Here is a 72,089-nt window from a genome sequence, read left to right on the forward strand (position 1 = left end):
ACGTGATCGCTAGCGATACAGCCATGTTAGCATAGCATAAACACAGCGAAGCTGGAGGATGAACGCTAACTGTTTTCCACTCAATAAAAGTTAACGTGAGGGTTCCTGATGGTTAGGGACAACGGACGGACCAAACTTGAGTCAGGAGAACAACTGAGATAATCCATCCACAATAAAGAGGTTAGTCATTAATATACTGCTGCATGGGGTGGGCTGTAGTTACACTGTACGGGTTTGAAAACAAAGTTTTAAAATGAACAGTGGTAATAAAAACTGAGAGAGGCAGACAGTGATCACTGTTTTTAGGGTCGTGTTGAGATTAAATAGAAGAAGATACAAAACAAAATATTTTAAATATTTTAAAAAGACAACAGATTATTAAACTCGGAAGCAGGATTGATCACGTCATCACTTAAAGACCATAGGTGTAGGTTGCTGGGGGAATCCCATGATGCACTGTTTCTCTTTTCCAGTACTATGTGTTTATACACCACTCTGCACTTAATCCTTAGTTTTTAGTAATCTCTGTGTGTCTTTTTTTTTTTGTCTTCATCTCCTTGTGACAAAGTGGGTGAGAACACCATTTGTCCATATTCTTAGTTAACATTCTTGTTTTGATTTAACCACATTTCATATGTAGTCTGCAATAGGCAAACATCTACTATCGCGGGTTTGTTTATGTTTTGCACTTTTACAGATTATGTAACATAACATCTTGGTTTAAATCAATTCCGAAAAGTTTGTTAAGTTAACATGTTCTTTATTTCAACTGTTAATTGGTTTAGTTAGGGCTCACCTTACCTACCTGTGTACCAGGAACAACAGAGGAAATATAGTTTTACTTTCTATATGTATAGCTTCTTGGTTATTCTGAGGTCACAGGAAGAGACCAGGTGAAGAAGGGGGAGGATCTTTGTAATTTAATAAAGCTGATTTTAGACTGTGTTTATACAGATAAGGGTTATTGGTGCAATATGTATTGAGTACACCGTAGAGTTTTATTGCTAGGAAGGAGTAGCAGTATAGGTTTGAGTATTGAAATGCTTGTCTCACCTACCTAATGGACAGTGTTGGGGATTAACGGAATACATGTACCGCCGTTAGTATTTAGTATTTAGTATTTATTTATTTATTGTCATTGTCAAGAACAATGAAATTGCGTTTGGGGCTTCCATACAACCCAAAAAAAAGAAGAAAATAATAAATACCCCTTAAAACCCAAGTGTACATATTTAACCCAGTGTGACTCCAATGCAATAAGACAATCCTTAGCAATAATGTTCGTAGAAATTCAGACAAAGACCTGAGAAACATGACAAAATACAACAATGCAACCCGTTCAATATTATTGTACTGTGAGATATGATATCAGATATGATAGTTATCTATTTAAGAAAGAGGGGGGGGGGGGGGGCAGGAGGGGGAAGAGAATAAAGATATGATGCACCAATGCAGACCAGTTCATTGCTATTAAGAAGTTGGATATGGTTATTGTCCGTGAGAGGGGGGCAGAGAGTTCAGGAGCCTCACAGCCTGTGGATACAGGCTGTTGGCCAGTCTGGATGTTCTGGCCTGTATAGACCTGTACCTTCTCCCTGAGGGCAGCAGATGGAAAAGGTGGCGCGCAGGGTGATGTTGGTCCCGCAGGATACTGTGCACCCTCCTCAGACAGCGAGTGGGGAAGATATTACTGATCTCTGGCAGACTTGTTCCAATAATTCTGCCAGCTTCTTTCACCACCCGCTGGAGTGCTTGCTGATCGGCCTTGGTGTGGCTGGGGAACCACACTAGAAATCCATACGTCAGAACGCTGCTGATGGCACAGTTGTAGAAGTTCAACATCAGAGATCTGGGAATGTGTGCGCTCCGCAGTCTCCTCAGGTAGTAGAGGCGCTGTTGGGCCTTCCGTACAACTGAGGTGATATGGTTGCCCCAGGACAGGTCCTCGGTCACAGTTACCCCCAAGAATTTAAAACTGCTCACCCTCTCCACCGCCTCACTGCCAATGAAGAGAGGCAGATGGTTGTTATGACCCCTCTTCCGGAAATCTACAATGATCTCCTTGGTCTTTTTGGTGTTTAAGACCAAGTTATTGTCGTGGCACCATGACTCTAGTTGTTGCACCTCTGTCCTATAGTTTGTCTCATCATTGTTGGATATAAGTCCGAGCACTGTAGTGTCATCTGCAAACTTAACAATGAGATTGGACGCGCGGGAGGAAATACAGTCATGGGTGAAGAGAGTGTATAGCAGAGGGCTCAGAACACACCCCTGAGGGGCACCGGTGTTGACCACAAGGGTGGAAGAGGTGTTCTTACCCACTCTGACACTCTGTCTACGGTTAGTGAGGAAGTCCACAATCCAGTTGCAAAGAGAGGAGTTAAGTCCCAGTTGGTGGAGTTTGGGACGGAGTTTGTATGGCCGGATGGTATTAAAAGCCGAGCTGTAGTCTACAAAGAGGAGCCGTGCATAGGTGTTCCTGTGTTCCAAGTGCTTCAGTAATGTGTGCAGCACTGTGGCGATCGCATCCTCGGTTGACCGGTTCTCCCTGTATGCAAACTGGTGCGAGTCCAGGGATGGTGGAAAAGCAGCTCTGATGTGTTTAATGACCAGTCTCTCCAGGCATTTAGCGGGAATGGGGGTGAGTGCCACAGGTCTGAAATCGTTCAGACATGTGACATTTGACTGTTTTGGGATGGGAACGATGGTTGCTGCTTTGAAACAGGATGGTACCAGTGAACAGGACAACGAGGTGTTATATATAGAGGTGAAGACGTCCGCCAGGTCCGCAGCACAGTCTTTTAGCACCCGGCCCAGCACTCCATCCGGCCCGGCCGCCTTCCTGGTGTTAATGCTCCGGAACACACGCCTCAGCTCATGAGTGCTCAGGACCGGAGCAGGGTCGGTTGAGGGGAGAGGGGACAGGACAGGGTCGGTGTTCTCCCTGTCAAAACGGGCATAAAAGAGATTTAGATCCTCAGCCAGAGTAGAACTGTCGGCTGAGGGTGATGGTGTTCTTCTTTTGTAGTCCGTGATAGCCCTGATGCCCTCCCAGACCTGCCTTGGGTTTGTGTTGTTCTCAAACCTGGCCTCGATACGCCTCCTGTGCTGCTGCTTGGCAGTCTTGATGCCTCTTCTCAGGTTGGCCCTGGCAGCACTGTATGCCTCCTGGTCCCCGGATTTGAAAGCGTTGTTCCTTGTTCGAATAAGTTGTTGAACTCCGTGTGTCATCCAGGGTGGATTATTAGGGAACACACGGAATCGTTTCCAAGTTGTTACATTGTCCACACAGAAACAGATGTAGTCCAAGACAGTGGAGGTGTAACTGTCCAATGCGACACGATTGTCAGTGTCCTGCACCTTGAATACATCCCAGTCTGTGCAGTGGAAACAGTCCTGAAGCATCGGAATAGCATCCTGCGGCCATGTTCTCACGGTTTTGGTTGTAATCCCAGTGCTCTTGATCTTTTGTGTGTATATTGGGTGTAGCAGAAGGGAGAGATGGTCTGACAGACCCAGGTGGGGATAAGCCTGGGCTCTGTACGCATTCGCCATGTTGGTGTACACCTGGTCCAACGTTCTATCTCCTCTGGTAGCACACTTCACATTACGGTGGAAATTGTGAAGTACAGATTTCAGGTCCGCGTGGTTAAAATCCCCAGCCGCAATAAAGACACTGTCCGGGTGTGCTACCAGGCTGTTATTGATGCTGCTGCTCAATTGTGCTAACGCTAGCTTAGCATTAGCATCTGGTGGAATGTAAACAGCGCAGATGTAAACGGCAGAAAATTCCCGAGGGAGATAGAATGGACGGCACTTTAACACCAACAGTTCTACCTCTGTACTGCACAGTTTTTCCGTTACCGTGACGTTCGTGCACCAAAGGTTGTTAATATAGATGCACAGCCCCCCGCCAGTCTTCTTACCCGAGTCCGCAGACCTGTCGGCTCGATAGGCGGTGCGGCCTGCTAGATCGATAGCCGCATCGGGAATGGCGCTGTCCAGCCAGGTTTCAGTGAAAATCATGCACGAACAGTTATTAAAAGTCCGTCGAGTGGCGATCTGCAGTCGTATTTCATCCAGTTTGTAACGGATTGAACGGGCGTTGGAGAGGAATATGATCGGGAGTGGTGGTTTAAACGGACTTGTCTTTAGCCGTGCCCACAGGCCTCCCCGCTTGCCTCTCTTCTGCCTCCGCTCGCAACGTCTCCTCCTGCGGCTTGCTGTTGCGGGTAGCCCCGGGGGTTGCTTAACGATCTCCGGGGGGATGAGATACTCGGATGTTAGTTGAAGATCTCCACGGCTTAGTTGTAGTAGATCATCTCTGTTGTATTGAAGTAACCCCAGACTGTGTGAAATAATACACAGTACCACCAAAAGTGCAAAAGTGTAGGAGCTCCGGGCCGCTGCGTCTGTGCGCGCCGCCATCTTGGTTTGACTGACTGTTTACTCTGCGATTGGAGACCTTCCAAATTTTGTATTTAAAATACAAAATATGAGTAACTGTATTCCGTTACAGTTACCGTTTAAAAAGGTGGTATTCAGAATACAGTTACTTTGTTGAAATAAATGGATTACACTGCGGTACTTTCCTGTTTCATATTGTCGGGGGGCAGGACTGTTTGGGTTTTGTTTGACAGCTACGGTCTGTTGTTCCAGGCGGCAGCGTTACGGTTGCCATGGTTACAGGGCGACGCTCTCTCTCTCTCTGCGACTGTGTGTTTCCTGGGTGAGAGAGCGCCTTTTCGTTGTTGTTGTTGTTGTGCTAAGCTAACAGGCAGAATGCTACAAGCATAGCTGTAAAGAATGTAGCATCATGTTCAGTGTAGTCCGTGCTGCAGGGAGAATGGACTGCCATACACGTTATGGGTCTGTGAGCGCGAGGAGGGAGAAAAAGGGGAGTGGAAAGGTAGGAGTTGTCATCGAGGAAAAACGGGAGCTGGAAGCATGTAAATATAATAATAACCACTGCAGCCAAGAAGAGTGCCTGACGAGCCCAGCTGTAAGTAAGCTATTAAGACTCGACTGTACACCGTGTTCCTGTTTTCCTCCAAAAACAATAAGTTCCGTTGGAGCAGCCTTTCAACGCCTCTCTCTGTCTCTCGCAAGAAAAGTTGACCCACACAACAAAGTAAAGCTATTTTTCGGCTACGAGCTGACCGTGTCACGGCCAGGCGGATCAGCTGCACGCTGATCATCCCTCTCTGTTTCTCTCTCTCTTGCTCTTCTCTCTCGCCGGGGCGGAACTCACTGTGGGTTCACGCCCTCGACCCACGCCCTCGGGAAATGAGACACCTGGGTCTCATTAAGGGGAGCAGCATTTAAGCCAAGAGGTGACTGCTGTTCGTCGCTGGATCGTTGTCTACTACGCGTTAGTGAAGTCAAGCTACAGCAAGTTTAGTTAAGAGTGTTTTCCTCTGTGCGTCGTCCTTAACCCTGTCTCCCTGTCTACAGAGCTTCCTGGATTTTTCCCCGTGTGATTCCCGTGTGGCAGTGTCGGAGTGTGAGCCTGTGATCGTGTGAGTGGATATACTGAAGAACGCGTGCTTTCCCCTGGACTTCCCTGGAGACCCCTTCTCCCCCCACTCAGCTGTATATAACACCCCCCCGCACATTCTTGTATATACACCTGGTGACTTGTAAATAAACCCTTCTTGTGAGCATCAGAACCGGAGTCCTGCGCTTGAGTCCTCCTCCAAACCGTAACAATAATGATCCAGCCATCATGGACTCAGCGGACTCAAATCCCACCCAGCAACCCGTCCTCACCCCGGAGGCAATCCTGGAACGCCACGAACACATGCTTCGGCAATCAACAACTGGCCGCACTCACTCAAGCCCTCGCTCAACGTCTACCGTCGGTAAGCCCACCCTCACCCCCTCCGTTTATTTCTCCTCAGCTATCGGCTCCAAATCCATCTGCAGTCGCTCCGCCTGTTTCCCCCACGCCAGCTTCCACAGAACCTCCAGAGCGATCGTTACCAGCGCCGGAGCCTTTCTCAGGTGAGTTTGATAAATGTGGTGGATTTTTGACTCAGATCACCCTACAATTCCGTCAGTTACGAAGAACATATGAGACAGATGGGGCCAAAATCGCCTTTATGGTTCAACTGTTACGTGGGCCGGCATTAAACTGGGCGCAAGCTGTTTTAAGAACAGCCCCAGACATTTCTTACGAGGATTTCCTCACCAAATTTAAAAGTGTTTTTGAAAGAGGCACCGGAGCGGAGGCGGCTGCCCACAGACTGTTAAATTTGAAGCAGGGAAGGCGGAGTATGGCGGATTTTTCGGTCGAATTCTGGACCTTGGCCGAAGAAACTGGCTGGGGGCAGTCGGCATTGATAAGTACTCTCTTGAATAATATTTGTGATGAGTTAAAGAGAGAACTGATGATGAGAGATGTTCCTAAGACCCTGTCTGATGTGATTACACTATGTGTGAAGATGGATGAGCACCTACGGGCGTGTCGGGGAACCAGAAACTACATTTCCCAGGGCGCATGGAGACGTCAGGTGGGGGCGCGCCTAGCGGCAGTCACTCATCGGACAGCATGGAAGAAAGTGAACAGCCCATGCAACTGGGCCGCTCCAGACTGTCGCCCGAGGAGCGGTATTGTCGCTGGAGAGCCGGTGAGTGCTTTTATTGTGGCCGCAAGGGCCATATTGCCATGGATTGCCAGGCGCTGTCCCCTGGACTTCCCTGGAGACCCCTTCTCCCCCCACTCAGCTGTATATAACACCCCCCCGCACATTCTTGTATATACACCTGGTGACTTGTAAATAAACCCTTCTTGTGAGCATCAGAACCGGAGTCCTGCGCTTGAGTCCTCCTCCAAACCGTAACAGACAGGGACCCCGCCGTATTAGTCAGAGGTCCCTTTACTACAGTTCGGAGTCGCGGACCTTCAGTAATAGTAATAAATCACACAGCAATAGTACATTCACGTTGTTGTAAAAAGCATGATAATATATTAAGTAATCCAAAGTATTCAGAATACGTTACTGTCATTGAGTAACGTAACGGAATACGTTACAGAATACATTTTGGGGCATGTAATCTGTAATGGAATACATTTTAAAAGTAACCTTCCCAACACTGCTAATTGAATAGTCCAGGGGTGAGTGGACCTTTTACGCAGAGGAATGCAGGTGTTCAGAGGAAGGACCAGGTCAGTGTAGCTATGTGCAGTTTGACCTTAATTTCTGTTGATTCAAGTTCAGTTATGTTTATTTGACCTGAGTTAATCATGGAGTTTTTTATTTATTTTTGTAAATACTGGTTGGTTACAAAATGGTGAATAAATCACTTGCTACACTAGACAGCATCTGTCTCCTGCACTTCTTTAGCCGCGAAGGTCAAGTCTTATCACACTCCTCAACCCAACCGGTCGCAGCAGATGGCCCCCCCCTCCTGAGCCTGGTCCTGCCGGAAGTTTGTTCCTGTTAAAAGAAGGTTTTCTCTTCTGATTGTCACCAAAGTGCTTGCTCAAAGGCAGTCATTTGATTGTTGGAGTTTTCTCTGTTTCTCTTTGTATTATTCTTGTCATGGGCCGCGGCTCGGTGTCTGAGGAGCGGTGGGGATGCCCACGCCTACGGGTGTGGCTGTCGTCTTCACACCTGCATCCCATTCCAGGCGATCATCAGGAGGACTATTTAACCCCACACGGCCGGCTGGTCCACATCAGTCCGTCAGTCACCATTCAGTGGTTATTGTCTGGCGTATTCGAGCCTTCACCTGCCTGTCCTCCTGGAGTTCAGATAAACAACCTGTCATCATCCTCTCCGTCGCCTTGGAATCCTCTCCCGCAGACACTTACTCCTCCCTCCGGTCTCCACCATCTGGCCCCGATCGCAAGATAAATAGGTCTACCCTGTTGTATGCTGTCTTTTCCCTGCTCCCCAGTAACGCTCTCCCTTTTCTGTTGCAGCCTCCCACGGTCCCGAATCGTTTATCTCCCGGTCTCTTCTGTTCTAACATTTCCCTTTGGTTATTCCGGGTCACCTTTAGTTAAGAAATAAAGTTTATTCTGCGTGCATTTCCTGCGTACTGTGTTTGCTTCTGGGTCCAGCTTGCGTGTTAGAACTATGGTTCTTGACAATTCTAGGGTCTTTACCTTACAATATAAAGCACTTTGAAGCAAATGTTGTTGTGATTTGATGCTATATAATTAAAATCAAATGGAATTAAATAGAACCAAAGTGAAAGCCTTTCGGTTACATACCTCCTGTATTGTACAGTCTAGCTGCACCTCGTCACACATACATGTTATGTATGGAAACTGGAACCAGATGAAATAAATATAAGTAAGTTACCAACAACATCTTTTATTAGCAAATGAATAATAAATTCTTGCCTTTAAGTTTTAGACCAAACAAAGTCCTTCTAGCCTCTACTTTATATAAAGTTTTAAACATACAGACAAAGGTAAACAAGCAAGTCAGAGAGAGAAAGGCCAAAACATCATCTGGTCAGGGTCACTTAATCATAGTTTGTTTGAACAATGCTTATTTGCATTTAATCTGGGAAAAGCCCCTTTTCCCTTAAAAGGTGCCACATTTGTAAGGAAAACGCATTTATGGTTTGAGCAGCAGCAGAGTTAAGTATGTGGGTCACACTCATGCAAAACTTACAAATCTTCCCTGTCAATCCCAAACAACCTATTCTGCTAATGAGCCTTGTTTTGAGCTGCTGGTATCACAGGTGCTGACAGTCAGGTGCCTGATTGATGCCTGCAGCATTCAAACATGAACCCTGCTAAAGTGGTCAGCTGGTGTTTGTCCGTCTGTCCCATCTTTGACTGGATAGGGCCCTGTCATTGGACAAGTTCAAGCTGGTGTTCCACAAAACCAAATTGCAGCATTATTTGGAATGATCCCTAGAACCATCTCCAAAATGAAGTTCAACTTCCATATAATGGGGGATGTCAGAGACAGACTGTGAAGCAGGGCCCTATTTCAGGAAGCCAGTTTAGTGCAAACTCTGAGTAAGTAAACCCTGAGTTAACGAAAACTCTGGGTTTTCGTTTTCACAAAGCGAGTTTAGATTAATTCTGAGTGAGTCACTATGACGACACACTCCGTGAAGCTAACCTGCCCCCTAGCAGGTTTACTTCAACTAACCCTGACCTTCTCCGCCTCTTTGTCGGAAACCTGACTGTAGGAAGTGTCAGACATGGCGTGCTCCTTCCTTGAAGAGCCAGTAGATGTTGAAGCCCAAATTCTCCGCAGAGCTCTCCGCCGGGAGAGAGTGATTAGAGCGCGTTCGGACATTTTATCATTTCCTGATGATTTCCTGTGTGAACGTTACCGTTTTTCAGCACAATCTATAATTTTTTTGAATAACATCCTCAGGCCTAATATTGCTCATGTGACACATCGCGGACATTCTCTCAGTTCTGTGCAGATTATTTGTATTGCACTTCGGTTTTTTGCAAACGGGAGCTTTCTGTATAATATTGGTGATGCTGAGCACGTTTCCAAGGCTACCGTCTGTCGGGCAGTCAGGAATGTTACAGTTGCACTGAAACGTCTCCTGTACTCGTTTGTGGTGTTCCCCGGTCATAGACCCACAAGATTTATCAAAGAGGGATGCCACAAAATTGCAGGTAGCAGGATGAACGAAACTTAATTCATGATGTGGTGATACTTGGACTACTACTTAAATTTTACATTTATTCTCACGGTTCCCAGGCGTGATTGGCTGTATAGATGGCACTCACATTCCAATCATTGCTCCTTCAGTAAATGAAGGAGACTATGTGAACAGGAAGTCTTTCCACAGCATTAATGTGCAGGTACATAGTTCCCTGTAGCATTTCACACTAACAAATTATTTCATTATCGTAATGGATGCTAATTTGTGTTCTCTGCACTGTGAAGATCATATATGATGCTGCCAACATTATCACAAATGTGGAAGCCAAGTGGCCAGGCTCTGTGAGTGGTGGTGGTGGAGGACCCCCACCTGTTTTTCGGGCCTCCGCTTTTTTTCTGTTGGCTATAACGGGTCACATTTGAGCATACAGAGTAAGCAAATATGTACTTGTAATGTGCTCAGATAATTTCAATAAGTGCTTACAGAGGGGAAATTAATGTAGCCTCTAACTGCAATTGATTTACATCGGACAAACAGACCAAGCACTATGGCTCATAATACAATTACACCTTACCTGTTTGGACTATATTTTTATATTTCATTTTTACTTGCTGCCAGGAACGTTTGGGGCCTGTTGGGTTGCACCTGCGCTCACATCACGTCACAAAATCAAATGTATAAAATACAAAATAAAATATAATAAAATAACGTGTTAAATGGGTGGAAATCCCTCGATCAACGTTTAAATTAACACTCACGCATTGACTCTGTCGGCTATGTTTTGCCATGCATGCTCCCTTTCTTTTGCAGCTGAGCCTGTGTTACTTTTTTTCCGCAAAATTTGCATGTTATCGGCATATGCTGCCATCGGAATTTCAGCCTCAAGCGCTGTGAAATACATTGACCGCGCCTTCTTTCCCTCCGTCTCCATGGTGACTCGCTTAATCTGTGCTCCACTAATCAGGGCTTTATGTATCCTCGTGCGCGCGCTTAACTTGGGGTTAAAGCAACTCCGCGTTGACTGAACTAATTGTTATCAGCCTTTCTGAAACCGAATATTCCGAGTTGGACAGTTCGGGGTTACTCAACCCTGAGTATCGTTTTTCACTCTGAGTTTTCTAAACCGGCTTCCTGAAATAGGGCCCTGGTGTCCAAAGAAGACAACAACATAAGAATCCCATTTCCACACCTATCAGCTTTTAGGAACCATAGCCAATCTTCAAATTGGTAATCAGGGCTTCCAGGATGATGTGGCCGATGGCTCTCTATCCAGACAATCCTGAACAGACTGCACAGAGCCATTCTCCAGTGTCAGAGGGCTGCTGGAGGCCTGCCGTGACTGCCCTTCACTGTCAGGGGCATTTGCACTGGAACGTTTTGAACGCCATCTTCCTCATTCCCCAGTATAAACAAAACATACGGAGGGAAGAAGTAACCACGAGGGAGGTGAAACGTTGGTCTGCCCAATCAGAAGCTACGCTGCAGGACGCACTCAACAATGTCGACTGGGACATGTTCAGAGCATGCCCCAGTCGACATCAACGAGTTTACGGAAGTAGCAGTATGCTTCGTCAATATGCTAGCGGAGGAGATTATCCCCACTGCGAGACTCACCACATTCCCGAACCAGAAACCGTGGGTGGACAGATCGATCCGCACTGCAATGAACGCCAGGACCGCCTCCTACAACGTGGGTCTCACCACTGGCGATTTGAGCGGCTCATATGGCATGCAGCGTGCGATGAGAGATACCAAACGCAGGTACTGGGAGCACGTGGAGTCTCTTTTTTTCTTTTCAGACTTCAACCATCCAGACCAATGAAAAGAGACCAAATAGGAGACAATAGCTGAATAAGCTGTTTGGTGCTTTTAAGTTTTTGCTATCATCAATATTCATTTTGCAAAAAGGGCCATAAGGATAATCCATAATACTGGTTATAGAATTCACTGATCCGGTTCATTTTCTCACTGTACAAATTATATATAAAGCAATAAACAGCCCACTTCCTGACAATATTCTCAAAATGTTTTCTAAAAGAGTAGAGGGATACAGTTAGGGGGGGGGGAAATAAATGTAAAACATCCCTGTGTTCAAACAACACTTAAAGGCTTTTGCATCTCTGTGTGTGGAATAAAGCTGTGGAACAGACTGAGTGAAGAACTGAAGCATGACTCAGTTTAAACAGAGGTTCAAAACTATGGTTTTTGCAAAGTGCAGGGAGGAGGAAAGGCTCTGATCTGGTGTTCTCCCCCATTAGTTTCACAACAGGGATGTGTATGTGTGGGTGCACAAGTATGTTTACATAAGTATATATATCTGTAAATGTAAAAGTAGCCTTTTGACGTGTTACTACAGTTATAAAAGCAAATACATGTAACAAATTGTACGGAAGAATTTACAATGGACAGGGAGAAAAGGTGTAGCCTATTAGTTACTAAAGGAGGGAGAAGGGGTGGGATTAAATAAGCTTACACTTCTTCCAGCTGCTTTTTAAACATATTATTTATAATTTCTAATTATTATTGTTTTGTTTTGCTTTTGTTTTTCTTTGTTTGTTTGTCTCCTTTTTCTCTGTTGTTGATGTTGTTATACTATTTTAACATGTTCAAAATAAAGAGACAACACAAATACAAATGCTGTTTCCTTAAAAATGTGGCATCATACACACAGCCTTTTAGAGTTATTAGATTTATTGCCAAGAAGCATTGTTACATCAAAGAACTAACTTAACGAACACAATTTTCCTTATTTGATTCCCAAGAGAAACAGGACTTAGTACTTGCTGATGGTTTTATAGGCCATTCAAGCCTTGTGCAGGTCTACAATTGTGTCCCTGACTTCCTTTATCAGCTATTTGGTCTTACCCTTTGTGGTCGATAGGTCGGAATGAAGGAACTGGTTCTGCAGACAGAAGTGCTTTATACAAATAATGAGTTGAGGTTAGCAGTCTCTGATTGATTAATTCATTGACTGATTAGGATCTGTGTGGTACATGGGCACACAACCAATCTGTGGGAAGCAGTATTCTGGCTGCATTGGACAGGTTCACCACGAATTTCACTTAATGAAATCCAAATCAATTTATAGCGTTTGTTATGTGGTTTCCTGGGTTTTATTAGAGACTGTTCATTTCTTTGGAACTGAGAAACATTACAAATTTATCAGGGGATGGATTAGTTATGTTCCCCCACAGTATGTCAGCATGGAGAGTGAAAAGTGAATTTTTCAAAGGGACAAACAGCTGTTGTCACCAGGTGGGCCACTCCACTGCTGTTTCTTCAGTATATGACCTCAGCATACTTTGTGGACATGTGGTATATTTTCACAGCATGACTAAACAGTTACTTCAAAGACAGAGTGAAAATAGCATGTATATGACTAAACACTGATCACATACTTTCATACTAAATTGCAGATATAAATTCTATCCTGCTTTATCTTCTCATAGTAACATAAACAACACCACCTGTGTGATTACATTTAAAACACATTTAATCGACTCCATCAGATCTGTCCATGCCAGAGTCTCACACATCGTCACACACCACTCAGCCTTCATGATTCATGTCCATGCCATATCTCTGTGTACCAATCGTGACCTGTTGGACAGTCCTGCTGCTTTACACACCTGCTGTAGTAACCACCGCGGTCCCCATCGGTGTGCCACTGGCATGTGTGTGTGGAGTGACTTTTCCCGGTCGGTGCTCCTTATTGCGGATACAGCTGTGAGTGCACAACTGGCATGAGGCACAGGCTGAGTTGCAGCAGGGTAAGAAGCGACAGGCGCTAACTCGCCACATGAAGCAGCCAGGTGACCAGAAGCACCAGCAGAGCACTATGCCACCTGTCACCATGCCCATGATGATGTAGAGAACCAACAGGGACAAAGAGGCAGGGGAGTCTAGAGTTAAAACAAAGTATAGTTATTTGTATCGGAAATGACAGTCATAATTAAATAAACAGCAGCAGTGAAAAAGTACATTCATTTATGTGTGTGGTGGGGAAGCTCCACCTCACAAAAAAACAATAGTCAACAATTCAGTGATACCCAACAGGGTCCATGGACTTGGAAATGTCCTGCCCATTGATCATCCATTCATAAAAAAAGTGTCACGAATCTCAGGATCCGGTGTGGTGTGTTTTTTTTTGCCTTCGCCTCTCCCACCAGGGCAGAGCTGGACCTTGCTCCCCCACCTCTGCACCCACCTTCAACGCACACCTGTTGCTCATTCATGCTAATCCTACTCTGGCTTCTCATTGTGAGTGATTACCTGGCAGACTACTTAAGATGGCAGGCGACTGCTTCCTCGCTGGATCGTTGTACTGAATAGTGTCAGTGTAGCCCAGCCACTTGAGCATCTTTTCCTTGAGATTTCTCAGAGTTTCTCCCTGACGTATTTTCCCCTGTGTACAGGCTTCCCAGATCCCCTGCCTGTGTCCCCTGTCGCTTTGAACTCTGTGGATGTGTGTGAGTGACGGTGAGCGTTTTAGATCAGACTGCTTGAGTGAGTCACGGACGGAGTAAAGAAGAACTAATGTTGGTGCCTGCCTCAGACCTTTCCCTCAGCCTTGGACTCCCTCGAGCCCTGTGTTTTCTTATCCCATTGTATATATTTATATATCTTCACCTGGTGCAATATCACAAATAAACCCTTCATCTTCTCCCTAAGCTTCTGAGTCCTGCGATTGAGTTCTCTACCAAACAAACGGTGACAAAAAGTCATAAACCACAGATTGCCTGACCATCCATCAGCACTTCAGAGCCTCTCTTTATGTTCCTGCTGCAGAGAGTTCCTTAAAAGTATATCTGAATATGAACAAAGGGCCAAAATATATTTTAAAAAAACCCTCCACTATTTCAACTGAATGGTCACTTTGACTATGATTATGTTGTTCTGTAGATATTTGCTATAACTTACTTCTCCACAATAAATTAAGCACATGAATGAAATTCTGACCACTGAAAGCAAGCAGTCTGCTCCTCTAGATAGAGCTCTGTAGCGCTGGGCAAAGCGAGGCTTTGTAAAAGCTGCAGCATTTAAAGCAATTGTGCCAGAATTGTAACGAGGCTTTCAAACAGTCTGACACCTCCACAGTCACCCCTACTGGCCACATCACATCTGATAATGATCTTCTGGGAAACAATGACTGAAGAAATTTTATTGGACTACTCTTGAGTGCAACTGAATTTTGTTATTTAGCAGCCAACTGACTGCAGGGTGTAAGCACTGTCTTTGCAAGTTTACGTACCTGCTACCGACTCAGGATTGGGAGGACCAATCGGCGCACCACAGTTCATACGTGTCAGGAAGGGCACAGTGGGTGGACTCAGAAAGGGATGAGGAGGGGTTGCTATTGCTGGTGAAGGTTCAGGAGGTAAAATTTGACCTTCTGAAGAAGGACAGATTTGGGTCAGCTATTAAATATTACAAATGGTGTTTCACTGGTAAGCTTTACAATACATTTCTTAAACTGTTTACAGTATTCCAAAATCCTCAAATTTCCTAATTAAGTAAGTATCAGCCTAACTGACCTTTGCAGCCTGTGGTGAGGTTTTCCTCCAGGTCACTTCCATCCCCACAGTTATCAATGCCTTTTTCATCACACACCAAACTCAGAGGGATGCACTTTCCATTCCTGCAAGTGAAGTAAGGCTCATTGCTGCAATCTGATTGATTAAAACCTGAAGGAAGAAGAAGACAACAAAGAAAGTGAAAAAGAGGGATTACTTTGGTAGTGGGTAGACTACTGCCACTGAATACTGACACACACATTCAGTGCATGCAATGGATTTCTACCTTGTACAGAAAATAGGTATGGTAGGTACGGTCAGAGGTGGGAAGTACGAAGTACAAATACTTCCTTACTCTACCTAAGAACATGTATCTGTACTTTACTTGAGAAGTTTATTTCCTGACTGCTTTTTACTTTTACTCCCTGACAGGCTTGTTACTTTTGGTTTGATGGATTTGAGTTGAATGCGTCAAACATCAAACCGATTAGAATTTTGCCAAATTTGTTTGGTTTATGCCACAGCACTAGAACGACTGCAACTGTCTGTAAGCTGTGGTACTTCAGCATCTAGCTAGCCCTACAGAAGAGGAGCCAACATAAAGAGAGTAATACTTTTTAAGTGTGAGGTAATTTCTAACACAGCGTTTCTATCAACTCAACAAACACAAACTGTGTGTGTGCAGTTTGTCTCTCAGGCTACGTTCACACTAGCCTAGATAGATTTGAAAACGGCGTTTTCGTCTGAAAACGCTCCGCGTCCACACTAGCGTTTTCAGTCATTTTCACAGAGTTGTGCGTCCACAGGTGCAAAAGCGAGTAGGAATGAAAGAATTTGAAGTAAAGCTATCTGGAGCATGTACAAACTGATAATAATCTTTTTTAGGGCTGTCAAAATTGAGAGCAATCAAAACAACTGCTGTAATGCACTCCACTATCTTTTTTTAAGTGGTCACATGACTGCATCACATGACTAAAATGTGTCATCGTTTTAGAAAGTCTGCGCTTTCTAGTGTCCACACTGCGCCGGGGCAGCGTTTTCGAGAGCGTTTTCAAAACGCTGCGTTTTTCCCTTGAGGAAAACGCTGTCTCAGTGTGGGAGGCCAAAATGGAGAGAAAATGATGTGTGGACATAGCCTCAGTGTGTTGCAGCTAAAGGTCCAGCTGCCATATTTGACAGGGAGAGAAATGAAAGAGAGCTAACTTCACTCAAAGATCAGAATCAGAATGTCTTTATTGTCATTGTCACAGGTACAACCACATTATAAGTGGTCCCCGATCAGTGCATAAAAAATAAAAATGTGAAAGTATAAATAAAACAATAAAATTCAATAAAATCAATAAATAAAACACTTAAAGTGCTAATAAAAGTAGTATGAGCACACATTCACATACATTCCCACATACATGCTTCAGTCAGCGCATAGATCAATTCAAGAGTGGCGTGATGGACATTTTTTAGTAGCAGCAGCTTTTTTAAGACGGTGGGTATTGTGTAGATCTTCCAGTGTGGGGAGAGGGCAGCTAGTGATCCTTTGGGTGGTGTTAATGATCCTTTGGAGTGCTTTTCTCTGAGCCACGGTGCAGCTAGTGTACCAGATGCATATGCAATAGGTCTGTGTCTGTTGGTGGCTCTGTAGAAGGACACCAGCAGTCTCTGTGAGCCAGTGCTGAGGCTCAGGGCTGAGGATGTGTGATGGCCAACTCTCACTCTCTGTCTACAGCCTGAGAGGAAGCTGTTGAGCCACATGCAGGTGCTGTATGGAAGCCCCAGGTCCTGTAGCTTAACCACCAGTTTGTGTGGAAGAATGGTGTTAAAAGCTTAGCAGTAATCCATGAAAAGCATCCACACATAGCTCCAGGTGTGTTACGGCAGCATGGAGTAAACCTTTACTCAAAAAGCATCTCTAGACCCAGCAGTCTTAGCTAATTATAGGCCAATCTCCAACCTTCCTTTCATATCAAACATCCTTGAAAGAGTAGTTGTCAAACAGCTAACAGATCATCTGCAGAGGTTTATTTGAAGAGTTTCAGTCAGGTTTCAGAGCTCAGCACAGCACAGAAACAGCTTTAGTGAAGGTTACAAATGATCTTCTTATGGCCTCTGACAGTGGACTCATCTCTGTGCTTGTCCTGCTAGACCTCAGTGCAGCGTTCGATACTGTCGACCATAATATCCTATTAGAGCGATTAGAACATGCTGTAGGTATTACAGGTACTGTGCTGCAGTGGTTTGTATCATATCTATCTAATAGACTCCAATTTGTTCATGTAAATGGAGAGTCCTCTTCACACACTGAGGTTAATTATGGAGTTCCACAGGGTTCAGTGCTAGGACCAATTCTGTTTACATTATACATGCTTCCCTTAGGCAGCATCATTAGAAGACATAGCATACATTTACACTGCTATGCAGATGACACCCAGCTCTATCTGTCCATGAAGCCAGATAACACAGTTAAACTGCAGGAATGTCTTAAAGACATAAAGACCTGGATGGCCGCTAACTTTCTGCTTCTTAATTCAGATTAAACTGAGGTTATTGTACTCGGCCCTGAAAAGCTTAGAAATATGGTATCTAACCAGATTCTTACTCTGGATGGCATTACCTTGGCCTCCAGTAACGCTGTGAGGAACCTTGGAGTCATTTTTGACCAGGACATGTCCTTCAACGCACATATTAAACAAATATGTAAGACTGCGTTCTTCCATTTGCGCAACATCTCTAAAGTTAGAAATATCCTGTCTCAGAGTGACGCTGAAAAACTAGTTCATGCATTTATTACTTCCAGGCTGGACGACTGTAATTCATTATTATCAGGAAGTCCTAAAAACTCCCCGAAAAGCCTTCAGCTAATCCAAAATGCTGCAGCAAGAGTCCTGACAGGGACTAGAAAGAGAGAGCAGATTTCTCCTGTTTTGGCTTCCTGTTAAATCCAGAATTCAAAATCCTGCTGCTCACATACAAGGTCTTAAATAATCAGGCCCCATCTTATCTTAATGACCTTGTAGTACCATATCACCCTATTAGAGCACTTCGCTCTCGCTCTGCAGGCCTACTTGTTGTTCCTAGAGTATTTAAAAGTAGAATGGGAGGCAGAGCCTTCAGTTTTCAGGCCCCTCTTCTGTGGAACCAGCTTCCAGTTTGGATTCAGGAGACAGACACTATCTCTACTTTCAAGATTAGGCTTCAAACTTTCCTTTTTGCTAAAGCATATAGTTATGGCTGGACCAGGTGACCCTGAATCCTCCCTTAGTTATGCTGCAATAGACATAGGCTGCCGGGGATTCCCATGATGCATTGAGTTTTTCCTTTCCAGTCACCTTTCTCACTCACTATGTGTTAACAGACCTCTCTGCATTGAATCATATCTGTTATTAACCTCTGTCTCTCTTCCACAGCATGTCTTTATCCTGTCTTCCTTCTCTCACCCCAACCAATCACAGCAGATGGCCCCGCCCCTCTCTGAGCCTGGTTCTGCCGGAGGTTTCTTCCTGTTAAAAGGGAGTTTTTCCTTCCCACTGTTGCCAAAGTGCTGCTCATAGGGGGTCATATGATTGTTGGGTTATTCTCTCTATGTATTATTGTAGGGTCTACCTTACAGTATAAAGTGCCTTGTGGCGACTGTTGTTGTGATTTGGCGCTGTGTAAATAAAATTGAATTGAATTCCTGATGTTCAAAGATATCCCAGTTAGTCCTGTCAAAACAGTCCTGCAGCTGCTGAGAGGCACCCTCTGGCCATATGGTAATGTCTTTCTCCATGGCCAAAGACTAAGACAGAAGGACAGGAGAGGAAGAAGAGAGCTTGGATTTAAAGGGAAGGATGCTCAGTATTGCTTGATAGACTGGGAATTTAAAGCTTCCATGTAGGTCCTCGTGTTTTTAATCAGATATTAAGTCTATGTGACATTATGTTTTATCACATTGAGAAACATGCTGCAAAACAAACTGAGTCAAACTAAGTGTGTTATTCAAAGGCTGCATTAAAATCCTCTGCAGGATAAACAGGTTAGTTAGTTGTAGTGTGATGGGTTTAAAGTAAAGAACAGTGTGTGACTGATACACTATGGCTGTAGTTTCATGGTCAGAGTAAGGTTACATCAAGTGTAGCAGCGATTCATGTGAATTTTGCTGATGATGCTAAGATTCACTGACTGAATTCCACCAGTCAGTAAATTGATTTCCACATTGATTTAAGTCGTGTACATCCACAAAGAGTGGATCAATGACCAGGTTTCCCATGGTCACTGATCATGACTCAAGGATCATTGATCAGTGGTTGTTGTCAAAGGAGCTTTCAAAGAAAAGCGTCTGGACTTCTTTAAGTTGCTTGAAGACGTTTCACCTCTCATCCGAGAAGCTTCTTCAGTTCTAAGGTCAAATGGTGGAGAGTCCCAGATATAAACCTAGTGGGAGTTTCCCCCCACAGAGGGACAAAAGGACCCCCTGATGATCCTCTAATCGCCTGAGCCAAGGTGTGAAACTGGGTGTGGGTCCCAATCAGCCAGAGTTTCGGGTGAGTTCATTGTGAAACCTGGCCCCACCTTATCATGCGAATTCCTGAGGTCAGATGGCCCAGGATGTGAGTGGGCATTAAGGCGTCTGGGAAGGATCTCAAAACTGGATTATAGATGGCAGAGAGTTGGTGTCGTAAGCCCCGCCTCTGTTCAAAGATGGTCGCTCACAGTGGACATAGATGCTTCTTTCACTCCTCTTTCAAACCATCTGTCCTCTCTGTCCAAAATGTGAACATTGGCATCCTCGAAAGAGTGACCTTTGACCTTTAGATGCAGATGGAAAGTGCAAACTTCACAAGTGCATGGCACAACATAGAGAAGCCACCTCCACAGGACAAGACTCAGCTGTCCATCTGCATCTAAAGGGCCATCTGATCTCAGGAATTTGCATGATACACATCGGACTACAAACACGCACATTACCAACTCCGGAAGACGATCAAAGCAGCCAAACGTGAGTACAGGGACAGGGTGGAGCAACAGTTTGACAACCCTCGGAGGATGTGGCAGGGACTAAACACGATCGCAGACTTTAGAGGGAAAACCAGCACACCGCAGACCACGGCCTCTCTGTGTGAGGATCTAAACGTATTCTACGCTAGATTCGACACAGCGAACACCATGAGACCGGACAGTGTGCGCACCGCGGATGACGTCAGTGCGCACACTGTGTCTGAGGAGGATGTGCGGAAGTGCTTCAGGAAGGTGAACGCACGCAAAGCTACTGGTCCGGACGGGATTCACGGCCGCGTCCTCAAGTCATGCGCGGCTCAGCTGGCTGGAGTGTTCACGCACATCTTCAACCTTTCCCTCTCTCTGTCTGTAGTCCCAGCCTGCTTCAAAATGGCCACCATCGTCCCTGTACCCAAATCCTCCACCATCTCCTCATTGAACGACTGGCGACCTGTAGTCCTGACCCCCATCGTAAGCAAATGCTTCGAGAAGATGGTCAGGGACTTCATCTGCTCTGCACTACCCGACTCACTGGACCCTCTACAGTTCGCATACCGCCACAACAGGTCCACTGATGATGCCATAGCCCTGACACTACACACTGCCCTGTCACACCTGGAGAAGAGAGACACGTATGTGAGAATGCTGTTTGTAGATTACAGCTCAGCATTCAATACCATCGTTCCCTCGAAGCTGGACAGGAAACTGCAGGATCTAGGACCGAGCAGCTCCCTCTGCAGCTGGATCCTTAGCTTCCTGTCTGACAGACGCCAGGTGGTCAGACTGGGCAGCATCACCTCATCCCCCATCACACTGAACACTGGTGCTCCACAGGGGTGTGTACTGAGCCCTCTCCTGTACTCACTCTACACCTACGACTGCACAGCCACTAACAGCTCCAACATCATTGTGAAGTTTGCGGACGACACTACAGTGGTGGGTCTTATCACCAACGGTGATGAGACGGCTTACAGGGAGGAGGTCAGCGCCCTGACCCACTGGTGTCAAGACAACCATCTCACCCTCAACGTCGCAAAGACAAAGGAGTTGATAGTGGACTTCCGGAGGTGCAGAGAAGTACACACCCCCATCACCATCAACGGCGCTGCTGTGGAGAGAGTGAGCAGCTTCCGGTTCCTTGGCGTACATCTGGCTGAGGATCTTACGTGGTCAGTACACACAAACAAAACAGTGAAGAAGGCGCAGCAGCGCCTCTTCTTTCTCAGGAGACTGAAAAGATTCGGCATGAGCCCCCGCATCCTCAGGACCTTCTATCACTGTGCCATTGAGAGCATCCTCACTGGATGCATCACCACCTGGTATGGCAACAGCACCGCCTACAACTGCAAAGCTCTCCAGCGAGTAGTGCGGTGCTCTGAACGGATAATTGGAGGTGAGCTTCCCTCCCTCCAAGACATCTACAGGAAGCGGTGCCTGAGGAAAGCGGGGAGGATCATCAAGGACTCCAGTCACCCCAGCCATAAACTGTTCAGACTACTTCCATCAGGAAGGAGGTTCTGCAGCATCCGGTCCCGTACCAGCAGACTGAGAGACAGCTTTTTCCATCAGGCCATCAGACTGCTGAACACGTCATAGACACCTCAGCTTCACTACTGGAACTTCAACATTATGCACTCCACACTGTACAGTAATGCCACTGTTTTGCACATGTCTCAACTCTGTATATTTTATATATTTTATTTATTATTTACTCTATTTAATTTGTAAAATATGTGTACACACACACACACACACACACACACACACACACACACACACACACACACACACACACACACGTAGAAAAATATTTAGTATACACATCCAGAAATGCATATACTATTATATATTGTACATATATTTATTAGTTTCAGATGTAGCCATTCTTGTATTTTGCCTGTTTACATTATTGTATTTTGCACAACTCTGTTGCTTGTGAAGCTCGCACACAAGAATTTCACTCACATGTGCTGTACCAATGTACCTGCACATGTGATGTGACAATAAAAGTGATTTGATTTGATTTGATTTGATAAGGTGGGGCCAGGTTTCACAATGAACTCACCCGAAACTCTGGCTGATTGGGACCCACACCCAGTTTCACACCTTGGCTCAGGCGATTAGAGGATCATCAGGGGGTCCTTTTGTCCCTCTGTGGGGGGAAACTCCCACTAGGTTTATATCTGGGACTCTCCACCATTTGACCTTAGAACTGAAGAAGCTTCTCGGATGAGAGGTGAAACGTCTTCAAGCAACTTAAAGAAGTCCAGACGCTTTTCTTTGCAAGCTCCTTTGACTATGATGACCTGGATGACTGAGAACCTTCACAGACATCAGTGGTTGTTGATATATAGTCATGAGAATTTGCATATTAATGATCAGTGTTCCTTCAGTGGTACTGGTTTCAGTCATTATGCAAATGTCCTGTTTATAAGGTTGAAACCTGCAGTCAGGTGAGACTGAAGAAGTCACCTGATGATGAGCAAACATTTCTCCCACTGAAAATGCTACGTCCAGATGAACAGAATAAACTTTTTGGGATTTACTCACCTGGATAATAAAGACATCAATAAATTTAAACCCTCTTTTGAGGATGTTTCTATTTTTGTGAAACTGAAACCCCCCCAAAACAAAACAGAAAATGTGTACAGTCAGAGGTTAAAGTGGATTCAGCGGGTGTGGAACCCTATAATTGGTCTTAGTGGCTCAGTGTGGGGAAAATAATCATAACTCTCAATAATTTCTACTAAGAGCTGCAGTAGATTTTCTTAGTGTACAGGCTGTGATCAGCTGACCTGCTGCTCTTTGTGGATGTACACAACTTAAATCAACCAGATGTGAGCAGATGTTTCCTGAGTTGTCCTGGCTGATTTCCATCCTCCACACTGACAGCACACTGTTTATGCTGTCTGTTTTTCTAGGTGGTATAAAGTTGATATGATGGTGGAATTCAGTCAATGAATCTCAGCATCATCATCTAAATTCACATGTTTCTCTGCTCCACCTGGTGTAACCTTACTCTGACCATGAAACCACAGCCACAGTGTATCACTCACACACTGCTCTTTACGTTTAGGAAGTCACTTGGATGATGACAAAACGTTTCTCCCACTGAAAACATGCAGATGAACTTATTAAGCCACGTGCACAAAAGTATACAGATGATTTGTTTTTAAATATAAATCTACGTGTCTGCTGCATGACACAAAACTAATGTTAGACACAAAACTTTTTCAAACTTCAAACCATACCGAAGACGTTCTTTTACCACAAACAGCACCAATGTACACTGAGCAAAATAATCTGTTTTCACATCTCTACTCAGTGTTATGTGGAAACTGAAAGACACAATAAACACCTGAACAAGCGACAACAAACTCAGCTTGACAAGAAATCAAAGTGTTGTCTCCTGAAGAAAGATGCCCTGTGTTCTGGTTCTGGTCCATTTTATAATGGAAGATGTGGTAAGGACAAGAATGAATATATCTACCAAATTTGAAGAAATTACTTTCTGGCCTTCCTGAGGTATGGCAAACAGAAATCTGCAAATGTAAAGCCTCCACGTATTGCTGACACAGAGTCACAAAGTCTAGCTGCAGATACAGTGAGGCGGGATAATGAATTGATCCCTTGCTGCTACCTCAAAGGGAGATATCAAATAAATATCCCCAAAGAAACAAAACAGCACTTATATAAAAGGCCTGAGTGGAAAACTTGGCAAACCCTAAAAAACGTTGGTCTATTTCCAGTGATCTGCCAACAACTAATATTAAAACAAAAGACTTCTCATTGCTTTTACAACTACTCTGAATACAATCTACATCACTGTTTAAGAATTTAAATATGAACTTTTGCACTATTCAGCAGTGTGCACTGGGGGGAATACTTCTGATGCCCTGTTGAATTTGTAAGTTTTAAACAGAAATGACCAGTCTCTCTCTTTTCTTTCACCAAATATCAGCCCACAGACTGGCTGTGCCCATACATTACAATGGCACATACATAGGAACAAATCAGTAAATCAATTACAGCTACTCCTGATCTCAGCTCTTCATGTCTAGAAATCACACCTGCTGTGTCCCCTCTGTCCCCTTCTGGCCGCCTGCGCCTCAATTTTATTCCACAACCTAGACATCCGCATTACTCACACTCTCATAACACACACATATAGGGGCTTGGGGGTGGGGGACGGTCTGTGTATTGAACCTCACCTCTGGTGCTGGTGGCCGCCTCTTGATTTTAAATGCATGTAGACATTGAGGGTTCTCGAGAGGGGCCGTGCTGACACCTGCTGTTCTTTGCCAGCAGCACCATGCCCTCCCGTGTTTTAAATGCACTTGGGAACAGCACGCAGCAACACTACACATGAGTGGGAGGAGGGAGGTATGGGGTCTTCACACCCCCCCGTTCTCTGTTAGCCATTGGGACGCAGAGGCTGGGAGGAGGAGTTGGCCGTCCAATTGGGGTCTGTGATGCAGGGCCTCCCGGCTGCTGCAGAGCCGGGAGCGGTATGCTTGTCTCCACCTCAGGGGAAAGGGTTACATCTCCTGGGTCTAGGTGGTGTCCAGGGCTGGGCGCTCATGTATGTACCGGCTCACTCCTGGTGGCCGCTTGGCGGGTCCTGGTGCCCATGGCTTGGTCGGGCCTCTTCCGGGGATTGGGGGGCCCTCCGGCTTCTGGGCCTACGGCTCGGTTCACTCTGGCACAGCTGGCTGCCGGCAGAGCCCGCGGGCACGCCACTGCAGCTCCCTCTGGCTTCTGCTCTGTGGCTGCCGGGAGTTCTCTCGTCTGGGGCTCTCCTCAAATCTTCTCAGGAGGGTGGCATGGTTGCCCTTAAAGTGGACCTCCTTGGGCTCTCGCACTCTGGAGCCTCTGGATGTCTGGGGCCTGGATCTCCTCCATGCATGCTTCATGCCCTGGGGGACAGGGCTATGGCTCCCTACACCCTCTAGCAGATCATTACATGGAGAAACCTTTTGAAAACAAGCGCACTGATCCACACGGGTGTTCAGACAAGCTACACTTTTCTTGGCTGCTACCTCAAAGCACACTGTGTGCTGTCGGTCCTGCGTGCTGCACAAAAACATTTAATATTTAGTATTTACTGTTATTTACACTTATTATGTTGCTCTCTTTTTTTTGCTTGTTTTCTCTTTTTTTCTTTTTTTTTCTCTCAACAGGTGATCTGGGAGATTTTTTTTCTTTTTAAGTTTACTTTCTCACTGTCCCTCTTCCCCTCTGTTTTTCTGTTCCTTCATCTCTCTTTCTTCCTTTCCTATCCCCCAGCCATGTCTGTCCCGTCTGTAACAACTGAAAATAAAATAAAATAAATAATAACAACAAGGGTTGATCAAATGGACTAAAACGGCAAGGCCGTGATGATCCACTTGGAAAAGTAAATCCATTGGGTGCCTTTGTTGGCTTTCAGATATCAATTCTGATGGCTAAGGAACCAAACCGGACAGGCAAAAAAAAAGAAATCACACCTGCTCACAGAACCGATTTTCTCCATTCCAACCTCAGCACTACTATGGGTAAAATCAAAGAGCTGTCAGTGACAACCCTGCAGACCTGCACAAGTTGCAGGAGTGACCTAGCCAGTCTCCAGACCTCAGTCCTGTAGGAAATCTGTGGACAGAGCTCCCGTTTTGAGTTGCCAAGTTGCAGCAACGACACCTAAAGGATTTAGAGAGTTTCTGCAAGGAGTAGTAGGCCAAAAGCCCCCAGCGCTACTTCTCAAATTAAATTAACACTGACTTTAAATGATGCAGCATCTGTCTATCCTGTTAAATCTCCAGTGACATTTTGTATCTGCAAAATAAAATGTTACAATAAAATACAAGACGTGTTATTCCAGTTTCTTATAAGCTTCTTCTGTCATCGCTGTGGGTTTTCGCTTTTAACTTCAGCTGACCTTCAAGTAATGTGGATTGCACAACACTGGTCACTATATTCTTCATTTCCAGTTAATACTTGTACAGCTGCTGTTATTGTGTATATATTTATTTATATTTCTTCATACATTCTTATATAGTTCTATATTGTGTATTTTGTTGTACAGTTATTTTATTTTCAACTTTAATTTATATATTTTATCTTATTCTTTCCCAGTTAAATTTACCCTTCATTCTAATTTGTGTTGTACAGTTATTTCATTTTTAACCTTAATTTATATTTTATTCCTTCCTAGTTAAATTTACCCTTTTTAATTTTTCATATTTATTTCCTATCTTATTCATAGCCTTTTCCTTTTTTGTTTTCTTTAGGTCACGAGCAGTTGTCCAAGCATTTCACTACATATCGTACTGTGTATGACTGTGTACGTGACAAATAAAATTTGAATTTGAATTTGAAGTAAAACAAAGCAGAACTTTCCTAAAGTATGTGTTTGATTAAAGGTCTCCTGTTTCTTAGCTAAAGACTGACTTTCAAACACATTGTCATAACCTTTACCGTGTTTTTCTTACCCAGTCTGAAGGAGGTGAAGTCCCCCACAAAGTCAACTCGAGGCTGAGTCCCCCTGGTCACCAGCCTCAGGGTCAGGTAGTTTCCTGTGGACAGCACTGGTCGGGGTGGGCTCTTCCCACAAAGAGGAGGCCCCAAGAGAGGCGAGGTTGTGTCCCGACCATCATAGAACTGAACGTAAGAGCCGGCATGACACGGATCTTCTGAGTTTTCACCAGAGGTAGACTGCGATCTGGGGCTGAGAGGGGCAGAACCGTGGGGGGACAGAGACTCTGGCAAGACAGGCGCAGGACTCAGGGGGGCCACTCTAAGCAAGCTGTAAACCAGGAAGAAGCGGAAATGGAACTGGACCTTGTCTTTGGGAGAGCTGGCCTGCATTGTCAGGTGGCAATCAGTCCCCATGATCACAAAGTAGTACTTCTTGGATTCCTGGTGTGAGTTGATGATCATACCGTCACCTTGGATTGTCTGGCCACAGAAATCTACCACATTCACTGACAGGGAAGAAAAAAAACAAGAGACTAACTTCCCACATATTACACAGTCAAAGCAAGGTTGTTACAGATTTTTTTAAAAGGTTACTTTGATCAATTTCTCTTTATTAAAAATGGGCTAACCTGAACACACTCTGTGTTTTTGAGTTGTGTTGCTTTTGGGGTTTTTTTTTTCACAGTATTTTAAAGTATTTCGAACCATTATGGTTGTTTGAGTTTATGTTGCCTTCCTTTCATTTTAAAGCTATTGTCGTGTAACGTCAGCCAACAAATTTCAGCTTGCTGAATATTTTCGCGTTCCCATTCTCTGTAAACTGTGCAACTCTGACTTCATTGTTTAATGTTCTTACAAACCAAAAGAATTCAGTAGTGTCTTTTTTAAAAAAAATGAAACTAACGTTTGCACATCAGCACAGATATGGATTTGCAAACGAGATGAAGGCTTCCACCTGAATACCATTTTGTTCACAATTACCAACCCAAGATACCAGCTTTTTGGTTTACACTTGACTAAAATTTGAATTCCTTCTTCTTTTCTGTTTTTTTTCTTCCTTATTGGGTCTATGCAGAGTATCTCTGGTGCTACCATGTTTTTCAGTCATCTCTGGCTAGCTCTGGGATGTTTTTATCAATCTTCAACTCAAAATGTGCGCAAAAAATGTGTGCTAACCAGTCTGGTGTTACATTAACCCTTTCACACACAGTGCTCACTACAGTAGACAGGTATTTATAGGTGGTTTTCTTGTATTTGTGTCAGTGTTGATGGTATACTTGCACATAAATCACTACACACTGATGTGTCACTCCATACCCTGCCACCCACTGGTCAGCCAGTGTACTTGTAAAAAAAACTCTTTGAAAAGTAAATTAAAAAAAAATTAAGCTCAAAAATCTTTTTTCAAATCCTGATTGATGGTGTCATAATTCATGCAGGACAGGTTTAAATGGTGGTTCTAGGTAGAAGTTGTCGTGACTTTTTTCCTTTTGATCCCATACACCCAAAAATTCAATATTTGCTAAATAAGCCCATTTAAACAAAAGTCATGAAAAATAACATAATGTGGTTTTAATTTAACAGAGTTACAGAATTATTAAAATGCCAAGGAGGTCAAAACAACACCCTTGGCAGAAAAATAGCTGGCTGACAAGGAACAGGACCATTTTAGCCTGATAGGTCAGAGTTAGTTAAACCACATCTGAAGAGCAAATCCTCGGAGGACACACATATCATAACATTGTAGACCTGGTCTGCTAAATCTACCGTGGGACCAACGTCTAAGACGCAGCTTATCTAAAAGCAGGCTCCGGCAGCCTCCACACTGTCACCCATGGCCCCTTCCCTCTGGGCCACAGGCCAAATAATGAGGAAATTTATGACCACCCCTGAAGTTTATTAGCTTTGTTTCCATGGCAACTTGAATGTCCTAGGGCACATGAGCCCCTGTTGGTGGGAAACAGCTCATCCCCTCCACATGGCCTAAGTAAATACAAGACCTGGAGAGGATAACATCCAATGCACGGGTGACCAGAAGGTACAGAGGCCTCACTAAAGAATTTTGCAGGTTGAAAATTCAATTCATCTCTCAAAAATGTATTGTAAATTAAGTCTATTTGTTGAGCTGACAGACGAGGGGTTATTCACAATGCTCACAGGTTATATTTAGATTTGATTTGATAACCTTTGTAGTTTAGTAATTGTTTTTTTTCTTGGGCAGCTTTCATGAGTTCCTAGAGGTTAAAAAAGGTCATTTGACCCATTCTTATATAGTCCTTTTCTACTCTCCCAGAGCACTCAGTGTTTTAGACAACATGCACTTTTTCTCTCTACGTAATATTCACACACACTCATACACTGATGGATGCTTTGGAGAGCAACTTAGGGTTAGTAATTTGCTCAAGGATATTTGGCCTGCAGACTGGAGCAACCAACAACCAGTCAACAGTGCTTGTCCAGTGCCTAAGCTGTACAAGCACTCAAGAACACATACAAACAACAGAAATACACTCACTGGCCACTTTGTTAGCGACACTATTTAATTAAATTGAAAGCCTTTATTGTCATTATACATAGTATAAGAAGATTAGAAACAGCTCTAGAAAAGTGCATGGGTACCTTAGCACATTATAAAGACTATACAATAATTTAACTATACACTTAATATAAATATAAATACACAATACAGTACTGGATGACAGAGACAGACAGGCAGAGAACTGATTACTTTTTGTGCAAGCACCCTTAGGATGTGTAGCCGCTGCTGGGCCATCTTGACTAGCGCCGTGGTGTTAGTTGACCAGGAGAGGTCTGCAGAGATGTGGACGCCAAGGAATTTGAAGGACTCCACTCGCTCTACACTTTCTCCGTTGATGTACAGGGGGGCAGAGGCAGTTCTGTTCCACCTGAAGTGCAGGATGAGTTCCTTGGTCTTGGTGACGTTAAGTGTCAGGTTGTTTGATGCACACCATTTTCCCAGTTTCAGGACTGAGAGTGTGAGGGGAAGAGAGGTGAGGGCCGAGCTTCACCGGCTGGGGTCTGTTGACCAAGAAGTCCTTTATCCAAGAGCAGGTGGGTGGTGGTTTGGGGACACCCGGATGTAGAAGGCATCCCACTGTGTGTGTTCAAAATCTCCCATTCCACCAAATCTGAATATTTTCTATTAGACTGAATTCTGGTGAGTGTGGAGGCACTCTGAGTTCAGTGAATCTTCAACCAGGACCATCACCTGTGGTGGAACCAGCTCCCAGTGTCAGTTCAGGAAGCAGGCACCAAAGCATCAGCATCAAACTTTTGTTTTTCATGCTGCAAGCTTGGGTCTTCGACAATGTTGTTGATGTTGTTCCTGTAATCTGCTGGAGCCATTCGCCTTGCTTGGGAGTCACTGCACCAAGCGCTCCGATTGCCACCACTGCTACCTTCATCCTCCACATCTTCTAGAGCCCTTGGTATTTCTCCAGCTTCTCGTGTTACTACTTCCTGATGTTGCCGTCATTCAGTATTGCTACATCTATCACTACGGCCGTCTTCTTCAGTTGGTCCACCACCACTATGTCTGGTTGGTTAGCCACCACCATTTTGTCCGGGGTGGTTGTAGCTCAGGTGGTAGAGCAGGTCAGCTACTAACTGGAAGGTTAGTGGTTCCCATGTTGCTCTCTGAGTGTGAATGTTAGATAGGGAGCACTTAACAACTTAGCTTGCGTGATTGGGTGAATGAACGAGTTGTATAGAGTGCTCAGAGTAGAAAAGTCCTGTATAAGAACCAATTCTTCTGTATCTGGAAGTCCCACAGGATCTTAGCTCGGTCATTCTCCATCACGCTACTGGTCATGTCCCACTTTGACCTTTTAAATTTCTCCCACAATTAAAATATTTGGTCTCATATGGTGTGAGCATAAGTAAGACAAACCCTTAGGTATAACAACATCAGCCATCACATCTCCTTACTTTAGAGGTCTGGTCTAGGTTTGCTCTTGAATTTGGCTCCCATCTGTATATTTCATGTACAATAATTAATTTATTAAGACACAGAACACATTTACAAGCAAATACATGTTAGCAGCCTAGCTTAATTGTTTCTAGTGATGAAGGACTCTGGAGTGTACATCATACATGTTTATCTCACTACCGACTAGGGATGGGTATCGTTTAGGTTTTATCTGATACCGGTGCCAAATCGGTACTTTTGAAACGGTGCCGGTGCTTAAAGAATGGAGAACACAAAATTGGTCCAAAAACCTCTCATGTTCAGCTGTTTTTTTGTAAAAAGATAACAATGTTAGCCTTTTCTGCAGCTATAGGGCATATATGGCATCACTCTTGGCTGGAAGCAGTGCTTAAACAATGGAAAAAACACCAACTTTGTCCAAAAACCTCTCATGTTTAACTGTTTTCCACTTTTTCTTTGGTCATTTTAGCCTTTTTGGCCAGGGTGAAGGGAGTATCTGCCATCAAACAAGAAGACAGCCGCATGTAACTACGACGGTGTTTGCTAGTTCACCTTACATGCATTAATGTAATAATGTGGTTAGCCTACTCAACGTAAATTACAAGAACAACATGAAGCTACTCACGCAGAGAAGAACGGCTGCTGCTGCATCATCATCCTCATCATTTCTGCTACACTGGCAGGGCTAGGGGCCAGGACTCTCCTCTTCGTGTTTTTGGGGGATGTTGCTAACTCCGGGTCCGATAACAGGCACCACACCCGCAGTAGATGTGCTCGGTGTGAGGTCTCGCAGCAAGCTATCAAATACGGCGCATTTCTGGGCTTTTAAAAAAAAAAACGCTATGCGTCGCCAGGTGTTTCATCGGATTTGAGGTGTTACCTCCTTTGACAGTATCACAGTATCAGCTTAAAGCACTTGTTGCTGCTGAGTTTGCATATTTTGCTGTGAAGTACAGCCAGACTTTCGCCTTGGGCATTTTTAATCTGTAGCTCTGCTCTAAAAGAACGTACGTACCTGGACCCGCCTACTATCCTCGGAAACGTAAAATGATTGGCTAGAAGTGTATCACAGCTCAGGAAAAAAAGCACCGAAATAAAGCACCGAAATGTGCGCTGCTTTTCGGTCTGGTTACTACCGTTTATGTCAGAACCGGTGCCATCATGGCACCGGACACCGGTACCCATCCCTCCTACCGACTTATATATATTATAAATATATTATCTCCCCCTTCTAGTAATGCAACTTCTGCATGCGGGACGTTTCAGGCTTTGGACAGGCAAACTGTGAAATGGACACGGTGGACTGTGACACTTGTTTGTGATTACAAGCCGAATTTTGTTGGGCACTGTCTTCATAGACCTTTAGTTCAACAGAAGTTATGTAGAAGGCAAAACGTGTGTGATATACAGGGTCAGTGTTCCTGAGCCTAGTCAGTGATTTCTACTTTATGGACAGCAGTACAGCCTGAGCACACACTGAAGCACTAGAACGTCTCAGCCTCTCATGTTTTTGAAGTAATTAGTAGAAATACTAACAAATAAACTTGGCCTGGTTTATTTGAAATGTGTTGCTGGTGTCTTTGGAAAAACCTTGTTAACACACACACAGAGATTTTAAAAATGATTGCATGTCTTTGTTTTGTTACTTTGACTCTCACATATTTAGCGCAATCAGAGCGTTGTGCACAGAGAAATACAGCACACACACGTGCACCAAGCCTCTTTTAGTTGAGTTTGTGGAGTATTTCACACAGTTGTATCCGGGTGTTAAAAACTTACTGGTGTCGATGGACGAGGTGGAGAGACTCATGAAGCAGCGCAGCAGGAGCAGCAGTGTGAACACCCGCTGATTGCAGCTCTCCATTATCCAAACTGGGATACGAACGTGAAAAGCAGAGGAGGGTTCAGTCAGTTCACAGGTTAACAGAGTCACTTTAACCTAAATTTGTCACATTTGTCCAAAATAGAAAGTGCAGCATGCAAGAGTGTGACTGTCTGTTTAGCGGTGTGCTGCTCTCTTCTGTTACTTTGTTATTCGAGTTGAACCTTATCCTCTCGTGTCCAGTCATCTCCTTGACAACACCCAACCAATCAGCCTTCAAGTTAGGGAAGGGGCGCGCGCGCACACACACACACACACACACACACACACACACACACACACACACAGTCTTTGTTCAAAATAAAGGTCCACTCACTTGATGTAAACTTCATTTAGTTAGCTGAACTCTCCTTCTTCCTTGGGTGCTTTTAGCTGCTTCTCTGGTTTAAGGCTAAGTCAGTACAGTTATGTGCTTAACCAAATCTTACATCATTAGATACACGTTAGATACACTGCTGTAGAAACATTTAATCACAAATCATGTGTTTCACAAGAAAACACACTGGAACAGTAATTATATCCAGTTGTAAATGGGCTGGTCCTTATGTAGTGCTCTTTACTCTACTCAAGCACTCAAAGAACTTTATGCGACATGGCTCATTCATTCATTCATTCATTCATTCATTCATTCATTCATTCATTCATCCACACAAGCACTTTTCTTTCCTATTTTCACTCCAGTGACCATACTAGAGTGAAATCTGTGGTTCAGTATCTTGGCCAAGTATACTTTCGCATGTAGGAGCAGCCAGGGATTGAATCACCAACTTTCCAGTTAGTAGATGACCTACACCAGAGCTTCCCAAAGTGTGGGGCCCGCCCCCTAAGGGGGGCGCAGAGCCATTGCAAGGGGAAAAAAGGGGAAACCCCCCCCCCCAAAAAAAACCGCTTGGACACTGCTAGCACGGGGCGCCCACAAAACGCAAAGCAGGAGATGAAGCATCGCTATATATGTTTCCAAACCAACTTCATTCTAAGCCAAAGACTAGAAAATATGGTGAAGCAAATCTGCCCTTTGGTTTCACCTGCACAAGTGCTGAGGTAGGTCTCCGCTGCGTTGGGAGCATGCACTGGGCTGTTCAAATCACAGACAAACAGGATCCCACATTCTTGATTTTTAGTTCACAAACACTTGTTGTAATGACTAACTGCTCCTGACATTTTGGAGATGTTTGCTCTGTATACAGTAAAGTTACAGCGGGATACAAATAATATCAGGCTGATCCTGCTACACTTTGTTCCCCCTGTCTAAATCACGGAAAAACAGGATCCCACAGCTGTTTATGTTTTTGAACCCATTTTTGCACAGAGAGACATGTTTTTGAAAAATGTATTGACAGCAACGTTGAATATTATTACACAGGAAAAAAACAACTACATGTAAAATAATGACACTGTGACGCCTCTGGCTTTGTAAATGGAGGGACAGTAACTGCGTGTAAAACCTGCAGACAGTCAGATTAACAGTATTTTGTCTCTATCTGCCATTCTGCAATTCATCTCTGTCATGGTCGCTGCGTGGCAGGCAGGATGAGGACCCAGAATGCAAACTCACGGACTCAGGGGATAAACTCAAAATCACAGCTTTAATGCTGGAAGGCAGATCACAAGAAATACAAAACTTAAACTGGGAACAAAAACTAACACTTGCAGAGAGACACAGGGAAATCCACGCAGCTATGAGGGAGACTACAACACAGAACTGAGGGAGACGCAGACATAAATACACAGAGGGTTAACGAGGGAAGTGGGAGCACACGGGGAACACAGCTGACACAGATAATCATAATGAGACAGGGCAGGAGTGAACACAACATGACGCATACTGACGAGAGACTGTCAAAGTAAAACAGGAAGTACACAGAGGTTCAGACAGGAGGAGAGAGCACGGGGAGAACACAGACATAACAGGCTGGGGAAAACATGGAATAAAACACGAAAGGGGACAAGGGCTCATGAATACATAGAGGGGCACACAGGGGGTGAGAGTCACAAAGGGAAAGCACACAGGGAACAACATAACAGGGCAACTCAGGAAACAGAACCTAAACAGGGAACTGAATACAAAAATACAAGAGAACTAAGAATACTGGGCCAACACGGCCCAGGACCATGACAATCTCATGTAAAAAATAACGTGGCGCACAGCGTGACGTGAATAAAGGCACATACCTTTGATGTTGCGTGACGAACTCTGTATTCCTCGTCCACATGTAAATGCAAAAAAGGAGTTTTAAAAAATCTCAGTTTTCGGTGATTGGAAACGCCGTTTATGTGGACGAAACAGCTGCGTTTTCAAAAATACCCGTGTAGGTGCGGACGTAGCATAAAAGAGTAGTAGAGTAGTTTATTTTATTACTACTTGGGGGGGGCATTTTTCTTGTTAGACAAAGGGGGGCTTAGCAAAAAACGTTTGGGAGCCACTGACCTACACTGAGTCACAGCCAGACCTAGTTAGCAGCCATTCAAAATGGTTCAACACATGACTCCTGCACCTTTTGGATAGTTCATATAGGTCCCACAAGGGCTTAGTGTCAGTTTGAATGGGTGAATATAAAGAGACAGAACTGTTTCTTGGTCATCTGTAGTCAATAAATGCATTAATAAACAACAGTTTTTATAATACAAGCGTATATAATTGGTTTATTGTTTATGCACTGCTCAAAAAGACTAAAGGAACACTTTTAATTAGCGTATAGCATCAAGTCAGTCAATCTTCTGGGGTACTGGTTTGGTCATTTAAGCAGTAGAGGTGTTAGTCGGTTTCAGCTGCTGAAGGAGGAACCCCCAAACAGGAACAGTTTTATGAGTGAAGGCTGGTGACAATTTTTTCCTCCTTGTTTTTTCACTACTTTTGTCATTTACATACAACCACGATACCTACAGTGGCTTGCAAAAGTATTCGGCCCCCTTGAACTTTTCCACATTCTGTCACATTACAGCCACAAACATGAATCAATGTTATTGGAATTCCAGGTGAAAGACCAACACAAAGTGGTGCACACGTGAGAAGTGGAACGAAAATCATACATGATTCCAAACATTTGTTACAAATCAATAACAGTAAACTGGGGCGTGCGTAATTATTCAGCCCCTGAGTCAATACTTTGTAGAACCACCTTTTGCTGCAGTTCCAGCTGCCAGTCTTTTAGGGCAGCGGTTCCCAACCCCCGGGCCTCGGACCAGTACCGGTCCGTGAGTCATTTGGTACCGGGCCACGAGAGTTGAGGCTCAGGTGTGAAATGTATGCTTTTCAGCGTTATTTTGTTATCGCTTTTATCGTTAACTTGGTTTTCCTGGGTCTTTTCACATGTGTTATGAATAAATCTTATTTTTTTCGGTACCGGTACAAGTTTTATTTTGTTGCATTTATCCGAGACACCTTAAAGGCCGGTCCGTGAAAATAATGTTGGGCATAAACCAGTCCGTGGCGCAAAAAAGGTTGGGGACCGCTGTTTTAGGGTATGTCTCTACCTGCTTTGCACATCTTGAGACTGAAATTCTTGCCCATTCTTCTTTGGAAAACAGCTCCACAACTGCCATGTGACGGCCTCAGAGGTTGTCTAAGAGAATATTGGGAGCAACAACACCATGAAGTCCAAAGAACACACCAGACAGGTCAGGGATAAAGTTATTGAGAAATTTAATTGTTGTAGCCTGTCTTAATGCTGCTGCTAGAGGTTCGATAAAAATTGCAAACAGTGAAGGGGAGAGTGGGCATCCCTGTCTGGTGCCCCTCAGGAGACAGAAGCTGGAGGATGTCTGGTCATTTGTTCTGACACAAGCTCTTGGGGAATTCTATAATATTCTTATCCAGTTTATGAAAGAGTTTCCAAAACCAAATTTGTGTAAAGTTGCGAATAAAAATTTCCAGTTAACTCTGTCAAATGCTTTTTCTGCATCTAGAGATAATATTATGGTTTCGATGTTTTTATTGTATGAGTAGTCTATTAGAAATCCCTAAAAATGTTGTTTATTCTTCCAGGATCATATGTTGTGTTCCCCGATAAATCTTTAGCAGCACATATAGTTGTTTTTTCTTTATTTATTTTTAGCTGGTTAGCTAGAAATCGACCTGATTTGTTACTGTGTTCAAAATTCTGCAAGCGAAGTCTTTGTATAAGGAATTGTGTTTTTTTTATTAATAGTTTCATTTAATTCTAGTTTTGTTTTGCGTATTTTGTTCAATGTTTCCTGATCTTGGTCGCACGCGTAGGCTTCTTCTAGTGATTTGATGGTTTTTTTCTAATTCCTGAATATTTTTGTTTTCTTCTTTCTTTTTGTGTGATGAGAAAGAAATTATTTTACCTCTCATCACAGCTTTCCCTGCTTCCCATAGAACAGAAGCTGATGTTCCGGGAGTGTCATTAAAGTCTAAATATGAAGTCCACTCTTTTTTAAAATATTTAATAAAGTCTTCATCTTTAAGTAGTGATATATTAAATCTCCAGTTTTTACTTGGCGTAGTATTATTCTTGTGCATTAGTGTTAAAGATACAGGAGCATGATCGCTGACAGCTATAGGATGAATCTCAGTGTCTGAAATGTCGTTCAGCAGTGAGCTGCCGACCAAAAAATAATCCAGACGAGAGTAGGAGTGATGAATATGTGAGAAAAAAGTATATTCCTTACTGGTGGGGTGAAGGGAGTGCCATGCATCGCAAAGACCAAAGTCGCTCATATACTGTTTGATTATATTTGTGGACTGCCAATTACGCTGAGTTCCTGTTGTGTTGAGCCTATCCATGTCTTCATTTAGTCCAAGGTTGAGGTCGCCGCCAAGAATGAGTGTGCAATCGAGGTGTTCAGAGAGTGCACTAAAAAATCCGTGGAAGAATGAGGGATCATCAACATTTGGACCATATATACTTACAATACATAGTTTTTTGTTCAATATTGATAGTTTAATAATTAGAAATCTACCCTCTGGATCTATAACTGTATCGAGTACTGTAAAATTAACATTTTTATGTATTAAGATTGCTACTCCCCGTTGTCTAGAATTATAACAGGCTGCAAACACGTTAGGAAACTCAGGTGTTTTAAGTTCGTTTAAACCTGTGACAGGTTTGTGAGTTTCTTGTAATAAAACAACATCTGCCTGTAGTTTTTTAAGCTGGTTAAATATCTTTAACCTCTTTCCTCTGGTGCCAGCTCCATTTACATTCCATGTGACAAACCTCAGCATGCCCATAATTGTGTGTGTATGTCTAATGATGTACTCTGGGTGTTTTGTTTAGACAGGTGGAGAGAATGTAGAAACATCCCTTGTTTGTGAATAGACAGAGAAAAAAAGTGTGGTGAGAGGCTCCATAAGTCTGACTATGTGTGTGAATATTCACTAATATGAACAGAAGCTCCTTTAAGCAATTACTGTGATGTTCCTCCACCTCCAAAGAAATGTCAGGAGTCCGAACCACAAAAGAATCGCGTATTCTCGGAAAAGTGGTTGCAGGAGGTGAGCTGGCTTCAAACAAATGATGAACACACAGAGATGTGGTGCAGAATGTGCCGTGGAAATTTAATAAATGACAAATTAAAAAGGCATGAACATGTTTTTTGTATCAAAAAAATATCGAACCGTGACAACAAAGTATCGAACCGAACCGTGAATTTTCTGTATCGTTGCACCCCTACAAGTAACATAAACACATTTAAGCTGTTTTTAATGTTTAATCTTGTTACTGTGACCAGTTCTCTAACTGGGAGTTTGTGACTTTTATTTGCTTTTCAACAACCTCATGAGACTGAGGTCTGCTGACTGTCAGGAATGAAGCTGTGCCCATTTCACCCAGTCCTCTTCACCTTCATGGGGGAACACTAAAATCTGTGTCGTGGCTCAGCACAGGCAGAGTGTACATGATGTGATCAGCAAACCTGCTGATCTGTGTGGATTTATACAACTGATGTTTCACAAGATGTTCACACCTTCACAAGCCATCTTGGATGATGTGATTGGCTGTAGCTCGGGAGGTAGAGCAGGTCATCTACATCAGAAGGTTGGTGGGTCGAACCCTGGCTCCTCCAGTCTGCATGCCAAATATATTTGGGCAAGACACCAACTCCAAGTTTCTCTCTGATGCATCCATCAGAGTATGAATGTTAGCTTTGACTGAAAGCTTAGAAGCTGTGAATGTGGCATGTTGTATAGAGTGCTTTGAGTACACTGGGAGTAGAAACGTTCTATACAAGAATCAGTCCATTTACCATGATTTCCATCCCCTGCAATCACACTACACTCTTTATACTAGACCAGCGGTTCTCAAACTTTTCACAATGACTACCACCTCATAAAATATGTAGCTCTTGAAATACCTCGCTTCTGTCAGTCTGCCCCAGGGCAGCTGTGGCTACAACTGTAGCTGCCTCCACCAGTGTGTGAATGTGAGAGTGACTGAATAGTGGCATTGTAAAGCGCTATATAAATCCAATCCATTATTATTATTATTCACTCTTATGACCAACATTAAAATACAGTAGTATAGGCCTATTTTAACAACATATACAGTTTACACAAGATAATTTTATTTCTTATAGGAATGTTATTTATTTTAACTGTCATAAAACACCACAACTGTACTTGACTAAATCACCCATCAAGCGACAATAATATGAAGTGCACTGCATTTAAACATTCAGGATGTGACAAGGGAAAATAACAACTGTACTGCACTGAAACATTTAGTAAGATCTGTACTGTACTGTACTGATCATGTACTGCATGAAAACATTCACAGCAAAAGCGATATTAATAATAACGGCTCCATGAAAACAATCAAAACATTTAAATGTTGTTGTTATTTGCAACTTGGTCTACATATCTATTGAGAGGGATGTGCATGGCGTTCTGTGATGTCTGGGTTGATTGAGGTCAGCTTCAGCCTAAAGTTGGATTCAGCATCTAATCTGTTTCTATATTTTGTCTTTATGAAGGCGAGTGAAGAGAAGCAATTCTCACATAGATACGTGGTCGCAAATGGGAGGAGAAAATCTACTGTTGCTGGGAAATATTCACTGAACTGCTGTCTGAGAGATACAAGGTGGCAACAATGTTGTCTCTGACTCCAGGTCAGATTGTTGTCAGACAGGAAACACTCCAAAGTGGGGAAAGCTGAAACATCCCCTGTCTTGACTTTGATTACAAATAACTCCAGTTTTTTCAACATTGCATTGATTTTGTCCTGCACATCAAAAACACTGATGGAGAGTCCATGTAGGCCCAAATTGTGCTCATTTAAACGAGAGAAAATGTCCGACAAGTATGCCAGCTGACTGAGCCACACAGTGTCTTCAGAAACATCTGATGAGGGGAAGTTTTTGTCCTGTAAAAACATCTGAATCTCTCTGTGCAATTTGAAAAGCCTAGAAAGGACCTTCTCTCTTGAAAGCCATTTTACTTCTGTACAGAGCAGAAGTTGGAGGTGTTCACTGCCCATCTCATCACAGAGCACATGAAATAAGCGAGAGTGCGCCGGCCTGCTCTTTATGAAGTTGACAGTTTTCACAGCTGAGTCTAGTACAGCTTCTTCAGGCATTTTTTTGCACTGCGAAGGCCTCGCGATGGATACTGCAGTTTGGGCTGCTACTCCGCTATGGCGACCTGTCATGGACCTTTAGCACCATCCGTGCAGACTCCAACGCACCTTTTCCAATCCAGCCCATTTCCTTGAAAAAATTCATTCAATAACTGGAAAATGTGTTCAGCTGTAGTTCTGGTCTGAAGTGACTTACAGAACAGAAAGTCTTCTTGAGCTGCACTTTCGTGTTCATATCTAATGTAAACAAGCAAATTGGCCGTATCTGCAACGTATGTAGTCTCACCAAACTGAATAGAAAAATAGCGACTAACTTTAATGCGCTCAGTGTGTTTTTAACATCATCTGCTATGGATCTTATTCACCGCGACACTGCATCGTTGGAAAGCGGCACTAAGTTCAGCTGTTTGCTGAGCAAGGCTGATGGCGGACGACTTCCACGGGATAGTTATCAACTGTATGTTAGCCCAACTAGGGGGCTCTCTAACTGGTGGGGAGGCTGTTATATCTTTGCAGGTGGTCTCCTCTCTACAGGAGCTCACTCTGCAGGTGGGGGAGAGATATAGGAGAGGTAGAGAATGAACTCAACCTGGGTGTCTATTGTCTTGTGTAGTTTGGGAGATGATTGGATGATGGGGTGGGTGCAGTTTTCTCTGCGGTGGAGTCGGGTGGGCTGCCCCGGACTCTGTGCTGCAATATTTAGTATCTACTGTTATCTACTGCTAGCTAGTTTATTGTGATGGTGCTGTATTTATTATGTTGCTCTTTTTTGTTTGCTTTCTCTTCTTTTTTTTTCTCCATACAGGTGATCCAGGTGTTTTGTTTGTTTTTCTTTCTTTCTCTCCCTCTCTTTCTTTCATTCTTTCTCCCTGTCCTATCCCTCAGTCATGTCTGTCCGGTCTGTAGCAACCGAAAATAAAATCAAATAAATACATAATTATAATAAAGGTCAAACAAATGGACCAATATGGCAAAGCCATGATGATCCACTTGGTAAAGTAAATCTGCTTGGCATCTTTCTTGGCCTTAAGACAACAATTCTGATGGCTAAAGATCCAAACGGGACAAAAAAAAGTGTATATATATTTTTTGTATAATTTGACTGGGTTCTACATCTTTCTGCTTCTGTAATTACCCCATGCTGCTGCCTCATTTAGAAGGGCGTGACTGGTCACACCCGTGACCAGAGTTGGCAACTCCTCAGTAAAGAAAATCGCTATTGGCTGTCCTAAAAGTTGCTAAATGATGTCATTGCCTAATTTGCATAATTGGTCATGCTAATGTAATTGTAACCTACATTGTTGGAGAGAGAAACAACATTGTGGAAGAGACATAGTGTTCTAAATGCATTTAGAATGTATTTAGAACTGCAAGTTAAATTTCTTTTAGCAATTATTCATTTTTAATGTCACAATTCCAACCCTGCTCCTTTATCCGGGCTTGGACCGGCAAAAGTGACCCGAAATAGGCGCTCTGGTGGAGTTACTTTGTGTGTGTGTGTTTATAAGTAGCTTTAAACCTTGTGGTCCAGAAAACAACTTAACAGTAAAAGAAGAACTGACTGCGTTACAGTCACAGCGGGAGTAGCGGCTTCGCTCATGCGCGATTCATTTGCAGTTAGGACGCATAGGAACATCTCCTGCCCTTATAGCAGCTGGGGGGAGGACTACCCTCCGCCTGTGAGCGCCTTGGCATGACATGGGCGAGGTCAACAAGCAGCAGCACCCGCTGCTTGTTGAGAGTAACGGTGCGTTCACATCGCGATAGAAGCGACCAAAAAGCGTCACACGCCCCTAGCTGGTCGCTTGTACATTCGCACCTTGAAGCGTGTTCTTTAAAATATGCAATTTTCATGCACGTAACCGGGAATGTGGGAGGAAGTAGTGCCAGATGGTATGTTTGCAAGATGGCAGCCGTCAATCTAGCGTTTGAAGAGAGAGTATGCCTTCTCTATTTACTGAGAAGAGCAGAGCAGCAGTGTTAAGGACATCCTCACCGTACCTGGGTCCATCAGGTCCTCCAGAAGCGTGAGCAGTTTGGTGAGTTTCAGCACCTGCTCCAGGAGCTGCGTCTGGATGAGGGACAGCGGTACCACCGTCTGTCCCTCGCCCAGTTTGAGGAGCTGCTGTTCCGCGTCGGTCCAAGCATCGCCCACCTAGACACCAACTACAGGCGCTCAATCACAACTGCAGAGCGCTTGTCCATCTGCCTGTGGTTAGTAAAAGTTTATAATATGAGAGCGGCGCAGGACGTGCTGTGGTGGAGCCATTAGGCCTGGGTGTCCGGGTGAGGAAGCTGTTCATGGCTCACTTCTCGACAGAGAGAGCGGGGCCTTTGCAGCCACAACAGCTCTTTTAAGAGCCACCCACAAACCTCTTAAGAGCTTTCCTGTCTAAATAGTTTAACCTTTTTTATTTTTTTATTCCTGTCTCTGTATAGAAAACAGCTGGCGTCATGTAGCTCGGGGTGATTAGCCATGGTGTTTATCAGTATCCATGTCCTGCTGATGCTCTGACTCCATTCACTTAGTCACAGCATCACTGACACCCGTCACCTGATTGGTTGTTGTGGCGTTCAGATTTTTCCAACTTGAGTGGCAGATGCGATAAGCGCGAATGCACAAAATGCACCACCTAAAATGCCACGCGTATTTTACTTTGCGCTTCTAACGCATCAGTCGCCAGAGGTGTGGACTCGAGTTACATGACTTGGACTCGAGTCAGACTCGAGTCATTAATTTTATGACTTTAGACTTGACTTGAAAAAATGTTCTAAGACTTGTGACTTGACTTGGACTTTTACACCAATGACTTGGGACTTGAATTGGACTTGAACCGGTTTACTTGAAAAGACTTGATATTTTACCCCAAATATAAAATTTAACATACATATTATATAGAGATTGAAAATGTGACGTCATTCACGGGTAGAACCGCAAAGGATTCTGGGAACTCGTGGCAAGCGGTACTAGCGCACGCAGGCTTTCAATTGAAATCAGTTACACAGCGATAAAAAGAAACACAAAAATGTCAAGAAGCTGTTGTATTATTAACTGCAATAGCCGGTCGCATGACAGCCACGGGAAGCCGACGGGTAAAGAGATCGGTTGTTATCGGATTACGTCGTTGAAGAGAAATTGTTTGAGCCATGTTTCCGAAGTAACAAAGACGCGACTGGATTGCAGCCATTCAAAGACCAAATATAACGTCCCAGAACACTCCAGCTCCCAGGTTAGTCTGCTCCAAGCATTTCCACAAAGGTCAGTCTGCTGTTGTAGTTAATGCGTCATTTTTCTTAACATAATTGGTGATATAGGTTACAAGCAAGTCTGGCGCTGAACAGAAATGGTCGCGCTATGCTCCTTTATTTATTGTGCATAAATAGTGAATTGTCCTGACACAATTTTGCGTTTCGCTTCTGTTATTATGGTACATTGACAAAAACATATACTTTTATTCACAGGATAAAACAGTTGTTTTGTATCACTAATTGTCCAGTACGATTACAGCATACAATATTATTGTCACTGCTACATTTCTGTAACGCGTACCAGAAATTATTTCCACTGCTAATTAATTACCGTTGAGCTCAAAGGTCCTATTAATAAACGGTTAACGAATGTGTATTTATGACGACGATTTGTGAGACTGGTAAACTTATGATACGTACGATGGTCTTTACTTTCTACACGGTGCATTTCAAGGTCCTGCACCCATCCGTCGGTAAACTGTACCTGGGCTTGTTGCAGTGACCGGAAGTTACTAAACTTCATGAGTGTATGCACTCACTCCAAGAAGCGTATAATTATAAATATGCATATAAATATGCTAAGATGAGATAGCTGACTTCATCTAACTAGCAAATGTTTTCCAGGCTACGTTGGTGATGCAGTTTTTTTTAAAATGATATTTTAAAAAAAATATCATTTATTTATGTATGATATTTTTGTCATGCGATTTTAAAGCCAGTCCTACAACCGCATCCAAGAATAACATGCAGCTTATCTCAGAACTGTCGGTGAAAATTATTCTTGGAGCTAGGTTTAATTGAGCTGCATTTTAAAGAGGTGCAATTTCACAATTTGTGTATATTTTCTAAGTTCACTATTTTGTCATGTGTTGAGAAAAACACAGATTTTAAAATTACATGGTCTAATATTTACATTTAGCATAACTGCAACATGCTTTTTTTCGTATTTTTTTTAAAGACTCGAAAGGACTTGAAATTCAAAATTTCAGACTTCTGACTTTACTTGGACTTTTACACCAGTGACTTGAGACTCGACTCTGACTTGCCTGACATTACTTGAGACTTGACTTGAGACTCGAGGATAAAGACTTGAGACTTACTTGAGACTTGCAAAACAATGACTTGGTCCCACCTCTGTCAGTCGCTGTTACGCCCCAGTCTAGGGGTACAGGAACGCAACATAAGTTTGAAAAGATTGCCCCGCCCTGGTCCCCAAAACCATACACAGAGGGAAATCAATTTCTTAGTGAATCGTGATTTATTTTTCTACACTGCAAAAATGAAGCTCCGGGGTGAACAAAGGCCAAAATAACAAACAAAACAAACTAAGTCAGGAGGAGGTGCTATCTAAAACCCTATGTGAAATCAAACATCAAACAAAAGACAAGCGCTACACCTAACTCCCTAGCTGAAATAAACAGGAGAAAACAGTGCAAGGAAAAACAATAAGGCAGCTCACCCCTTCTGTTGCAGTGCTATTTACAATGTGCTATTTACAATGAAAACTAATGTACACACTATATACAAAACTCAGAAAAGCCGCAAAAATCACAAGCACAAAAGTCTCAGGTTTTGGAGGCCAGGGTCAGGTCTGCTGCTGCTGTCAGTGGCTGCCCCAGGACAACTGCTGGTGAGGGATTTGAAGAAGATCACATGGCCAGGGGACCAGTCAGCAGCCGTCAGCTCATCCACTCCGGGACCTGCAAAGACTTAAAGGCACAGACAACAACAGCCACCAAAACAGATTATGGACAGGGCCATAACAGTTGCGCTAATTGTTTGCGCGAATAAGGCAGAAAAGCCTTTTCGCGATGCAAATCTGCTTCTGATTTGTCGCAGGACCTGCAGCCGTGCTTCATTGTGCTCCTTCATTGACTCTACATGTAAACCTGACTCTCTGGTCACTTCTATCGCATGTACGCACCGAAAGAGCGATAGACGCTTTCATGTCAAAAAGTCATCATAAATAAGTCTCCAATAACACCAGAAAAAGTTGCCAGATTTGTTGCTAGTCGCTTTTTAGAAAAAAAGTTGCTAAGGGGGTCTGAAAACTCGCTAAATATAGCGACAAAGTCACTAAGTTGGCAACACTGCCCGTGACATATATAATTATGTTATCTTTAAAAAAAAATCTTAGACTTCCCGTGGCCTGTTTGAGAATGACTGTACTAGACAGTATAAAGTTGGCATTTACTTCAAACATCTTTGAGTAAAGTTATCTTGCAAATTTTTCTCTCCCTGGAAATACAGCTAGTGACACACACACACAAACTGCACTCGGGCAGTGTTTGCTGATGTTTCTGCTGATAGAAAGATTGCATTTTTAATTACCTGCTCACCTGATTCTACACAGAGTAGAGTATTTTCTACCAAAATGGTTAGTAGAACTCTTTGCTACTGCCCATACAAACGAATATGGATAATGCAACAAAATCATTTTGTGGTACTCATCCTCCCACACACCGATACGCACTCTGTTCTGCCTGTCTCTAAATCTCTCACATAATATTTGAACTTTTCAGATTTTAGTGCGAATCTTAGTTACATTAGCTACATTTTCAGTATCAGTTATTGAGGAATATTTTGTGTACATTTGAGTGGTTAGTTAGTCCTGAGTTCTCTGCAAACACACACACACACACACACACACACACACACACACACACACACACACACACACACACCTGATCCACAGTCGCCCTGTGTCACCATAACCTTTGTTTCCCCTTTAGACTGTACGCTTGCATGAAGTTACTGTATTTTTCGCACTATAAGGCGCACTTAAAATCCTTTAATTTTCTCAAAAATTGACAGTGCGCCTTATGTATGAATTCTAGTTGTGCTTGGTGGCTAGCTACACAGCTATGTTAGCATAACATAATCACAGTGAAGCTGGAGGATGAACGCTAACTTTTTTCCACTTGATAAAAGTTAACGTGAGGGTTCCTGATGGTTAGGGACAAATACAATCACATGGCAGGATGCTGTAAACGGACCAAACTTCAGTCAGGAGATTGACTGAGATAATCCATCCACAATACGAGGTAAGTCAGTAATATACTGCAACACCATGGGAATAGAGCAGCTGCCAGAGAATTCAACATTAATGAATCAATGGTACGAAAGTGGAGGAAGCAAGAAGAATGAGCTGAGTAAAGTTTGACTTATCAGACTGTTTTGTTTCAGTGCGCCTTATACGCAAAAATACGGTAATTGCCCAGTGCTTGCTGCAGTTCTATCGACCTTGTCTGTAGCTGCACTGGACTGGACTTGAAAAATTTTATTTTTTGGTCTTGACCATAAAACATTCTGAAATTAGGCTACTCGTGAAGGCTCAAATGTATTTATTTATTTAGAAAATTCAGGTTTCTATGGATATCAGTGATCACTAGGGATGGGTATTGATAAGATTTTCACGATTCCGATTCCATTTTTGATTCTGTTTAACGATTCGATTCTCTTATCGATTCTTTTTAAAAAAGGAGAACACTAAGGTCGATTAGCTTAGAACTTTGTTTTATATCTTCTCTTTGAACAAGATAGAAATTTAGGAGTAACATGGCCTTAGAAACCCAACAGTGAGATCTTAAGAGATCCAGCCTACGGCTCTTCAATGGGGCGTCACAGGGTCCCCAGTCCACATTGTAAATGTAAAATAATAAAATAAATATTCTTCTGTAGCAATAACAAAGTATAACATGAATTATTCTGTAGCAATTACACAAGAATATCCAGTAATGTCCCTGCCTACAATTAAACACATTCACTTACTGAAAATCATCTGCTGTGGCAAACGGGTGCAAGCCTTTGACCACAAACTGAGTCACTGCTCGGTGACGTTCGTCTATCCTGGCCTGAAAGGAGACGCTACCGGCAGACTGCAGCGAGAACTGCCAGCATCTGAGCCAGACACTGGCTGTATCCCAGTTCAGGGTCTGCAGCCTTAAAGTACGCAGCCTCAAGGTCCGTGTACTCAAAGACCGCTAAGTGTGAGGCTTGTGAAATGGGACGGTCTAGCCTCCGTTGCGCTTCCCAGGTTGCCTAGCAACCATGATAGCTGGAAACGTGTGGTTGACAGAAATGAAGGAGAACATATTTTGTTCATTTGTTTGTTTGTTTCTACACGAGCTTTGTGTGATTTGATAAGTATCTGAGGCTGAGACCACAGGACTGTAAAACATGATTGTTGGGCTTCATTTCTGTGCTGAACAGTCATTTAAGATTAGCTGGTAAATAATAATTCGCTAATGTTGTTAATGAGACTAAAGTCATATCACTTTGGTAATGTAAATATAATACGGACAATATTATATTAATCATTATTAGTTATTACAGCAGTGAGTTTGAACTCCGTGTCAAACACTGAGCTTCAGTAAAGATTCAAGTTGCAGTTATTTATATTTCCTGTCACCTTAAATCTTCACTCAAAGACACTCAAGTATCTGTGACAGTGTACATACAGATGTGTTATATATAAGAGACAAATATTGTTCTTTTAATATAAGATAAGATAAGATAAGATAGAACTTTATTAATCCCTCGGGTGGGTTCCTCTGGGAAATTCGACTTCCAAAAAGCACAGCACCGACAGAAGTTACAGTTACAGAATTGTTATATATATATATACACACACACACACACACACACACACACACACACACACACACACACACACACACACACACACGCACACATATATAAATACAGAGACAAATATAAATAAAATATACAAAGGGGATAAATAGAATAAATAGGAATAAAAAATAAAAATACAAGTGAATTGCACATTTCAAGTATTGAGTCTATTGCACTGTTGACTATTTACAAAAAGTATTGCACAAGGTATTGTACAGTGAGGTGAAGAGGCACTACAGCTTAGTTGTTCCCCCCTCCTTTGTCCTCCTGTTTCCCCTCCCTCTCCCCTCCAGAGAGGAGTTAAACAGTTTGATGGCGTGTGGGACAAAGGAGTTTTTAAGTCTGTTAGTTCTTGTCTTGGGGAGAAGCAACCTGTCACTGAACAGACTCTTCTGGTTGTTAATGGCCGTGTGCAGAGGATGCCCAGCATTGTTCATAATGTCCATCAGTTTCTTTAATGTCCTTTTCTCTGCCACTGTCACCAGAGTGTCCAGCTTCATGCCGACCACAGTAATGCCAATATGTTGGCATTACTAAATTTGGCTCAATGTTTACATACATGTGTAAAAACAAAATGTAGGAGCTGTGATAACTGTGTCTGATAGAATGAAGAGTAGACTGATATATGAAATATTCCTTTATTGGGTGAGAAAATCAGACCATGTCATAACTGCTGTAAGTCACACAGAATAGACATCAGAGCCTTAAACAGGCTGACTTCTGCTAAATGGGTCAAACTGGGCAGAAAGTCTACAAACACATAACATCCTTATAGAATATGATGTAACACTATAGATCAACTTAGCTCAGAATATATAAAGCATATAAACAGTTACAGCAATATGATGCAACACACACAGCAGCTACTGATCCAAAATACTCAAAGCTTCATAGAACTGAAACCAACATTTATTTTAGCTCCATTCTGCTGCTGATACAGACTTTAGGTTTCTGAACATTAAACTTGTTGCTGCCTTTCATAGTGTGTAACTTGAAGGCCCTGAGTACTCTGAGTACTTTCTCCCACACTGGAAACACTGGGATGATCACATTATTTGAACATTACCTAATAAGACTGATTCAGCACAGACAGTTATGTTAAACTTTCCTAGCAGTCCTTCACAAACAGGGAACAGTCTGTCTATTCTCTCCATCTGTCAGCTGCTGCTGGCTCTTCCTCCTCCTCTTCCTCACACACTGCTGAGTTTGTCCTGGTGGATCATCAGGGGTGCAAAGCCTCACAGATGATGTGCAGCAGTGTGTCCCTCAGTCTGTCCTCACTCTGGACACTTGCAGTCGTCACACATGGAAATCAAATGTGTGATAAGCTGCAGGATTCAAACACAAGTGTAACTTATAAACACATGTTCATACTTTTATTCCACAATCAGAGAGAAAGAAACAGAGAGAGAGTGCAGGACAGACAGACAGGTGACAGTCTCAGGTGTACACACTGCTACACAACAGCACCAGAGAAGCAGGATTTAGTGTTTGTGTTATTACGAGTGTAAACAAGAAGAGTTCCAGATGGTGCAGTGGACACATGTGTGACTGCTGTGATTAAAGCATCTTTCTTTCAGCTTAACGAGTGAACCGTCAGCTCGTTCAAACACACGTTAAAGTCCGTTTGGCTCGACACCACCGAACAGAGGCAGCAATATAACATAGCTAACATTAACAGTGCAGTGAATCCTGCTTGTGCCGTGATGTTCAGGACTGCAAACCGAGCAGCATCACTGACTTTCAGCTTGTTGTGTTTGTGGATATATGACTGACTTTAATTATCCACAAAATCATCAGAGTCTCTGTCAGATTAAGGTCGACTATTGAACGGCGTATATTTAAAAGTAAAGGCTTCAAAACCAAGTTAATGCTGAAAGTACAAACATCACTAATGTCACATAACTTTGCCGACATGTGGCCAACAGCAATGTTTTAATGTTCTTCATTATTAAACATTTGCACATAAATAAGTGACGTCATATTCAGTACTTACTTTTCACAGTTTACTCTTCGGCTGCTCCGCTTCTGACTGCCATGCTATGAATTCTGGGATATGTTGGGCCACGGAGTCTACACCGCCACAGCCTTAAAATTCAGGGAAATGAAGGACGCATTTGAGGGCCGCATTTCGAGCAGCCTTTGAATCGGGACGGCCTTCGGCGCGCCACTGTGACGTAATCGGCCTTAAAATGCAACCTTTAAGGCTGCAGACCCTGAATTGGGATACAGCCTCTGTCTCTCTCATCATGGTCACTAAATGCACAGTAATGGCAGGTTTTGTAATAAGGCAGATCGCGCTAACATAATATGCACTGTTAGGTGATTATTTACCTGCTGCATTAACGGGAGAGGACGTGCGAACGTTACCGCTGCTGCTGGGTTGAGATTCACGAGTCCGGAGCGGAATTAAAAACACGACATTCATTTAAGGTCATCGCGTGTTTTGTGAGCAAATGCTTTTGCAAATTCGTAGTGTTTCCTCCCTTGAATGAAATATCTACTTTGCAAGTATTGCAAGTTGCCCTGTTGTCATCCGTTCTCGTAAAGTATAACCAAACTTTTGAGCGTTTGAGCCGCCGTGTTTCCTGCCAGGTAAATGACGCTCCGCAATGTGGTGACGTCATTCGGGGCGACTGGAATCGATAAGGGAATTGTTTGTAAAAATGGCAAACAATTCCAACAAGAACCGGTTTTCGATACCCATCCCTAGTGATCACGGTACATATTTTGTATTTTATGTATTTATTTATGTGGCTTTTTCAGCAGTGACAATGCACAATACGCACACTGTATGGGCATGTTATGCCTAGCTGAATTACTTTTGATTTCCTTGTTGCATATCTCCTGGCACACTTTCATACAATATTTTCATGTTAAATCAGCTTGTCTGGGGTGAGATGACTGCTATTGCATTTTTAGGTGTATGTTTTTACAGTGTTTTGAATCAGGAAATATACTTTTTTTTTTTTTTAAAACTCTGTCCTAATGAGGATATACATAACACCCGAGTTTCAGGATTCAAGTACGAAGAGAAGCAAAGCTGAAAACCAGCCCAAAGAGCACTTCACCACAGTTTCCACAATTCATCTATAAAAACAGATGCAACTAAAAAAAAATTGCATTTCCTGCGAAAATGCAGCGTCAATGCAGTGTAGTGGAATATGAAAACAGCAGAAGGAGTACTATCTCCTGAAAACACTGTGTAGACTCTGAACTCTTTGCTGAACACAGCTTTATTTGAAAGATTGCAATGAAGAGTGACTTTCTACCAGCAGGAGTTGTTTTGTCTTTTCTAATAAAGACATAATACATATTCAATTGCAGTTTTATCTATTTCTAGGTCGTATTTTCTTTTGTTAAAACCTGAAACAATGGCAGATGTTAGATTATTTATAAAATCATTGGTACATGTATAATTTAACTGACTGTCATGATCCCATGGTATCTATATACCATTAAATCCTTCTAAAAATTTTGAAATGTATCCGATACATTAGATCCTAAGTATGATGGAAATTAACTAAGGTAACCGTACGTTTCCCTACTGGTGCTTGGATCATTTAAAAAGACTTGATTGGTTTAAAACAGTTGATCTGTTTCTGATATTTTATCATCAAATTCAGTGAACTCCTCCCCTCTGTTCACACACTGGAATATCTTCCAACATCAAGATCTGGAAATGTTCACAAACAGTGTCCTCTGTTACATCAAACACTGTATAGACACTGTCACAGTAGACAAGCAGATCTGGGTTTACACCAACCAAAAGCCATGGATGACCCGGGAAGTCCAGCAGCTGTTAAAAGAGAGGAACAGCGCCTTCAGGTCCAGAAGCAGGGAGAGCTACAGCAGGGCTAGAGCCAACCTGAAAAAAGGCATTAAGAAGGCCAAGGCGGACTATAGGAAGAAGATCGAGAACCACCTGGAGAGTAAGAACAGCCGGCTGGTGTGGCAGGGTGTCCAGCAGCTGACAAACTACAAGTCCAAATCAGGTATGGCTGAAGGTGACCCAGCATTGGCAGAGGAGCTGAACATCTTCTTCACACGCTTTGAGGTCACTGCACCCTATGCCTCAGAGGAACAGCTACACCATACAGCCCACAGCAGCAGTACCATCATCACTCTGGAGGAGCATGAAGTGAGGCGCACCCTGCGGGCTGTTAACCCGAGGAAGGCAGCCGGCCCAGATGGTGTACCAGGACGTGTGCTGAGAGACTGCGCAGACCAGCTTGCCTATATTTTCACCAGGATTTTTAACCAATCCCTTGAACAGTCAAACGTCCCACCCTGCCTCAAGACCTCCACCATAATACCCTTGCCCAAGAAACCTCATATCTCTAGCCTAAATGACTATAGACCAGTGGCACTAACCCCGGTGGTGATGAAGTGCTTTGAGAAACTTGTGCGTTACCACATCACAGCAGCCCTACCCAGCAGCCTTGACCCACACCAGTTTGCCTACAGAGCAAACCGATCGACAGAGGACGCCATAGCAACAGCACTCAATGTAGCATTAACACATCTGGAGAGGCAAGGAAGCTATGTGCGTATGCTCTTTGTGGATTATAGCTCGGCATTTAACACCATTCTTCCATACAAACTGGACGCCAAGCTAAAAGACCTAGGGCTTCCTCACAGCACCTGTAAGTGGATCAATAGCTTCCTCACCGACCGCAGACAGAGAGTGAGAGTGGGACGTTACACATCTCCAGCCCTAAATCTAAGCACTGGGTCGCCACAGGGCTGCGTGCTTAGTCCACTGCTCTACTCGCTTTATACACACGACTGCACCCCCGCCCACCAGAGCAACACCATTGTAAAGTTTGCAGATGACACTACTGTGGTGGGGCTCATATCTGGGGGAGATGAGTCTGCCTACAGAGATGAGGTGGAGCGGCTGTCTTCATGGTGCAAGGATAACAACCTTCTCCTAAACACGAAAAAGACCAAAGAACTCATAATTGACTACAGGAGACACAAGACAGAAATCCAACCACTAATCATCAACGACGACTATGTGGAGAGGGTGGCAGACTTCCGCTTCTTGGGAGTCAGCATAGAGGGAAACCTATCCTGGAGTGTGAATACCTCTGAGCTACTGAAAAAGACACAACAGAGACTGTACTTTCTGAGAGTGCTTAGGAAGAACAACATCACACAGAGACTGCTGTTGTCTTTCTACAGAGCCTCCATCGAAAGCATACTAACGTACTGCATAGGCATATGGTACGCTAGCTGCACAGTGGCTGAGAGGAAAGCACTCCAGGGAGTAATCAACGCTGCCCAAAGGACAATCGGCTGCCCTCTCCTCAAACTGAAAGACCTACACAGTTCCCGCTGCCTCAAAAGAGCCCATAACATCATAAAGGACACCTCACACCCTGGACACTCCATGTTCGAACTGCTGCCTTCAGGTAAACGGTATAGAACAACATACACAAGGACTAACAGACTCAAACACAGTTTCTACCCAATTGCAATATCATGTCTCAATGCTACTAAAAGTAGATGACTTTCATTGCCCCTGTTGTCATTTGTGCCCTTGATGTTGGAATGCTTTCAGACATGTTTTGTTGGATGCGCTAACAAATTGACTGAGTGATTGATTGTTTGAGTGATATATCAACTAGGTCGTATGTTGAGTGTCTGTATGGGGCCTTAGGCCTGGATTGCTTGGGTGTATTTACTGTATGAGAACACTGTATTTTATATGTATTTCTATCTTTTATATCATATCTATTATAGTTTTTAAGTATTTATCTTTCGTGATGTTGCACTGACCGGAGACATCTTTCAACTTCATTGTACTTGTGACAATGACAATAAAGAATATTCTATTCCATTCTATTCTATTCTATTCTATTGATTATACACACAGTTCAAAGTTCTAGGTCTCCTCCTCAACTCTTCACCTCTGTTCAAAAACGAACTAACAGTTGATTATACACACAGAACCTGACTTTTCATGATGATTCACTCTCCTCAAGTCCTCCTGTAGTTAACTCAGGGTGTGCTGTGTGATAAATCCAGTGCTCCTTTTTTCAAATTGCACGCATGCTCTTGTCAAAAGGGGAAAGACACATGAAGTACGCGCATGCAGCATGTTAGCTGTGCAATCTCCAGAAATGGTAAGTTTTAAGTTATTTTACTCTGCTTTTAATAAGATATTGTATTGCTAAGCTCACTTCCTACTATTTGTCATAACATTAAAAATAACTACTAAAACCTACTGGATTTTCACAAGGCTTGCTAGGACATGTTAGCTAGCAGATGAGTAGCAGCTAATTAGCAGGCTACATGTGAACATGAATCAGGCCTTAAGTCAACTAAAATGCCAAAGTTAAAAGATAATATGAGGAAGAAAAAGAACCACATGTTTATGTTGCACTGAGAATGCAAGATTTTAAAAATATTTTTTGCTTTTTATTAACATAGATGTCTTAATTGTCTGTGGAATAATTCAATAAATAATTAATTCAACATTATAGTATCCCATGCTGTAATTTTCTAATTGGGCAATAGTATCAGAATATTTTAGAGGTTTCTGCAACATTCAGAATTTTCTTCAGCAGTTTTCAGCAACAACTTCAGTTTCGTTGCCCCTCTTCAATTTCTTCACCTATTTTCAGCAGTAAGTTCAAGTTCTGCTCTTCTCAGCAGAAAGTTCAGCTTTTTCACCTCTTTTTTTAGGAGAAAGTTCAGCTTTTTCACCTCCTTTTTGTTGCAGAAAGTTCAGCTTTTTCACCTCTTTTCTGCACAAATTTCAGCCTCTTCTGTTCTTTAGGCAGAATTGCAGCTTTCTCACCCGTTTTAAGCATACAGTTCTGCTTCTTCACGTCTTTTCAGCACGATTCAGCTTCTTCGGGACCCTGCACATTTTTTCTCTCACCATATCGGCGTTTGGGACAGTAACTAGTTTGGCTCAGTGAGATGAGCAGCTGCTTTGAGACCTGGGGGTGCAGTTTCGAGTCCTACCTGTGGCTGTTGTGACACATCTTCTCTGCTTGCACTCAGTGTGCTTTATTGACATTGTTCAGTGTACCCTTTCAAATACGACAGTTTTCAGCAACGACTTCAGTTTCTACAAAGTATTTTCAGCAGATGGTTCTCCTTCTGCTGTTTTCAGATTCCACTACACGGCATTCACACTGCGTTTTCACAGGAAATGCCACTTTTTCTAATCTTTGGCTCTCTTCCACATGTATTTGTCCTGTCTTCCTCCCCTCACCTCCAACCGGTTGCAGTATCTGCCAGATCGCCTGCTTCTGCTCATGCTTCCTTCAAGCATTTGTTTGGAACAAAAGGTAACCTTGAAATTGAAAAACTTTAAAATCTATCCTCTATTTATCGAGTTCATATGATGTTTTCTGTCCTTCTCCAAATCTGTTAGTCTCAAGTGGATCTGGGTGATATAATGCAGCAACACCAGGCCTGCACTAATACAATATGGACTGTAGCAAATTAAACTGAATAAGGATTCCTTCAAGTTACAGGCATGATTTTAAGATATGCATACAGGGATAAGTGGCAGATGTTCACTGGAAGCTCCAGTTTCAATCTGAATGATCTCTTAGTTTGGAGTCTGAAGGGAAAGTATGACATACTGTTAGAGCATCTCCTGGTTAAAAATGTATATTATAACAAAAACTATGAAAATGATTTTCTGTTTGTTATTTTTCAGGAAGCACTCATACTCCAGTATCCATCAGGAAGTAGACGTTCAACCATGTAAGAGAAGGCTTGTGAGGCTTCATATTTATCCTGGTTGCAAATACTAGAGACTGTTTGTTACCTGATGTATAGACATGGCATGCTGACCTAAAAGTGATACGGCATTTACCAGTGTCTGATGTGTATCTGTCATACAAATTTTACAGTAGCTAAATGTTAAAAGATGGTTTTACCTTAAAATAATTTATATGTTTTTTGATGGAGTAGCAATAAGTATGCATATATCAATAATAATATGAAAATAATAACTAATGCAATATAAAACTTCTTTAAAGAGTATAAATAAAGCATAAATGCAATCACTATATTGTTATATTTGATTTTAAAAACCTAATCTGTAATGCTGACCACATGCATATTAATACATCCTCAAAAGAAAGTCTGTATAGTGCCATCTGGTGGTGGTTTATGTATGGTGTAATATTGAAGTCCCCACCGGAATAATAAAACCTGACTGAAATTTTTTTTTTAAAAACTTCAGAAATGCCATTGAGCACGTAGTTTCTGGCATCCAAAAAGTTCTAGAAAAGGACTAAGGTATAGCCAATCCTGTATTTCACCAAAAAAAACCGAGGTCCCCGCGGGTCCCATTTTTTTCAGGTGAACATCAAGGTCCCCATGTGGCAAGGTTTAAAAGTATATGTGTGTGTGGACGGTAGTTGATAGTTTATTACACTTGTGGGGACAAACAGCCCTCATGGGGACCCCATGAGTTTGAAGGCAATTTTGAGACTCAAAATGTGGTTTTAGTGTCAGTGTCAGTTAGCCCTAAAGGGTAGTATGCATGTGGGATTCGGGGGGGGGGGGGGGGGGGGGTGTGACTGAAAGATTAATAGGCTGTGTTTTGAGTTTTGTTCAAAAAAGAATGACTTCATATAGGAAAAAAATATATATCACATGTGCAGGACACCTTAAACTAGTTTTTTAATTAAGCAGCAAGGCAGAACAAAGTCGGGGCTGTATCAAGACACGAGGACTAAACCCCAATTCAACCAGACCCAGAACTGATCCAGAATTAAAACAAGACTACAACAGTTCAAAATCAGGACTACTGAGGACTTAACCAAGACAGAACCAGAATCAGAACTAGATGATAGTAGCACTAAAAATCATCATAGACCTGCACTACACTTATTTTAATTCTACCAAAGTACAATATTTAGATTCAGAAAAGTTTATATAATTATTCAGCCTTGTTGTGCAAACAAGCCTGCAGAACTTAATAAATGTAGAATTTGAAAAATAACAAACCCAAAAAGAAACACTACGAGATACATGAGGACCTGTGATACGGTGATACTTTTGGTAAACAACCATTTGACTAACATGTGTGTCTCACCTGCTCTTGTTCATATCTGTTCCTCTCTCTCTCTCTCTCTCTCTCTCTCTCTGCTCCTCTCTCTCTCTCTCTGTTCCTCTCTCTCTCTCTCCCTCTCTGTCTCTCTCTCTCCCTCTCTCCCCCTCTCTGCTCCTCTCTCTCTCTGTGCTGACAATCAAGCCAAACACCAACATCATCAAATATACAGTTGAAACCAGATATTTACAAACTCTTCAGATAAAAACACTTTTTTAATTGTAATATCAAATCAGAGTAAATGTTTATTTTTTAGATTGATGAATATAAAAAGATATTTGTTAAATTAAAGTAAAGTAAAGAGATAAACTGTCTGTATTTCTTAATTGTAAATGGCACCAAATTGTATTCAAACTTGAGCCACACTTATGGAGCTCCACAGTTCTGTTCCTGGTGTTTTGGTTGACATCTCTTGATGTTCCCATGTCACAGAAACAGGCTCTGTGTTTTGCCTTATATGCATCCACAGCTGTGCCACCAGTTTACTCACATGGACTCTACTAACCTATCAGAAGCTTCTTCAGCTCAGAATGGAATCGTCTGCAGTTTTCTTATTAATTAACAATAAACTTAGTGTATATGTACTCCTACATGAAAGTGATAAAGATAGAAGCTCTGTCTCTTTATTCTGACATTTAACTAATTCAAAAGATATTTCAATATTTATTTTTCCAAAACAAAACAAGTTTACTCTAAATTGATGTTGTGCAGTAAGAAAATGTTCTTGTGTTTTCCATAAAGTGTAAATATCTGGTTTCAGCTGTGAATATACTGCTGTGTATTGAAGTTCCTCTTGTTTTGCATAGAAATATACTGAACAACATACAAAGCATAATATATAAAATACTACCAGAGTTTTTTCTTTGAAAGAAGCTCCTTATGTCCATTCTTGTATATCAGTGCATTACTGAAACCGATTTATTTAGCCGTGGAGGGAAACAACTGAAAATATGAAATAAACACATGTAAGCTGAGACTCTCTAAAGAAACAGCATTGTTGTTGTTCGGCTTTTCATTTCGCCGTTTGTTGATTCACTTGAAGAGCGAGTAACGTAGTATGGGTCAAGTGATCAGTTTGATATCAATCTTTCGTGATGCACCGTCATATTTACATTATTTGTACGGTACGAATGATTTGCTTTGGTACCTGGTCAAACTTAAGCTCTCCTTAGTATGGCTGGCTGCGTTTCTCCAACAGCGCACTCACAGGCAGCAGCTGCCCCGCCCCCTCTCTCAGTCGCTTAGTGCCTGAGCTGGGATCATACCAATATCAGGGGGGATTTACGCACAGTCGTAAATTCCCACAGTGTGCACTATGTGCTTCGAATATTGTGTGTACTTTTTGTTTTATACAGTTGTCAGCCAGGCATCTAACTATGAAACAAATTACACTCCAAAAGGCTTCTGACAAAACAACCCGGGCTTAAGCCCAGTAAGCCACCCCCCTGCTCCGCCACTGGTCAGTACCATTACGTTATGGTTAGGTTTAGGGTAAGGGTCAGTGCTAGGCATTCATTTTTGATGGTTAGGGTTAGGGGAAGCGGCTAGGGGAAGCATTGTGTCAATGAGATGTCCCTCACAAGACATAAATACACAGGTGTGTGTGTGTGTGTGTGTGTGTGTGTGTGAAGCATGTTTTCCAGGGTGTCTGTGTGAATGAATTCAACCACCAACAAAAAGCAGGATCACATCACTACTGCTAGTGATGGCGAAACAAAGCTTTCTGAAGCATTGAAGTTTGTCTTAAAAAAGAATTCACTACTCAAAGCTTTTCAGTCATGTCTGATGACATCTGGTGGCCAAAGATATGAAGAACAGCTTGAATCTGCAAATTAAAGTGTACTGCTTCATTATTTGATCACTAAACTTTCTTTGTTTGTAACTTTTTGATGTTGGTTGATGAAAAATACATATAATTTACATATAATAATGTACAACACATTATGGGGTATGGTTCTGCTGTGAGATCCTGCCTCCATGTACTTATTCTATTAATCACTGGACAGCTGGACAGGTAGGTTGATAAATAATCTTATATTAGGTCAATTTTCTTACACATATTGTTGACCTGTCGGTAGAATTGTGAACTGGAAAGGGAAAATGCTCATGAACTTGTTGTCACGGCTGGCGGAGTGAGCCGTGTGGTGTGGAGGAAAAGGAGGACCCAAAATGCAGCAAACTGATGATACGAGTGTTTATTTACAAGTGGTGGAGTGGCAAAAACAGGCAATGAGGCATGACAAAACAACTGAAGAAACCTAAACTGGGAGAACTAAATGACAAACACTGCACAAAGCAAGCTCCAGCGAATCGAGGGAATTGTCCAACACAAAAACACACATGCTGGAGTACGAGAACAAAAACACAGTTCAGGAGGCCGGCCCGGAGGCTGACACCCCGGAAGTCCAAGACAGTTCATCTTCTGAGGCCGGCCACGTCGGCGACACAGCTCCGAAAGCCGACCGAGCGGAAGGCAGCGGTGGCGGAGCGGAGGCAGTTCAGGGGGCCGACCGTGCACACGGCAGCGGCGGTGAAACCGGTCAGGCGGCCGACCATGCAGACAGCAACGGGGACAAAGTTCAGGCGGCCGACCGCACGGACAGCAACGGCGGCGATGACACAAGTCTGGAGGCCGACCGCGCGGAAGGCAGTGGTGGCGCCTAGGAGGTCGTCCATATTGACGATGACGCTCCACCAGTGGCCTGGCAGATGACCGCCGATGTCGAGGCGGCAGTTCGGGACCCGAAGGTGGCGTGGCCTTCGCAGCACCAGACAAGACCGAAGCAGAGGCCGGGCCAGGCGAGGCAGAAGCGGAGGCTGGAGCCGGGCCAGGCGAAGATGATGATGATGCTGGAGCCGGGCCAGGCGAAGATGATGATGATAATGGAGCCGGGCCAGGCGAAGATGATGATGATGGAGCCGGGCCAGGCGAAGATGATGAAGCTGCAGCAGGCAGCTGGACGGGCTCCTCGGGCCCTCCAGCTGACGAGTCTTGGGGCTGGACGGGCTCCTCGGGCCCTCCAGCCGACGAGTCTTGGGGCTGGATGGGCTCCTCGGGCCCTCCAGCCGACGAGTGAAGAAGCTGGCTAGGTTCCCCTGAACCACCAGCTGACGAGTCTTGGGGCTGGACGGGCTCCTCGGGCCCTCCAGCCGACGAGTCTTGGGGCTGGACGGGCTCCTCGGGCCCTCCAGCGAAAACAGTCTCTGGACCAGTGGGCACCGGGGCCCCTGGAACACACAGGACAAAACCAGCAGGCACACGGGCCTCTGGCAGGAACGGGTCGGAACCAGCAGGCACACGGGCCTCTGGCGAACACAAAGCAGACTGCGGCTGCACAGAGCATTGACTCAGCTCAGGCAGCGACAGCCAGATGCAGTCCTCAGCTGGCTTCTTAACCTCCAGGGGTCCAGAGTCGGCTGGGGGCTGAAACCCAGCCTCTGGGGAGGCCCTGGAGTGCGTCACAGTCTCTGAACTGGCCAGCTGTTGTGGACTGACTACTGCATTATGTGGTGTGTCTCTCTGCTTGACATGAACAGGTGACAAACAATGCTTTTCAGGTTGGATGGACTCAACTTGTAGTACCGGAGGAGTAGGTGACGATGACCCCTGAGCTGATAATAAGGCTGATGAGTCTCTTGCCAACTGAGCTATTGACTGGGCTATGGATTGTAACAAAGTGTCTAATAGGTCTGGCTGTGACTGTAATGGAGGTGACGATTGAGTGGCTAACTGAGGTAGCGGCTGCAGGGCAGCTAACCAAGCTACCGGCTGGGCAGCTGACTCAACAAACACAGCCCCGGAATAAACAGTCATTCGAGCTGGCGAAACAGACGGAGTGTCTTTTCCACTCACCACAGCCGGCAGTTCCGAAGTCCTAATCCCCGGCTGTGGGGCGACGCGCCGACGGCGCGATCGTCGCTACCTCCTGGGCAAAACCTCCGGCGGGCCGGGCAAAACCTCCGGCGGGCCAGGAAAAATCTTCACCGCCGGGCTGGGTTGGGAAGCGGTAGCGGCTGGAGGGCGAAGGTGCAGCTCGTGAAGGAGGAAGTCTTGTGCCAGCGGGTGAAGCGAGTCCAGCAGCCAGGAGTGAGCAGAGATTAGCTGCTGGCTCCTGGGAAGGAGCGGATGCTGCTGGGTCCATGTTTGGTCCGCTCGTACTGTCACGGCTGGTGGAGTGAGCCGTGTGGTGTGGAGGAAAAGGAGGACCCAAAATGCAGCAAACTGATGATACGAGTGTTTATTTACAAGTGGTGGAGTGGCAAAAACAGGCAATGAGGCATGACAAAACAACTGAAGAAACCTAAACTGGGAGAACTAAATGACAAACCTGAGACCATACAAAAGGGGTGCGGGGCAGAGAGACGCAGAGACAGGAACGGAACACTAGTGATGTGACGTTCTGTATCGAGGCTTCGAAGCGTGTGTCGAGTAATGGAGGGGGCGTTTCCGCGAAGCGCGTATCGAGGCTTGCTTCATTTATGGGAGGAGCTGAAAATGATGACGTCCGAAGCCTCGCTGCCCGGCTGTACTACGTGACTGGTTCAGGAAGCGGTTCGAACTTTGCCGCAAATAATCATTTTCCATACTGCCAGCATAACTATACACAGTATACTGCCATCACTACAATATAGATGTTTTACACACTCCTTTTGTTGTTGACATTTACAGGCTGTGTGCAAAATGCCACACTCTTCAACTTCATGCCAACTAATATTTTTACGTCCAGTAGGTGTCCTGCTAGAGCAAATGAAGCTTCAAGAAGCTTCGCGTTGGGGTGAACCAATTGGATGAAAAGCTTCAGTGCTTCATGAGGCTTCATCTGCCCATCACTACGGAACACCATAGAACGCAGATAACGCAGAAATACACGGATGAATGCAGATAACGCAGAGGCAGACTGATGAATGCAGACGAGCCGACAACGAACACAGACCGACACCCACTAAATATACACACACAAGGTAATCAGGTAATCACACACAGGAGGGAAGAACAGCTGAACCTAATACACATGAGGACCGAAGGAGACAAGCTGAACACAATGACAACAGACACAGACCTTCAGAACAGAACAGGAAATCCAGAACACGAGCCTTCAAAGTAAAACAGGAAACACACAGACTGATTTACAACACAACACGGGGACATGAACAGAGCACCAAAAACAGACACAGGTAGGGCTGAATATACACCAAACTTCAGGTACCCCCTAAACTAATACAAATCAGAATAAACACAAAATGCTGGGTCAACGACCCAGGACCATGACACTTGTAAAGTAAAAACATGATGTATGATGATATTTAAGCTCATCCTGCTTGGTTGTTATTTAAGAAGAGAGTTTATTCGTCTGTGCGAGGACTGAATCTGTTTCTTTTCTTGGAGATAAGTTCCCCTGCCTTAGAAAGAATTCTCTCATGTGGAACAGAAGAGGCTGCAGAAACTGCAATGCAAGTTGGTAGAGATGCAGGTATGCAGGGAGTGCAGAATTATTAGGCAAATTGTATTTTTGAGGAATAATGTTAATATTGAACAACAACCATGTTCTCAATGAACCCAAAAAACTCATTAATATCAAAGCTGAATGTTTTTGGAAGTAGTTTTTAGTTTGTTTTTAGTTTTAGCTATTTTAGGGGGATATCTGTGTGTGCAGGTGACTCTTACTGTGCAGAATTATTAGGCAACTTAACAAAAAACAAATATATACCCATTTCAATTATTTATTTTTACCAGTGAAACCAATATAACATCTCCACATTCACAAATATACATTTCTGACATTCAAAAACAAAACAAAAACAAATCAGCGACCAATATAGCCACCTTTCTTTGCAAGGACACTCAAAAGCCTGCCATCCATGGATTCTGTCAGTGTTTTGATCTGTTCACCATCAACATTGCGTGCAGCAGCAACCACAGCCTCCCAGACACTGTTCAGAGAGGTGTACTGTTTTCCCTCCTTGTAAATCTCACATTTGATGATGGACCACAGGTTCTCAATGGGGTTCAGATCAGGTGAACAAGGTGGCCATGTCATTAGTTTTTCTTCTTTTATACCCTTTCTTGCCAGCCACGCTGTGGAGTACTTGGACGCGTGTGATGGAGCATTGTCCTGCATGGAAATCATGTTTTTCTTGAAGGATGCAGACTTCTTCCTGTACCACTGCTTGAAGAAGGTGTCTTCCAGAAACTGGCAGTAGGACTGGGAGTTGAGCTTGACTCCATCCTCAACCCGAAAAGGCCCCACAAGCTCATCTTTGATGATACCAGCCCAAACCAGTACTCCACCTCCACCTTGCTGGCGTCTGAGTCGGACTGGAGCTCTCTGCCCTTTACCAATCCAGCCACGGGCCCATCCATCTGGCCCATCAAGACTCACTCTCATTTCATCAGTCCATAAAACCTTAGAAAAACCAGTCTTGAGATATTTCTTGGCCCAGTCTTGACGTTTCAGCTTGTGTGTCTTGTTCAGTGGTGGTCGTCTTTCAGCCTTTCTTACCTTGGCCATGTCTCTGAGTATTGCACACCTTGTGCTTTTGGGCACTCCAGTGATGTTGCAGCTCTGAAATATGGCCAAACTGGTGGCAAGTGGCATCTTGGCAGCTGCACGCTTGACTTTTCTCAGTTCATGGGCAGTTATTTTGCGCCTTGGTTTTTCCACACGCTTCTTGCGACCCTGTTGACTATTTTGAATGAAACGCTTGATTGTTCGATGATCACGCTTCAGAAGCTTTGCAATTTTGTACAAATTGTACAAATTTTCTGTACAATTGTTTCTAGAATTTTTGACAGAAAACGGAAGCTTGGAAATATGTCTGAAATTAGCAAGAACAGAGGAATCAAGGTTCATTTTTTTAAGTACTGGCTGCACCAGAGCATGCTTGAACCCAGTTGGTACTACTCCAGAGCTAAGACTGCTATTACACAGAGGGTTAACGAGGGAAGTGGGAGCACACAGGGAACACAGCTGACACAGATAATCGTAACGAGACACGGCAGGAGTGAACACAACATCACGCATACTGACGAGAGACTGTCAAAGTAAATTGCAATTTTGAGACTGCTGCATCCCTCTGCAAGATATCTCACTATTTTTGACTTTTCTGAGCCCGTCAAGTCCTTCTTTTGACCTATTTTGCCAAAGGAAAGGACGTTGCCTAATAATTATGCACACCTGATATAGTGAAACACATGGATTGCTTGTTCCAAGTTTTTAAAGGATAAAAATGATCTCACCAAGGATAGGAAAAAGTCCTCTCGAAGAGGTAAGACCTCCAACGGCCCCAACAATAGAGGCACTTTGGACACTAATTCCCCCACCTCTCCCCCCTCCATAGAGCCATCACCACCTTCAAACTGTTCACCTACAACACCCCCCTCCTCACCCCACACAAAAGAGGATTTCACACCACCTCCTCCCACCACAACTCTTCATATTCATGAAGCAGATGTGAGGAAGCAGTTTAAGAACCTGAATGCTCGGAAAGCTCCCGGCCCAGACGGCGTGTCTCCTGCCACCCTCAGACACTGTGCAAACGAGCTGGCCCCAGTGTTTTCTGGCATTTTCAACTCATCACTGCAGGCATGTCATGTGCCTGCCTGCTTCAAGTCCTCCACCATAATCCCTGTCCCCAAGAAACCTAGGATCACTGGACTAAATGACTACAGACCCGTGGCTCTGACATCTGTGGTCATGAAGTCATTTGAGCGCCTAGTTCTCTCCCATCTCAAGACCCTCACGGCCCCCCTCCTGGACCCCCTGCAGTTTGCATATAGAGCCAACAGGTCTGTAGACGACGCCATCAACATGGCCCTACACTTCATCCTGCAGCATCTGGACTCCCCAGGAACCTACGCCAGGATCCTGTTTGTGGACTTCAGCTCTGCCTTCAACACCATCCTTCCAGACCATCTCGGAGACAAGCTTTCCCAGATGAATGTGACAGAAACGGAAGCTTGGAAATATGTCTGAAATTAGCAAGAACAGAGGAGTCAAGGTTCATTTTTTTAAGTACTGGCTGCACCAGAGCATGCTTGAACCCAGTTGGTACTACTCCAGAGCTAAGACTGCTATTACACAGAGGGTTAACGAGGGAAGTGGGAGCACACAGGGAACACAGCTGACACAGATAATCGTAACGAGACACGGCAGGAGTGAACACAACATCACGCATACTGACGAGAGACTGTCAACGTAAAACAGGAAGTACACAGAGGTTCAGAAAGGAGGAGAGAGAGCACGGAGAGCGCGGACATAACGGGCTGGGGAAACGTGGAATAAAGCACAAGGAGGGGAAACGAGGGCTCACAGATACACAGGGGGTAATCAAATAAGGAACATCTTAACAGAACAACCTAGGAACCAAGGCATAAATAAGGAACAAAATACCAAACACACGAAAACTAAGAATACTGGGCCAACATGGCCCAGGACCATGACAACAACCCAATAACCCCCAAAGTGTCTAAGTCACGTGACGTGTCGGCGCAACACCGAAACATAAGGGGGGGGGGGGGGCGGCAAAGTGTGCCTGCTCTCCGCTGACACAGGAGGGCGAGTCCAGCGACCTGGCTGTTTCGTTTTTGCCGAAAGCACAGCATAGCAAACAAGCAGAACTCAAAGTAAAGAATCGATCTAACCAGGCTAGTATCGATCCAAGCAAATGGGCGATAGAAAACCGATCGGTGTCTATGCCGTCCCCAATGGCATGACGTCGGGGCAGTGTGAGTACGAGCAAATTTTTTTTTTTGCCGATGCCCGTGATGCCCACGCCACCACGATGCCGCCCTGGGCAACCGCCCACGTCGCCCATATCAAAAACCACTACTGCTCTCAAATCAGAAATCTGTTATGGTCAACCCTAGATGCCCACTCCATGTCCTGGAGGTTATCAACAGTAGTGGATTCAGTCAAAGATTGACTGCACTACAATGCCAGACTTTTTACACCAGAGGCTATACGACAGTTTCATGCACAAACTTTAATAATACAGTTGTATCCACATTAGCTCTTTCATCCACTGTTATCCTCTTCAGTGCCTTGTACCAACACAGAGCACAGCAGCTACCCGAACGCTACTCCAACAGAGGTTGATTACATTGTTAATAATTTTTTAAACTCTTTCACAGGTGTTACAGTATCCAAAGAGAGTCTCTCAAACTCTCAAAAGAGCACCTTTAAGCCGATAACCTGTAAGCCAGAGAAGAAATGGCATATCACAAATTTAGAAGACCATTATTTACCCTGGAGAAATAGTTTGCAGCTTTAAAAAAAAAAAACGTAAAGCTAAAACATCTTACAAAATATGAACAGCCCTAGGTTTCTTTTCAGCACTATAGCCAAGCTGACAAAAAGTCAGAGCTCTGTTGAGCTTTAATGTTAACTAGTACTGACTTCATGAACTTCTTCAGAATCAGAATCAGAAAGGGTTTTATTGCCAAATGTTGAGCAGGTTTACAACATTGGGAAATTGCTGCGGTGCTTCAGTGCAAACATACTGTCAGAAATTAAGCTTAAATAGACATGAAAATAAAAATAAGAATAAGAATTAAAAGTGCTAAGTAGATAGATATATACATGAGTGCAGGTGGTGGTCAGTGCAAACATGGAATGATGCAGTGAACACAGCGTAGGGTCATGTGTTAGTGGTGGGAACAGTCATAAGGTTATTGTTCATGTGTCCAACAGCAGAGGGGAAGAAACTGTTCTTATGGCGAGAGGTTCTGGTGCGAATGGACCGGAGCCTCCTGCCTGAGGGGAGCAGGTCAAACAGACTGTGTCCAGGGTGAGAAGGGTCAGCTGAGATCCGAGCTGCACGCCCCAGTGTCCTGGAGGTGTACAGGTCCTGCAGAGATGGGAGTCTGCAGCCAATCACCTTCTCAGCAGAGCGCACAACACGCTGCAGTCTCTGTTTGTCCCTGATAGTGGCTCCAGCGTACCACACGGTGATGGAGGAGGTGAGGATGGACTCGATGATTGCAGTGTAGAATTCAGAAATACCGTTGTAAACATTAGAGAAAAAATACTGTTGTCAACCAGCTAACAGATCATCTGCAGAGGTTTATTTGAAGAGTTTCAGTCAGGTTTCAGAGCTCATCACAGCACAGAAACAGCTTTAGTGAAGGTTACAAATGATCTTCTTATGGCCTCTGACAGTGGACTCATCTCTGTGCTTGTCCTGCTAGACCTCAGTGCAGCGTTCGATACTGTCGACCATAATATCCTATTAGAGCGATTAGAACATGCTGTAGGTATTACAGGTACTGCGCTGCAGTGGTTTGTATCATATCTATCTAATAGACTCCAGTTTGTGCATGTAAATGGAGAGTCCTCTTCACACACTGAGGTTAATTACTGGGTTTCACACGGTTCTTTATTTGTAGTTAATATTGTTTTGCTGTTTGAGATGTCTGGTGTCATGTTCATATTGCAACATAATTATAGGTAAACACCATTAAATTTTTCATCATGTTGCATAAATCTAATTACATTTATTGAAACTATATTTTTGAAAGGGGGTCACAGTAAAACTTTAATGTGGGTTGTGATTGGGCTAAAGGCATATTTTTTGTTATACGGTATCTGCGAAATGCCCCAACTTTAGCAATATACCAATGAAGAGTGACGAAAAAGAGCATGCATTGAAAGCGATGAAAGAATTTGTCCGTTAGTCTTCAGGCGATGAAAGCAAAAACCTGTTGCGTAGCATTCCTGTAATCCGCTGGGGAAACTGAGTGAGCAGCATTGTGAAATCTGGGAGAAAGCAATGTTCTTTAGCAATTACTGACTGAAACAGATTCCAAAGGTTAGTAGGAAATAGGATTATCAGACACACGTCACCACCTGTCCACACCTGATATTTCTTCTCACTCTGAATAAGAGCCTGTGACGTCTCACCCTGCTTTTATGACCAGAGACAAGTGATATGTTTTAGGACTTTTCTCCTAATAATACTGATCAGTTAGCGCTGGAATGTCATTAATTCTTAACAAAAATGCCTCTATGAATAATGCTGACGCAAAGCCTAATTAAAACAGGAACAACATTGAGAACAGTGAATTCTGTACCGCTGTGATGTAAATTCTGAGTCTTTTTGCTCTAGCTCAGTTTCCTGATTCCAGCAAAAGCCAAGTATAGGGACGAAAAGTGCAAAGAATTGAAGATCCAAGTGTCAGATGAGCTGTGAAAAATGTCACGTCGGATATACATAAAAGTTGCCTAAATTCTAAATGATTGAAGTACAACACACATTATTCCAAAGTCAAACTTGGTGATTTATTTTTAAATTGAAAACCACATTCTTCTTCTGGCACTGTTCTACTTTTTCTTTTCAAAACAGTATGAGAGAAGTATTTCAGCAAACAGGAAGTGTCTGGGTCTGGTCTCCTGGTGTTCCTATCACTGAAAGCAGGCTTTCATAATTGCAATGCTTAATGTTGGACCAGATGTCTACTTATTGCTATGTCCCCAAGCATGCATCAAAAGAAATCTTTAAACATTCGACTCTGAGGCCTAAAGCACGTGTTCTTTTGTGGTCTTACACCTTTATTCTTTCCTAACTTAAATATACAGAGTGAATTTCTGGCTCTGCCATCTATCCATTTTGTTGTTGTTGCTGATGTGTTTATTGGCCTATGAATAACAGAGGCAGTTACTTGTTTTGCTAATGCTGATGCTGACTGGCCAGTTTGTAGGTTTTTATTACTCCCTTTATATCTAGCTATTTGCTTTTTTCACCGATTTAACCGGAGCCTCATTGTGTCATCTCTCTGTGTGCTGCACTGGCTGTGGAGATGACAATAAAGTTTACTTTGATTTGGTTAAATGACTTGTGAGTTCATTTCTCCGGTGTTCTCCTATGTTATTTCTCTTGCTGGGAGCATATTTGTGTTTCACTGCAAAACATTTCAACACAGTAAGTCAAACAAATAAAATCCATAATGCCTATTTTTATTTGCATACAAATGAATATCTGCGCTGTGCTGCGTTAAACACTTTGTGGTAGTTACAGCCATCGTGTTACAGCACTCGTGTAGAAAACCTTCCTGTTGCTGAATTTCATGTTTACTTTTGGAATCAATGATAGAGTACAAGAAAAAACACTATTTTAAATGGACCACAGACCCTAGCCCTAAACAGTCACCCAAGAGATTAAAGAGTACAACAAAACTCTAATATGACCTGAAACGTAACAAGAATGACATGTCACTTTTTAAAGCCTTTTAAAAAAAGCAATAATTGACAGTATTTCAATGGTACATTTTTATGTATTTCTTTCTGTACTTTTCTGCATTTCTACCATGTATTGGCCAAGCCATATTGTAAGAGATCCTTTTTTATATTAGCAGAACAGATACTTTACAAATGCTGTAGGCTTTGGCAGGAGATTACTAACCACTAGGTATCAGCACTGAGCCAGGCCAAGCAGTAGCTTTGGTTTGCTGCAACACAGAAAACCTGTTTCTTTCTGCAATATGACACCTGGACAGAGTACGTACACACTGTGTCTGCAAAATACTGACGAGCTTACCATTAGGATGGAATAATTATGAACATGCCCTCTTGTGTTTATATCCTCTGATGTTTATCTAAACAAGTATTAGTACCAATACTAACAATATGGCCGCTGATATTTCTTTGCTGTTGTAAGGATTAAGTTTACACTTCTCTAGGCTTTGAGCTCTGTTACAGGTATCTAGGTACAGTAATGTTAAGAGAGCTGGACACTCTTAACAGTCTACAATTCTGACTGGAGCGAGGGAAACACTGGCATACAGTGTGCCGACTGCTGTCTGCTCCTAGAGTTTCAGAGTAAGAATGATTTACAGCACCTCTAAAGTCAACAGGCAACATAACTTCATTAAGCTGTTGCCATTGCTGGCAACATGAACTGAAGGCTTTGTGCACTGATGAGAGGTTTGGCAGGTATGGTTTGTTTTAGCTTGGTAGAGACTTTGGAATCAGAGTAAATTAGAAACAGACACATTTAGGCCTAATCTGAGCTGCTTTTAGGACTTACAGCTCAGCTCCCTCACAAACATGGGTCAAAAGGCTTGATATGGTGCAGTGTGCAAGCGTAGTCTAGGTCAGATATGGCCCAGAAGTCATAAAGCTGGCTAAATATGTGAGGCAGGTCCATAAAATAAATGTCAGTCATCCTGGACATCAAGGCTAAGATAGAAAATGCACATATTTTGGGCAAAAACTTACTGCTGGATATTTTGGATGTACAAGTCATATTTTCATGTTCACACCAGTATTAAAGATACAGGTTGATCAATACAAAGGTTCAATTAAGTTTTTCTTGCCATGAAAATCTTTCTCTGTGCTCTCTCTCTGTGCCTGTGTGTGTTTATGTGTGTAACCTGGTAAATATGAGGTTACCACTTAGCTTCGTGTGTGTCAAACAAGGCAGCTGGGTGCAGTAGAAGTTTGAGAAGCTACATAACATTCTTTTATCACTGTTTGCCTGTGGTGACTGGCAAAACTGATAAAGGTACCTGTCCTCACAGGACAGGTACCTCTTTGTGTCTATTTTTTAGATCGTGACTATTTGCAAATGTCTATCACACACACCCCTTCCTCACTGATGTGAAACATGTCTGTGTCAATACCTTGACATTTAAATATGCCAAGTTAGTTGAAAAACAGTAGAAATGTAAAAGTATTTCAAAAGGGACCTAGAATAAGAACTGTAATGGAACAAAAGAAATGTCAAGCAACAAAAATCTAAGGAAAAAGAAGCCTATGAAAGCTGCCCAGTCAGTGTACAAAATATGATGTAGAAATATAAGCGAAGAATAAAAGGCAGGGCAGGTTTGTTTTGTTGATCAAGTTCTCAGGAAACTGGGGGAGGAGTAGCAATGGAGGCGTGGCCATGTTCAGGTGGAATTCCCCTGAATTTACCTGAGTCCATCCCCCACAACTATAAAGCTCATAAGGGAAAAGCAGGTACATTTTTTTGCCGTGGATACCGAGCCAGAGAGGGCAGTGGTACTCAAACAGCAGAATCCAGACACTGGATTGTCTTAGGACGTCTTTCTGTTTCATCATATTGTGGCCAGTGTTGTAATCAGGTAAATTATATACATACCTAACTTATGATCCTGCTTTTAATAAGCTTTGTTTGCTGGTTTCCTGTTTGCTAGTTTTTCTGGGATGTAAAGAAGCATTTTCTATATTTCACAGTGCCTCCATGTCATCGCCGTGCCTCAGCACTGTTCTGACTCATGCTAACCTAACCATGTATCAGACTGGTTTGCCAGATGTGCTGCAACATCAGGCCACTATGCTTTCCAGCATCAGTCCGCTGCAAATCAGCAATCCAGCATACAGTTCCAACATAGCTGGTGAGAAGAGACATGTTATTTCTGACCTTGCACTGTCACACAATTCACGTGTTTAGCTGATCTGTGTCAGACAAAAGATTTTCAACATGTTAAGTCTCTTGGCTTTGAAGCTTTAGTTAACCAGGCCAGTCTAGTTTCAGCTACAGACTAATCTCAAAGTAAACAGACGCTCTCTTTCAAACTTCAGCCAGCCTGCTCACCTTTGCTTTGACCTTATTTAGTCACTCACTAAATGATTTACCAGGCAAGTAATGTTTAACTCAGCATAACCGCATAACAGGAGAATGCTGTGACCTCATGGTTAAAACAGTTTCACTTTATTTGTTCGAACTTAGAGACGGGCTTCAAAGTTAAGCTAAACTAAAAGTGCCTTATTGTCAGATTCAAACCTGTGTGTATGAACCAAGATCATGGTTTTTATGAAAATATGCTAAATTTCTGTTAAAGCTTAGTGTGTACTGAGTATCTGCACAGCTCAGGAATAATAAATAATCTCTGGCTGTCGCTGCAGGTCAGGGGTACAGGCAGATCAGCCCTAATTACTGGACAGCAGATCATGTGTTGGAGTGGATCAGTGACCAAGTAGAGAGCACCAAGTTCGATGCAAACACCCTTAGTCTGGCAAACTGTGCCATGGATGGCTCCGCCCTTTGCCAGATGAACCGGGAGCAGATGATTGGGATCTTTGGTGTGCAGCTTGGCCCACACCTCTATCAGAGTCTACAGGAGCACAAGAGCAAAATGCCTGGTAAAATGCTCATGTTATTCAGGAACAATTTACTGACAGCAACAGCTGAAAATATCCATACATAACTGAACTATTTCTAACATCTAGCTATGTGAAGAAGAATTATTTTTATGTATGAAAAA

General features: G+C 43.4%; 2 protein-coding genes across 2 annotated transcripts in view; one reads left to right on the forward strand and one right to left on the reverse strand.

The window, feature by feature from the left end:
- Positions 1–10,390: 10,390 nt before the first annotated feature.
- Positions 10,391–32,486, reverse strand: ldlrad2 (low density lipoprotein receptor class A domain containing 2). The gene is made up of 5 exons (XM_085455565.1): positions 32,260–32,486; positions 26,546–27,037; positions 15,129–15,278; positions 14,846–14,986; positions 10,391–13,496 (listed from the first exon to the last, which is right to left on the reverse strand). Exons 1-5 carry the CDS (start codon positions 32,342–32,344, stop codon positions 13,216–13,218), a joined length of 1,149 nt encoding a protein of 382 aa, XP_085311691.1. The 5' UTR covers positions 32,345–32,486; the 3' UTR covers positions 10,391–13,215.
- A 38,330-nt stretch (positions 32,487–70,816) lies between these two features.
- The window catches only part of elf3 (E74-like factor 3 (ets domain transcription factor, epithelial-specific)), a 3,735-nt gene continuing 2,462 nt past the window's right edge, over positions 70,817–72,089 (forward strand). Inside the window, exons 1-3 of the mRNA XM_085455566.1 lie at positions 70,817–70,946; positions 71,059–71,219; positions 71,731–71,967. Of these exons, the coding sequence (XP_085311692.1) occupies positions 71,066–71,219; positions 71,731–71,967 (391 nt within the window). The 5' untranslated portion in view covers positions 70,817–70,946; positions 71,059–71,065. The remainder of the gene's footprint in view (positions 70,947–71,058; positions 71,220–71,730; positions 71,968–72,089) is intronic.

The sequence above is a fragment of the Copadichromis virginalis genome, linkage group LG5 (genome assembly GCF_057382275.1).
Source record: "Copadichromis virginalis isolate Kocher_CV1m ecotype Utaka linkage group LG5, C_Virginalis_male_GT1.1, whole genome shotgun sequence".
In the NCBI taxonomy this organism is placed as follows: Eukaryota; Metazoa; Chordata; class Actinopteri; order Cichliformes; family Cichlidae; genus Copadichromis; species Copadichromis virginalis.

What these genes read in the sequence shown, in the direction of transcription:
- ldlrad2 (XM_085455565.1), bottom strand. Translation starts at nt 32,344, where the DNA reads ATGGAGAGCTGCAATCAGCGGGTGTTCACACTGCTGCTCCTGCTGCGC. An exon ending in CACCTCGTCCATCGACACCA is followed by an intron (nt 27,038 to 32,259) that starts GTAAGTTTTTAA and finishes CTTCCCTGTCAG; the next exon opens with TGAATGTGGTAGATTTCTGT. An exon ending in CAATCCTGAGTCGGTAGCAG is followed by an intron (nt 13,497 to 14,845) that starts GTACGTAAACTT and finishes TTTTAACTCTAG; the next exon opens with ACTCCCCTGCCTCTTTGTCC.